The 72,089-nt window shown below is 42.2% G+C and overlaps 1 protein-coding gene across 1 annotated transcript; it reads left to right on the forward strand.

Annotated features, from left to right (window-relative positions):
• The first annotated feature begins 4,009 nt into the window (after positions 1-4,009).
• On the forward strand, positions 4,010-32,905 carry LOC110490234 (myoD family inhibitor domain-containing protein). Its single transcript, XM_021563501.3, has 5 exons — positions 4,010-4,712; positions 4,980-5,116; positions 6,814-6,942; positions 23,621-23,914; positions 28,522-32,905. Exons 2-5 carry the CDS (start codon positions 5,023-5,025, stop codon positions 28,770-28,772), a joined length of 768 nt encoding a protein of 255 aa, XP_021419176.3. The 5' UTR covers positions 4,010-4,712; positions 4,980-5,022; the 3' UTR covers positions 28,773-32,905.
• Positions 32,906-72,089: the final 39,184 nt, after the last annotated feature.

Genomic DNA, 72,089 nt, shown 5'->3' on the forward strand with positions numbered 1-72,089 from the left:
ATCAGCTGTTGTTTACAAATATACACAGACCGCCACCCTTTGTCTTACCGGAGTCAGCTGTTCTATCTTGCCAATGTAGCGTAAACCCCACCAGCTGTATTTTATCCATGTCATCGTTTAGCCACGACTCGGTGAAACATAAGATATTAAATTTTTTAATGTCCCATTGGTAGGATATTTGTGATCGTAACTTGTCTATTTTCTTATCCAATGATTGTATGTTGGCTATTAGGACTGATGGTAGAGGCAGATTACCCACTCGCCGTCGGATCCTTACAAGGAACACAACCTACGTCCCCAATATCTTCATCTCTTTCAAATGCGAATGACGGGGATGTGGGCCGTGTCGGGTGTCTGAAGTAAATCCTTCGCATCCAACTAGTTAAAACCTTTTAAGGATAAGCCCCTTTTTTTCAATTTTCACCTGAAATTACATACCCAAATCTAACAGCCTGTAGCTCAGGACCTGAAGCAAGGATATGCATATTCTTGATACCGTTTGAAAGGAAACACTGTGGAGTTTGTGGAAATGTGAAATGAATGTAGGAGAATATAACACATTAGATCTGGTAAAAGACAATACAAAGAAAAACAATGCGTTTTCCATTTTTTGTACCATCATCTTTGAAATGCAAGAGAAAGGCCATAACGTATTATTCCAGCCCAGGTGCAATTTACACTATGGCCACTAGATGGCATCAGCACTGTGCAAAGTTTTAGACTGATCCAATGAACCTTTGAATTTCGGTTCAAAATGTTGATTCAAGACTGCCCGAAATGTGCATAATTGGTTTATTAATAACTTCACAAGTTCATAATTGTGCACTCTACTCAAAAAGTAGCATGGTAGTATTTCACTGTAATAGCTACTGTAAATTGGACAGTGCAGTTAGATGAACAAGAATTTAAGCTTTCTGCCCATATCCGGTATGTCTATGTCCTGGGAAATTTTCAGGACAAGTCTCTGAATGTCCGTGAGTGGTCCAGTCAGAGCCTGGACTTGAACCCGATCGAACATCTCTAGAGAGACCTGAAAATATCTGTGAAGCAACGCTCCCCATCCAACCTGACAGAGTTTGAGAGGATCTGCAGAGAGGAATGGGAGAAACTCCCCAAATATAGGTGTGCCAAGATTGTAGCATCATACCCAAGCAGACTCAAGGCTGTAATATCACTGCCAAAGGTGCTTCAACAAAGTGCTGATTAAAGGGTCTGAATACTTATGTAAACGTGATATTTCAGTTAGAAAAAAAAGTGTAAATGTGCAAAAATGTCTAAAAATCTATTTTTGCTATGTCGTTATGGGGTTTTCAATCCATTTTAGAATAAGGCTGTAACGTAATAAAATGTGGAAAAAGTCAAGGGGTCTGAATACTTTCAAATGCACTGTAGGTAGGGGTAAAGTGTATAGGCAACAGGATAGATAATTGACCGTTGCAGCAGAGCGTGTGAGTCTGTGAGTGTGCACATGTTATGTGTGTGTGGGTGTTTGTAGTGTGTGTGTGTTTGTAGTGTGTGTGTTTAAATGTTTGTGTTGGGTTGTCAGTGTAAGTATGTTTGAGTTTGTGGGTAGAGTCCAGTGTGTGTGTGCATAGAGTCAGTGTAAGAGAGTTAATGCAGGTACTCCGGGTAGTCCGGGTAGCCATTTGATTAGCTATTTAGCAGTCTTATGGCTTGGCTGTAGAAGTTGTTCAGGTTCCTGTTGGTTCCCGACTTGGTGCACTGGTACAGCTTGCCGTGCGCTAGTAGAGAGAACAGTCTATGGCTTGGGTGACTGGAGTCTTTGACGCCGCCTGGCAGAGAGGTTCTGGATGGCAGAGAGATAGGCCCCAGTGATAAAACTGTACTGTCCTGTACCGTACCATACCATACTGTACTCTACTGTGCTATACTGAACTGTGTCATACTTTACTGTGCTGCTCAAACTTGTGAAACATAGCCTAGAGGTCTATGATTCGTTCAGATTTGGTCAGGTCAGGAACATCAAAATGTGTCATTGTTTGGGGGTGGAGCTTATTAGAATAATACCCAACATGCTTTGCAATCGTTTGTTTTTAAATTTACATTTGGTCATTCAACAAACAACCTTATCCAGGCAACTTATAGTGCATTCAAGGTATATAACGAACAACACGTCTGTTGGAAAGCAGACTGAACCAGGCATCCCTCTAGGATTTTGCCTGTGCTTAGCTCTATTATGTTCTTTTTTATCCTAAAAAAACTACCTAGTCCTTGCCGATGACAATCATACCCATAGCATGATGCAGCCACCACCATGCTTGAAAATATCAATAGTTTTACTCAGTGATGTGTTGCGTTGGATTTGTCCTAAACATAACGCTTTGTATTCAGGACAAAAAGTGTATTTATTTGCCACATTTTTTTTGCAGTATTAGTGTAGTGCTTCGTTGCAAAAAAGATGCATGTTTTGTAATATTTTTATTCAGTACAAGCTTCCTTCTTTTCATTCAGTCATTTAGGTTAGTATTGTGGAGTAAGTACAATGCTGTTGATCAACCTTCAGATTCCTCCTATCACAGCCATTAAACTCAGTAACTGTTTTAACGTCACCATTGGCCTCATGGTGAAATGGTTAAAATTCAAATCCTTATTTTAACAGGTAAGTTGACTGAGAATACATTCTCATTTACAGGAACGACATGGTGAATAGTTACAGGGAAGAGCAGGGGGATGAATGAGAAAATTGGAAGCTGTTGATGATTAGGTGGCCATCATGGTACGAGGGCCAGATTGGGAAGTTTGGTGCCACCTTCATTGGGTTGAACAGGCTTGTGGTAATGACTGGAGCGGAATTGGTGGAATGGGATCAAATACATCAAACACATGGTTTCCAGGTGTTTGACACAATTCCATTGGCTCCGTTCCGGCCATTATTATGAGCCGTTCTCTCCTCAGCAGCCCCCTATGTCCTACTTTTACAACAAGTACCATGGGATCTTTTGTGACCACAGAGAGTCAGGACAATAGTTTAACATATATGTTTCTTGTATTTTATACATCACTGAGAGTGTCACCAGCAAAGCACCCCCACACCATCACACCTCCTCTTCCATGCTTCACGGTGGGAAACACACATGCGGCGATCATCCATTCACCTACTCTGCATCTCACAAAGACAGCGGTTGGAACCAAAAATGTCTCATTTGGACTCAAGGACAGATTTCCACTGGTCGAATGTCCATTGCACGTGTTTCTTGGACCAAGCAAGTCTCTTCTTCTTATTAGTGTCCTTTAGTAGTGGGTTCTTTGCAGCAATTCAATCATGAAGGCCTGATTCATGCAGTCTCCTCTGAACAGTTGAGATGTGTCTGTTACTTGAACTCTGTGAAACATTTATTTGGGCTACAATTGCTGAGGCTGGTAACTCTAATGATGCTATCCTCTGCAGCAGAGGTAACTCTGGGTCTTCCTTTCCTGTGGCGGTCCTCATGAGAACCAGTTTGATTTGCACTTGACCATTTTTGAGACTGCACTTGAAGAAACTTTAAAAGTTCTTGACATTTTCCACATTGACTGACCTTCATGTCTTAAAGTAATGATGGAGTGTCGTTTCTCTTTGGTTATTTGATCTGTTCTTGCCATAATATGGACTTGGTCTTTTACCAAATAGGGCTATCTTCTGTATAACATTCCACTATTTAACTTTTACACCTGTCAATTGAAATGCATTCCAGGTGACTACATCATGAAGCTGGTTGAGAGAATGGCAAGTGTGCAAAGCTGTCATCAAGGCAAAGGATGGCTACTTTGAAGAATCTCAAATATAAAATATATATTTGGTTACTACATGATTCCATATCTGTTATTTCATAGTTGTGATATATTCACTGTTATTGTACAATGTAGAAAATAGTAAAAATAAAGAAACACCCTGGAATGAGTAGGTATGTCCAAACTTTTGACTGGTACTGTATATATATCTACCAATAGGTGCCATTCTTTACAGGGCATTGGACAATTGTCCTGGTTGAATCTGTATTGGAATTGCACTGCTTGACTGAGGGACTTTACAGATTATTGTATGTGGGGGTTACAGAGATGAGGTAGTAATTAAACAATCATCTTAAACACTATTATTGAACACAGTGTGAGTCCATGCAACGTATTATGTTGTGAACGTACTCTTCAATACGTTTTAAACTTCAGTAGTGATCAGTTTAATAGTTAGATTTTAAAAAACGATTTGAGTCGTGTGATGACTTGGGAGGACGATCTGCATCATTCTTGGACAAGATGCATCGATGTATATCAATATAATGATAGGTGACAAGCAGACAATAATCTTAGGGGCAAATAAGCAGCAGCTAGCTATACCTTGAGGACACTTTGTTTAGGATACGGTCAAGTGGCAATAGTTTGTTTACACGTCAAAGTTGACTTTTCCGACATGTTCCCATGGTCCTTTAGACACTGCACACAACTGTACTGTAATCAGAATCCGGATATGATGAAAATGTTTTAGACCAAACTTTTATCAAGCGAACCAGCAGAACGTCGAGGACATTAGGAGTAATATTACAACTCGTCCCGCGCGATAATCGGAATAAAGCGAATCATTGGAAACGTATGGATAACTTTGGAGATATTTGAATTTACAACTAGTGCTGCATTTTCAAACGAGAAGGCGTTTCACTATGGAGGAGGGATGGGAATGAGTCAAACTTGAGGCAGGGAGTTGTCATGTTTCTAAGGTACTTATCAACAAACTTATTATGCATGTGTTTACAGTGCAGGCCTATAATAAATAACCATATATGTAGAAATGTAAACTACATAGTTGCAGGTTTCCTTGCCGTTTGTATAGTTTCTGTAAGGCAGTAAAGGGGGAAAACTCCACTAACTTTTAACGACATATTGTGGGTTGACGTCACTCATACTCTGCTTTCTATGAGAGAGAACCAGCATTGTCGTTCACTTGAGTGGTAGTTTGTTACTCACGTCTACATTCAAATCCCCAGGGTTAAGGGCTAAGGAGGAAAAGGAGAATCTTCGTTATCTGTCATGTCCACGGATACCGTCTTACCTCCGGAAGGGCCTGCTGGGCCAGGGGAGAACCTTCAACAGGAGACAAGTCCTCTTCTCCCAAACTCTCACGGTATGACAATATACTGCTTATAAGGGCTGACAACATGACTCTTATGCAATTGTTGTTTACTTACTGGTTTGGTGACGGTGTTGTACTTGTGCTCTACATCGCTTTCACTTTCAATGAACACTGGTGTCAATTTACCATTGAGGGAATATTCCATCAATAATAACTTGGTCGAGATTAGTCATCCTTGAAGTCATGATCTTGCATGTCAAAATCCACCAGTTCACTCAGAACAATAATAACAACCAACATGAACCCATTCCTGCTAAATTATATTCCTGTCGTTTTACCAGACATCAGTATCTATTCACCAGCATTAGGCATGTTAATGTTTTCATTATTTCGCAATAAAGATTGAAGGAACGCCTTGGCGACTATTAGCAGGAACCACAGCCAATTATAGTTTTTAATTAACTTTCTAGTTGCCGTAAGATTATCACATGCAAAATAAGCTTGGCCCTGTTTTTTTAAAATCTTTTTTTCTTCTTTCAAACAGCCAGTGAACCGTTACCCCATCCCTATTTATACCAAGCATCATTACAGCATTGTCAAAAATAGCAAAGTAGGACAGAGTAAGCAATCAGGGACGGTTGGCAAATGGATTTTCGCTGGACCTTCTAAGCCTTTCTCAGTTAAGACTGGATTTCCCCTCTCTCAGGAGGCTGTAGATGTTCTGAGAATAGGCTAATTTATTTCTAACTGTAGTCACTAAATACAGCGATGCATCACACACTGCTACTGTAAGTGTGCATCGATCTGAGAGGGAGAGAGTCACACCAAGACTAAAGACTTGCCATCTATCAGCCCCTGCCTCTGGCTAAGATTGGGCCATATCTATCTAGAGCCACTGTGGCTCGTTCATCTATCTGCCATTGCTTACTAAACAGAGCGGCAGCATTACAGGCCTGCAACAAATACATCATCCGTCTAAGCAAAATAACATTTGCCATGTTGCGCTGAGCCATTCGTCACCTTCTTTTCCAGAACCAAACAACATGAAAGGACTATGGTTACAACCAAAACATAACCCCCCCCCCCCCCCCCCCCCAAAAAAAAAAAAAACATACAGGAATTGTCTGAAGCAAACAGAATTTGACATTGTAGAAGTTTTTGATGTTGTAGCCAATTAGCTAAACATAACAGGAATGGAGATGGCATTTTTGCATTGATCATTTAATGTACAGTATTTGATGAGGGATCACATAGTACTAATAACCTCACTCAGAGAGATGGATCTGACCATTTTGCATAGTTATCGGAGCAGGTTTTTGCCTACATACTTTTTTCAATGTAGATGAAGGCTGTCTTTATGGTTGTAACAACCTTGGCAGGTAGTGCACACCCGAGAGTAGAGAAAATGAGATCCAGAAATCTGGCTTTGGCTTTTACCTGAAACCGCCTTGCTCCCGACTCTGTTGTGTAACCTTTCGACAAAGGACAATCTTTCCTCTGGCAAAAAATAAGGCAGCCCTGATTTGGCTTGTCCTTCTGTCCCTGATATTAGTATTGCGTCCACCGAAGTTGACCTTCTCGTCACCGTTTACATCTGTTTCTGAGTAGAAGTACATAGTGCAACTTTATTTTGACCAGTTGAGTTGTTCAGTGGGAGTGCATGCAAACAATCTCTCTGTCTCTCTCTCCCACCTTCTTCTTCTCCTAAACAGTTGTTCATTTTCTTATGTTCTGTGCTTTGATCCTAGATGCTTGTGACCGAAACGAATCATCTGAAACTACAAATCCATCCGGAACATCGTGTCCCAGAGGCACGTCCACCGAAGTACAGAGTCACGTGACGGGGGGAAACGCGGCCTATTGTGACCCCGTTCGAAGTAAGTGTTACAATGAGGGGCACTTCGGGGAAATCCTGCTCTTACGTGTTTGCCCAGATCCTCATCTGTTACTTTACTGGGATCCACACAAAACACAATACCTAACAATTGTATTGTACGCATTGACAGAAACAATGACATTGCGACAGAAACACTCTGAACATGTATAGCCTTGTGCAGTAGCCAAGCCCAGCTATCATACCTGAGTAATGTTTTTGTCATGAACATGTTCTGTCAGGACCTTCGGACTTGTCATAAGCTGGCATCATCAATCAACACTGTGCCCTAGGACCATGCCCCAGGACTACCTGACATGATGACTCCTTGCTGTCCCCAGTCCACCTGACCGTGCTGCTGCTCCAGTTTCAACTGTTCTGCCTTATTATTATTTGACCATGCTGGTCATTTATGAACATTTGAACATCTTGGCCATGTTCTGTTATAATCTCCACCCGGCACAGCCAGAAGAGGACTGGCCACCCCACATAGCCTGGTTCCTCTACGTTTCTTCCTAGGTTTTGGCCTTTCTAGGGAGTTTTTCCTAGCCACCGTGCTTCTACACCTGCATTGCTTGCTGTTTGGGGTTTTAGGCTGGGTTTCTGTACAGCACTTTGAGATATCAGCTGATGTACGAAGGGCTATATAAATACATTTGATTTGATTTGATTTGAACACTTGTTGTCACTAGTCCTTGTGGCAGAGTGACATATGCCCGTTGACAGATGGTCCCTCTGAAAAGTTACCCTCACAGTTTCAGAGAGAAATGGCAAGATGGTTTTGGAAGTCCAATACAATGGTCTTGTGGGATTAAATAACAATCACATGGGATGAAGTAGCATGCGTGTTCTCTCATTCTGCTATAATGACCAATAGTTGGCATGGTTGCTCTTCTAACCCTTCGGCTTTCTGTAGTGTGAGTGAGGAAATCCTGTTGTGGTTTGACTTTGACTGTCTAGGCCCTCTTGTTTCAGCTTTCAGTGCACTTGAATCTTTTTAGAAGGCAAGCATAGTGTTTTACATGGCGTGTTTGCACTGAAGCCATGTTTAGAGTGAAGTGGATAACATCAAACTCAAATCAAATCAAATGTCAAATGTATTTATATAGCCCTTCGTACATCAGCTGATATCTCAAAGTGCTGTACAGAAACCCAGCCTAAAACCCCAAACAGCATGCAATGTAGGTGTAGAAGCACGGTGGCTAGGAAAAACTCCCTAGAAAGGCCAAAACCTAGGAAGAAACCTAGAGAGGAACCAGGCTATGTGGGGTGGCCAGTCCTCTTCTGGCTGTGCTGGGTTGAGATTATAACAGAACATGGCCAAGATGTTCAAATGTTCATAAATGACCAGCATGGTCAAATAATAATAATCACAGGCAGAACAGTTGAAACTGGAGCAGCAGCACAGCCAGGTGGACTGGGGACAGCAAGGAGTCATCATGCCAGGTAGTCCTGAGGCATGGTCCTAGGGCTCAGGTCTTCCGAGAGAGAGAAAGAAAGAGAGAATTAGAGAGAGAAAATACTTAAATTCACACAGGACACCGGATAGGACAAGAGAAGTACTCCAGATATAACAAACTGACCCTAGCCCCCCGACACAACCTACTGCAGCATAAATACTGGAGGCTGAGACAGGAGGGGTCAGGAGACACTGTGGCCCCATCCGATGATACCCCCGGACAGGGCCAAACAGGAAGGATATAACCCCACCCACTTTGCCAAAGCACAGCCCCCACACCACTAGAGGGATATCTTCAACCACCAACCTACCATCCTGAGACAAGGCCGAGTATAGCCCACAAAGATCTCCGCCACGGCACAACCCAAGGGGGTTCTTTATTTGTGAGATAAAAAAAATCTCCCTTACTAGCGCTGACTTTGTTGATAGCTACTTTGAGGAGAAATGTACTGTGATACGTGGTTGTCCTGCCGAGCTATCTTAAGATGAAGGCACGAACTGTAAGTCGCTCTGGAGAGGAGCGTCTGCTAGATCAGGGTTTCCCAAACTCTCTGGTGGGGGCCACCTAGGTGCACCTGTGGGGGGGGGGGGGACTGAGTTTGGGAAACCGTGTGCCAAGTGACTCAAATGTAAATATGCTACACTCCTGAAATATCCAATTACTAACGAAAGAAGGGGCCATAGCAACAAAGGAATCTGTGGTTATTTTGCAGTCAAGGTGAGACACACTTGGTTGTTTCTTAACCCTTTACACTCATACCGGTATACAAGTTGAAAATAAAAAGCGTCTACATTGGAACGTTGTGGCTGTACAGTAACATGCTATACATGACGTCAGAGCTCTGGCTCTGTGCTTCACAGCGCTGTATGGGTTTTGACTGGCAGGCGTTCTGAGGTTGAGCACCGCACGCGAGAAGAGTTAAAGACTGTTGTTTGCGTTTATAAAAGCGCATTGAAATTGCTTAGGAGCTGTGCACACTTTGGTGAGGTGTGTGGCCACTTGGAGACACTCAACCAAACTCCTGTCATTTTTTTTTGGGGGGGGGGGGTCTTATGATGCACCTACCCCACATTTCCCAGGAATAGTCTTATCATGTTACTGAATGTCTCCGGAGTATTTTCAGATTTTGTTATCAACAAATGCGGCAAAATGTACAGTAAATGTGAAATGCAGATAAAATCAACAGTGTAAGGGTTTGGATTCAGTCTTGTCAGGTGAACTGTTGTGTCCTCACCTTTTTATAGTGTAATAATTGTCTCATTATCGCCAAACTGTTCCCTTTCAGCTGCTACCATGGTTATGCATATGCTTTTCATATTTCTTCTGTAAAACATTTCAATTCCCAACGAGTGTAAAGGGTTAATAAGCAATGTAAACACTTCCTCGAGCGTCGTTGTGCCCTTTTGTTCAGCAGAAATAATAGGGGAAACAAATAAGTTGATTGGAAAGTTCTCACCATTTTTGAATGGAAAGTGAATGTCAACCTATTTCCAACTCTGAGTTCCACGGAGTTAGAAACGGAACAGGTTGTTTCTATTATCACAGTTCTTTCCAGAATGTTCTGCCAGTTCATTACCAACCCAATCTCTTGTCTTGAGGTGTCACTATTAACCCACTCACAATGCCTCTTACTGCTTGTCATTTAGCCTGCCAAGTTTGCCAAAGCAATATTTTACACTTAAATCGCACTGTCTTTTGCCACGAGGCTAAAGCAATCTCATTACCTCAAGATTGACTGTTTTGAAACAAACTCGATAATCCACATTCCAGGTCAGTACAAGCAGTAGAATCAGAAAAAACTCGAACTCCTCTAAAACCCTGTTGTGTTTGCCACTCCATAAGGAGAGTGTGTTGTCAGGCAACACTAATAGCAACAACAACCTGATTGCTTCCATCCATGTAGCTGTAAGAGGATTGTTTACATTCTGATGCAGCAGCTCTCTGTTTCTAGGCTGTTTAAACTTTTCCAGGGCGCCTTTTCGCTCTTACGCTAATTGACTTGCCGTTGGTTTGTTTACCGGCGCAGCTTTGAACAGGGATTTTGAAGCAAGAACTTGTCAAACTAAGATCTCTACCGTAACTAGCAGGTTTAAGTAGGTGTTCTGATGGTCATGGAATTTTTGGATGATGGGAATTGGCCACCCAAATGACCACGGTCACCGTAATAACGGAATGGCGAAAAAAAGTATTTAAAAAAAAAAACGTTGAGGTAAATTTTCTCCTCTTCCTTCCTGACAAAAATACATTCCAATGCATCATTTTAATGGACTTTCTACATTGCCATTACAATTATTGCGTCACAATACCAGGCAGCCATTGCGAGTGTACGTGAGTAAAATTGCCACACTAATGTAGGCCGTCCTGTCTTCAGTCAGCTGTTTGTTCCACACCCAAATTAAAAAAAAATATATATATATATATATATATATATATATATTTTTAAAGGGCTATGACTGTTATTTTATTTTCATGTAGTTCTTCATTCGTAACTTTCGGTTACAAGGTTATTGTGCCAGCCCTAAGTGTAGGCTATGTAGTGTACTCCATGGTGTTCTGCATTACTTGCATGTGAAATGCATCACTTTCATCTACAAAATAAAGAAGTCTGTGCCAACAGTTTTAATGTAGCAATTGTAGTCACCCCCCCCACAGACTGTGTTTTGGGAATATGAAAGTGAGGGAGACGACATATCTCCTTTTGAGCGATAGGTACAGGAACATGTGTTAGTCACTTCAAATAATGATTTAAAAAACCCAACCTGTGTATAGAGGGCCTGCTTGACTCTAATGAAGCCCTCGCTTACTGAAACAGGAAATCATCTTACCGACCACATAGTGCCACTTTACTGCTTTTTCTTCCCTCCCGCTGTCCGACTTCCAACTTGTTGGGTGCCCTAGGCTGCATGGGATCTGTCTGGGTCTGTTGTTTTTTTATTAGCCTGAATCAAACCAGAGAAGCTGGCGCTTGTTATTTGAACATGTAGACTATTTCTAAAGGGTAACTTCAGCCCCAATTTCAGCCTTTGCCTTTCACTAAAGCATACTTACCAGAAGTCCACTGGCACTCTGATAATACAATTCTGTGCATTGCGAGTATATTAGGCTCTGGACAGTTGACGCACAGTGGTAAGGCGCTGAGTTCTTTATCTATTGCCACCTGTGGTGTAAGTTCGAGTCCCCAATGGGGCACAAAAATAACTGAAATGTGGACTCACATTTATTCCGTTCTTGCTTTGGGAAGAAAAGTGCAATCAGCACCTTCAAAATGAAAATTGGGGAATCAATTCAATCCAACCCGCATTGCAGTATTTATGCAGTAGCTCTTTTTAGGGGGGCTCACGAGTGGCACAGTGGTCCAAGGCACTGCATCTCAGTGCTAGTGTCACTACAGACACCCTGGTTCAAATCCAGACTGTATCATAACCGGCCGTGATTGGGAGTCCCATAGGGCGGCACTCAATTGGCCCAGCTTCGTCCGGTGTAGGCCATTTTTGTAATTAAGAGTGTGTTCTTAACTGACTTGCCTAGTTAAATAAAATGGTCAAATTAGCTCTAATTGGTTTTGGGCACTGTAAAAAAAATACTACTACTATCAGGGGGTAGTAGTTAGAGGTATGGTTTCACTTTTCAGAATAAAAAGTATTTGGGCACAGGAAAAATATCTGCCCCTTGTGGGATTAGAACTCACAACCAGTGAACTATGAGCCAACTGTTGTAGACTGCCAGTCATAGAGATTGGGAAAATAGTTGTCATGACCACCATTGTCATCTGTCTTTTGACGATGGATGTAGCAATGAATATAAACGTATAATCCTCATAGCCTAAACTACCGTTCAAAAGTTTGGAGTCATTTAGAAATGTCCTTGTTTTTGAATGAAAGGCAAAAAAAAAATTGTTGTCCATTTTAAAATAACATCAAATTGATCAGAAATAGTGTAGACATTGCTAATGTTGTCAGTGTAGACATTGCTAATGTTGTAAATTACTATTGTATCTGGCAATGGCTAAATTATATGTATTATTTATATAATAATAATACATTTATGGAATATCTACATAGGTGTACGGAGGCCCATTATCAACAACCATCACTCCTGTGTTCCATTGGCACGTTGTGTTAGCTAATCCAAGTTTATCATTTTAAAAGGCTAATTGATCATTAGAAAACCCTTTTGCAATTATGTTAGCACAGCTGAAAACTGTTGTCCTGATTTAAAGAAGCAATAAAACTATCAGCATTTTTGGGTTCGATTCAATTAAAAATCAGTCGTTTCCAGCTACAATAGTCATTTACCACATGAACATTGTTTACACTGTATTTCTGATCAATTTGATGTTTTTTTAACGGACAAAAAGTTTAGTTTCTTTCAAAAACAAGGACATTTCTAAGTGAATCCTAACCTTTGAACTGTAGTGCACATGTTTGTTTTTTCTTCATAAAAGCACATAGGTGTGTGAAACGGTAAGCAAAAATGTTGAATTTGATCATGTGTGGAAACGTGCCCTACTGCCTTTTGAATTTCGTGTAACGTCAGTGGTCAAGGAAGCATTTAGCTAAATGTATCGGCACACTCCACATACCAAGACCATTGCCAAATAAGGCGCGCTGTCACCTGCTTTTATAGTAAGCATTGAGGTGGTACCACCCGGCACATCTAGAAGGGAGTGGATTTCATACGGAATCTCTCCCTTTTTATAGTAAGCTTTGAGGTGGTACCACCCAGCACATCTAGAAGGGAGTGGATTTCATACTGAATCTCTCCCTTTTTATAGTAAGCATTGAGGTGGTACCACCCGGCACATCTAGAAGGGAGTGGATTTCATACTGAATCTCTCCCTTTTTATAGTAAGCATTGAGGTGGTACCACCCAGCACATCTAGAAGGGAGTGGATTTCATACTGAATCTCTCCCTTTTTATAGTAAGCATTGAGGTGGTACCACCCGGCACATCTAGAAGGGAGTGGATTTCATACTGAATCTCTCCCTTTTTATAGTAAGCTTTGAGGTGGTACCACCCGGCACATCTAGAAGGGAGTGGATTTCATACTGAATCTCTCCCTTTTTATAGTAAGCATTGAGGTGGTACCACCCGGCACATCTAGAAGGGAGTGGATTTCATACTGAACCCCACCTTTGAGATAACATAGAGGAACCTTCTCAAGCTAGAGTAGAGTTGATCGGCTAGGGGTAAAAAGAGCTAGATTTACTACTAAAAGACCAATATATCATTTGCAACAAACTGTTAAAATGAAGACCAGAATTTAAGTGTTTCACTACAACTTAGCCTAAAACAACTGGTTTCAGATTTAAATTAAGTTACTCTTCAACAGTTAACTTGAGCTAAATATCGCAAGTTTATTTCAGACCTTAATTATGCAAAGCGTGAAGGGCATGTATGTTCAGGTCACTCTTTTTTTGTTAGAGCCCTTCACCTATAAGGCCCCAGTATGTGGCAGCTAGCAGGGTCTTGTGAGGCTCGGCCCCTAGGGGAATACACTCAGGTGATATCTCCTCCAGACTGGGCTTTGGCTCTGCAGGCCCGGGCCTTAAATAAATTGCCATGACCTAACGCCAGTTTTAGGTGTTTAATCGCCACATTATTCACTGTGATTGTCAAAGAGTTGAAGTGCTCTCGCCGTGGATAAAGAAGAACCCTGGCTGCTCAAATTATTCTTCTTCTTTCTTTTTTTTTTTTTATCTTGAGGGAAATTCTGAAGTGAAGTCGTGAGGTCAAATAACATGGCTGTCGCCTTGAAAAGAAAGACATTAGTGTGGCCTTTGTGTGAATCCATGATTGTGCTTTTACTCTGGAAGCTTCAAGGTTATTACCAGGGTGTAGAAATGACCTTTTAGGTAGTTCATATTTGACACTTCCAATGGTAGATGTGTTGATGAATTGTTGCAGAAGAGCTTGCTTATTGATGCCTCAGTATAGCATCTATGAAATTAATGCAGAATAGTGAGATATCCAGGAATCGTCATTGTTTTGAATAGTGTTGTGTAAAGACGAGTTAGACCCACATACAAAATGTAGCACCCTAGTAAACAGGGTAAGATCCTGTGAACTTCGGAAACGTTCCTATATCATCAATATTCAAAAAATGTCTCATCAATTTTGTTGTGCTATTCTTTCTGCCAAAAAGAACAGCATGGTTGTTGTTATCCATGAGCTAAATCTTTCTTGTAATCCAGTAGACCCCTGTCTCTACTGAACAAAATGTGTCTAAAACAAGAGTGCATTAAAAACAGAGGCATCATTTTCAAGTGATTACTTAGCCGTGGGTCATGGAATCAAAAACAGTATAAATAGGGTGAAAAGGTAGCACAGGGGTTGATTAAAATGGCCATTGTAATTATTTCCTCATTGTCTTGCTGTAGATGGATTTCATATGGGACATTTTAAGCATTCAAATGAGCATTTCCAGAAGTTTTGAAGCATTTTCATTGTGGATGTTTTAAACAAAAAAAAAAGAGATTGAAAATACTAAAGTGAAATGATTAGATACAATGCCTTCGGAAGGTATTCAGACCCCTTGACTTCCACATTTTGTTAGGTTACAGCCTTGTTCTAAAATTGATTAAATAGTTTCCCCCCCCTTATCAATCTACATAAAATACCCCATAATGACAGCAAAAACAAGTTTTTAGAAATAGTTGCTAATTTATTAAAACATCACATTTACATACGTATTCAGACCCTTTACTCAGTACTTTGACACACTTTGCCAGCGATTACAGCCTTGAGTCTTCTTGGGTATGACGCTACAAGCTTGGCACACCTGTATTTGGGGAGTTTCTCCCATTATTCTCTGCAGATCCTCTCCAGCTCTGTCAGGTCGCATGGGGAGCGTTGCTGCACAGCTATTTTCTGTTCTCTCCAGAGATCTTCGATCGGGTTCAAGTCCGGGCTCTTGACTGGGCCACTCAAGGACATTCAGAAACTCCGGTGTTGTCTTGGCTGTGTGGTTAGGGTTGTTGTCCTGTTGGAAGGTGAACATCTTGAGGTCCTGAGTGCTCAGGGGCAGGTTTTCATCAAGGATCTCTCTGTACTTTGCTCCGTTCATCTTTGCCTCGATCCTGACTAGTCTCCCAGTCTTTACCGCTGACAAAACATCAACCCAGCATGATGCTGCCACCACCATGCTTCCCCATAGGGATTGTGCCAGGTTTTCTCCAGATGTGACGTTTGGCATTCAGGCCAAAGTGTTCAATCTTGGTTTCATCAGTCCAGAGAATCTTATTTCTCATGGTCTGGGAGTATTTAGGTGCCTTTTGGCAAACTCCAAGCCGTTGTCATGTGTCTATTACTGCTTCCATTTGGCCACTCTACCATAAAGGTCTGATTGGTGGAGTGCTGCAGATATGGTTGTTCTACGGGAAGGTTCTCCAATCGCCACAGAGGAACTGTGGAGGTCTGTCAGTGACCATCGGGTTCTTAGTTACCTCCCTGACCAAGGCACTTCTCCCCTGATTTCTCAGTTTGGCCAGGCTGTCAGCTCTAGGAAGAGTCTTGGTGATTCCAAACTTCTTCCATTTAAGAATGGTGGAGGCCACTGTGTTCTTGGGGACCTTCAATGCTGCAGAAATTTTTTGGTACCCTTCCCCAGATCTGTGCCTTGACACAATCCTGTCTCTGAGTTTTACGGACAATTCCTTCGACCTCGTGGCTTTGTTTTTGCTCTGGCGTGCATTGTCAACTGTGTTATATAGACAGGTGTGTGCCTTTCCAAATCATGTCCAATCAATTGAATTCACCACAGGTGGACTCCAAACAAGTTGTAGACACTTAAATGTAAACAGGATGCACCGAAGCTCAATTTCGAGTCTCGTAGCAAAGGGTCTGAATACTTATGTAAATAAGGTATTTCAGTTTTTAATTGGTAAAACATTTATAAAAATTCCTACTAACTTGTTTTCCCTATGGCATTATGGGCTATTGTGTGTAGAAGGCTGAGGATTTTTATTTAATCCATTTTAGAATAAGGCTGTAATGTAACCATGTGAAAAAAGTCAAGGGGTTTGAATACTTTCTGAAGGCACTGTATTCACACCCATCTGTGTACTGAAATCTTATACACAAATATTTCTAATGTGTCGATATCTTATCACCGCCATAATGCAAATAAACAAGGTTATTGGCTATCGAGAACAAAATATTGTTTTGCTGTGTTGGAGGGAAGATTTGAATACTCAAACACATTCAAATTGTCAGTTTTGTAATCGGAGTAAAACACACAGGCCTAGATCTCATTCCCTAGTTTACCTGTCTTCTTGGAGCAGTCAGAGCAGGTGTGCACAGAGCTCCGCTATATCAACTCTACTGCAAAGGCTCTGCTGCATTCCCTGAACAGCAATGCCCTGGTGCAGCTCCACTCTGTTGGTTCCCGAACCAACTCCACAATACAGCACAGAGAGAGTGCCTTGGAGAAGAGAGAAGGAAACCTCTCTCTCTCTCTCTCACACACACACACACACACACACACACACACACACACACACACACACACACACATACACACACAGGGTCCCACTTCAAATGAGAGCAGTGCAGGGGGGATTACTTGGCTTCTAACAGGGTTTTGGCTCCAACATTAAGGTTAAAACCCTTTTCTATTACAGAGATCTCTAGTGATGTTGCCCTCACGATGTTTGCAGGTTCACCACCTCTCTGGTAGGTCATTCTACCAGGGCTCTGATCACTGGACTGTGACTGGGGACCCGGCTGAGCTGGCTCCATTCAGACACCGTGCAGACGGCGCTCCCTGGCTAGAGCTGAAATCAATACGGCCGTCTCCGTTAAAAACCCACTCAGAGGCAGACTAGCACCTCTGTCCCCTAGTCTGATCACACAGCTTAAGGCCCTGATTGGCACCTCTGAAGACAAAGACCATTGACCCACAGCTGTCCCATTAGCTCTGGTTAATGCTCAGATTGATACTGAGCAAATAAAGGAACCATGTCTATAGATATTTTTTATAGACTGACTGCCCCATACAGACCCTATACTAGCTGGCCGTTATGGACAGCTCAGTTTTGCCTAGTTCCTTTTGTAGTTTTTTGTTGCTGTGTGTTGATTTGGAATGCATCTGTCCTCCTCTCAGGTGCTGTTAGTACAGTAATGCCCTCCCTCCAGATGCACTGTGCCCCTTTTTGAATTTCAAACAAGTCTGTTTCCTGTGGAATTTGTAGCTAACTTCAGCATAGAGATTTAGAAATTTGTGGAATCTGTGAGTCATCAATGTAACTGAAGCTGAAAATAATCTCCTCACTCTACTTCGCTGCTGCTTAATTTTGGTTTTGAGTCGTCAGAGAGGGTGGAGCACTCTGCGAGTATGGAGTCTGGCAGCTCCCCTAGGCCTGCTCTGAGTCACGTCATAATTGATCTTTCTAGAAAATGTGGTAGATGCCTGTGTAAAGCATAAATCTGTGCTATATGTGAATTTTCTTAAACTTGTGAAAACATGTTTACATTTGATTTTACTACGTTCCTCTCTTGCTCTCAGATGGAAACAGATTGGGGAACATGTTTGATTTTATAAAGCTTGAGACAGTCACAGCACAGGTCTTTTAAAAAAAAATTATCTTGGAGGAAAAGGAGGGAGAAAAGTATAATTTTTAAGGCTGTGGTGGATGTCTTTGATCTGTTCTGTTATGCTACATTAGCACCACTCAAATTAGCAGCACACCAAATTCCACACAACACAAGAGGGGGAACGAGAAGAACTTCAACGCCTGTGAGCTTTTGGCGTTTTCACAATGTGAATTTTTTCCCTCTCAATGTGATTCATTTAAGAGAAAACGGCATCTCATTGGGTGATTTTAATGATTTGGATAGCAGTCAGACATATTAATCTCGCCAAATGTTCCGTTTTGAAATCGAAGGGTAATTGATGATAGCCTCCACCTCCCCCAAGAGCGCCTGAAAGGTTCAGGTCGTCGAATCAAGCTCTTGTCTTTCAAGTTGCCTTCTCCACTGTAAAATGTAATTAAGCAGAACAAGGTCCGAAGGGGTTATTTTTTTCCCCCCCTCAATCAGCGGCGAAATTACCAAATTTGAAATGAGTAAATCCCAGACGCCCTGCTTTCCTTGTCATTGTTATCAAGAGGGTGAGAGAGAGAGGCAGTCTAAAATAGGGAAGAGACTGCAAACAAGGGAAAGGGAGGATGGCTCAGAATATTAAAACACCCAAGTGTCAGATCACTACAGCAGGTTACATTTGAAGGCCCAAATTTGAATGATAATTTGTCACAGAGAATTAAGTGTGCCACGGTGAAAACCAGCTGAGTAGTAGTAACTTTCCTCATTCAAAACGGCAGGAAAATAAGACACTACTGTAGATATGGATGTTTCTCCAGGAATTAGATGCTATATTATAAAATACCATCAGAAGGGAGGGTAGGAGGGCTAATGGAGTTAAAACACTTCTGTCGCATAACCAGAAGGTCATTTAGTTCCCTCAACAGGCACAGGTGGCCGATGGTCACTAGGCTAAGATGAATAGAGCAGTGTGTGATCAGTTGGGCGGTTACTTTCTTAGTATGGGAGTGATCTGACATTACCACGACAACCACCACAGAGTCATCCTGAGATTGTCACATGTTTGATTCTGTTGAAGCATGATACATTTTCCTGTTACGCTGCATGTGTTGAATGCCTTCCTGCTATACAATTATTTTTTTTAGGTGAATGCTAGTGTCCATTCATTAGTTAGACTAGGCTTGTTGGACTAGTTTATCCAGGCTATTCTAAGCTACAGCACCCTAACACTCATCAACATTTTCACGCTAGATTTGAATCAATTTGAATGCAATTAAAATGCAATTTTTTTTTACGCCTGATGCTCACATGTGCGATGATCACAGCCTGGGTTGTGTTGAGTTGGAGGAGTCGAAAGGACAACTCATGATGACTCTGACATTGCATGTCGCTTCCAACAACCTGTCCTCTGACACAATAAAGAAAGTCCTTGTCACAGAGTTGGAAGGTCAAACTGTAAATGAGCTTTGATATGCCGAAGGATTTTTTTTAAATCAGAGCCTTTGTAATAACATTTATGGTGCTATTTTTCCCCCCTCCTTCTCCACATATAATTCCCCTGGTTTTGCGTCTATAACTATGGGAATGGGAGACGTATAATTTCTAATGAGAAAATCTATCCCTTTTGGATTGAGCAACCCAGCCAGCCAGACATTACAGGGGTGTTTGTTAAGAGGGGAAACGCCACCCCAGGCTGTTTAGGGGACGATGAGACCGCTGCTAGGTCATGGGCACATTCACAAATTAGCATTTCGATCAACCAGGTATAAGGTCGGAACATGTGTAGGAAACATGTTTATAATATGTACATATGTAATGAGTACAAAGATAAACAAACAAGTTACTTGAAGAATTACAATTTTAAGTGTCTTTCAGTGTTTTTGAAAGAGATGCCCCTGTTGGATTAGTTTACATCTTGTTTGTCATATTTGTCCGCGCCCCCCCCCCTGTGAGTATTCCACAGTGCATTTGACAAGTGTGCTGTATCTGGCTAGCTGTTAGGAGATGGGGCTGGATGGATCTGTTTAGCCTGCTGACGTGTGACATTTGAATAACTAACTGTATGTTCCTTATGATAGGCATCCTAATAGGTCTCTGCAAACAGAACTCTCTCTCCCGTTTAATATTACAAAGGATTGAGCCATAGAAGCACAGCGTTCTACGTTTTTCAATCCAGCTCCTGCCTTACCTATGACTTACAGTGTAGTAATGTGCAAATGAGAATTTCCAAGCTGCCCTGTTTTGACCTCTTAGTCGTACAATTGTTTATACAGCACATTTGAGTTGATGTTCATATTCCTGTGTCTTCCTGGTGGGTCAGTGCTATACTCGTGTCTTTTGGGTGCAATTTTGAATTCTTCCTTTAGGACCTATTTTCTGGCACACAAAACAAAACGTAGGTGTTTATACCCAGTTTTACATACAGAGCGATCCCGCACACAGACCGTAGCGCGCTCTAGGCGCACCGGTGCTGCTGTCCCCATGGCGTGGGGGTACTACTTGTTGAAAACTTGGTGACAAATCGCAATTTATATTTGTGTGTTCTTCATGAATCCATCAAACAATGGCCTTTACATTTTTTTTTTTTTTTTTTAAATGCTCCCAAGATATTTGAGCCTGTCAGATATAAGGGACCAAATTGGGATGCTGCTTAGACAGTCAAGAACCACTCACCCCCAGTTCCCTCTGATATGTTTGACAGCCTGTGTAGAGGACTACTCCATGTATTATTCAACTACAGATGTACACTCCCAACAGTTGTTGTGTTAGAAATAGGGTGGTTAGAAGTCCAATTTGAAGTGTGCTTTTTTTTCTTCATCGCCTAAACATGTTTTTTTAATGCGATCTGTCAGGTTGTGTACGTCCACCAGCGTGGTAAACCACTCAACTGTTCAATTTTAATCGCTTATGATTATTTAAACTTCTGGGGGGATTTTTTAATATATATTTTTTTGTTCCCTTGTCTGGGTAGGAATATTGACTTTGTAGTGCATTTATATTACATAGGCATTTATATTGTATACCTGATCTATAGAGTATACAGTTGTTATCCAAGTTGATGTTTGACTGTTATTGTCTATTGCTGCTAGTTCTATTTCTCTCTTATTACCAGAAGGAGTTCTACAGTATATTCTATGTTCTACAAGCTGGCTTGGTTCAGTGTGGTTACATGGTTCATCATGCCGTCATCTTTGGCAGGATCATCATTAACGTGATCAATGATTCTGAATGTTACCCTGTTCATTCATCTTCGTCTCCCATTGCCTTCTCTGGGTAAAAAATAAAAATGTCTGCCAGAGACACTGGGAACCTGTCCCTGGAAATGTGTCTTCCTAGGCTCGCACTTGAACCACTTTCTAGGCTTTCTAGTCTGTCGGAAACCCAAACCGCTGCTTTTTTTATCTGCTGGTTTCCTAATAACTATTTATACTTCGTAAATTGAAAGCTTGACTTTCTCTAAAAGGAAAGGTAATTATGCTGGCTGAGGCAGGGAATAGACAGACTGTGTGTTGGTCGTTTGTGGATGCCTCCATGACCTCTGTATGAGAAAAGAGACTGCTTTATTACACAAGCTGCTATGGGTAATTTATTTCATAGGCAAATGTCGTCTTTTAGGCCAGAGTGTGGCGTCACATAGTCCTTCCTACATACTGTGTTTGTACCCACCCAGTAGGCTATTTCAGTAAAGGGTATTGAGCTTATTATATTATCACTTTTTACATTTACCCCCTTTTCTCCCCAATTGTGTGTTATCCAATTGGTAGTTAGTCTTGTTTCATTGCTGCAACTCCCCTACGGACTCCGGAGAGGCGAAGGTCGAGAGCCATGCGCCGCACTGCTTCTTGACACACTGCTCGCTGAACCCGGAAGCCAGCCGCACCAATGTGTCGGCGGAAATGCCGTCCAACTGACAACCGAAGTCAGCTTGCAGGCACCCGGCCCGCCACAAGGAGTTGCCAGAGCATGGTGAGACAAGGAAATCCCGGCCAGCCGAACCCTCCCCTAAGCCGGACAACGACGGGCCAATTGTGCGCCGCCTCATGGGTCTCCCGGTCACGGCCTGCTGTGACACAGCCTGGGGTCGAACCCGAGGCTGTAGTGACGCAGTGCCTTAGACCGCTGCGCCACTTGGGTGGCAAGCTTAAGATAACTTTTGTACCAGTTTATATTATGGTGTGTTTGTTGCCGATTCTGAATTCCACTGTTACAAAATGTGCCTTATCACAGAATAGATTGTTGATGTTCACTATAGAAGAACAAAATTGATATCACACAAGTTACATGTGGATATGGTGAAAGAAAACAACAAGTAATTGTTGAATCTCCTTGTTAGCCACCATAGTTTACTAACAATGTCACGTAAAAAGCTGTCAAATCCATCAACCTGGGTTTAAACCAGAGCATAATGAATTCTCCTTTGTGCTAATTCAATTTGCATTGAAACCTGATCCCAAAAGTCTTATTTGTTTATGGAGGCAGCATGCGGACCACTGTACGAGGAGACAAAGCAGTCTCTCTTTAATTGCATAGTTTTGCATCTACATTCTCGTCAGAGAAGTCTCCCCCCGGGTGCTGAGTGTTGTAAAAAAAAAAAATTTGGCTAGAGCTCAATTTTCCTTTCTCTTGTTAACAATTTGTACTAGTTGGTGAGCAGACAGGAACGAAAGAATGGGCATTTTCAGATCACTGTTTGGTGCATCCACTTTGACTTGTAAAAGTTCAGGTACAGTCGTAGCACTCTGCAAATCAACACTACATCGTGTGGCTGTCGCCAACAAAGTTCCCCTGTGAGTGTTGAATTGCTGAATGGGCCGCCGCTTGTACAGCACTCGCACCCTAAAAATGCAGAGGTTGTGAAAAAGAAAGGGGGAGAAACCCCAAAGAGCTGAATAATTCAACGGAGATCAATAAGTCACCGTGTTGCTACTCGTCTCTCCTTTGTGATGCAGATGGGACGTAAAATGCAGGAGCTAGCTAGCTCCCTGTAGAGCTGGAGGTGCAGGAGTCTCTTCCCCTGGAAATGTCACCGCTCCCTTTATTTTATCAGATGCCCGACGTTCATTTGTTCGGGGGTTGACTCTTCATGGCTGGCTGCTACCTGTCACACGTGGAGCGACTGTAAGAGTGTGAAGAGCCAGAGCTTTGCGAAAGGGGAAGGGAAATCACTACTCTACTGTAGCAGAGGCAGGAATACATGATCAGTCTCTCTCTCTCTCTCTCTCTCCGTCTTAACTCACCTGGGTGCTTCTCCAAGAAAACGCTTGTTCAATCACTGTTCACCTACAGGGATACTGTACTGTGTGATCATTTGGCTGTGGTGAAGGTTGCATCCTCTTCTGTGCTCTTTTATTTGTTAAGGCTCCACGATGACAGTACAAGAAAAGGACAGTTGTTGAAGGTTTAGCCTCGGGATTCCCATATCTGTTCTGATGGTATGAAAAGATCAAAACGAGAAATCTTGAGGGTTACAAAAAAAGTAACCTTAAGTGCCTTATTTGGTACTTGTCATGAGCACATAACAAAGACACGCAGTACCTTGAACCTTCTAAACATCCTTCTCTATATAACCTGAGTAGAGAATAAATGCCATGTTCTCTGTCAAACATGCTGAAAGCACAGTAAGTCCTCACTAACTGAAAAGAGAGGAGTGTGACATTAAAAAAAAAAACTTTTCCCATCCAGCTCAACCTCAGCCGCTGCCCCAGCCAACCACCTCTGCGCAGGGAGAGCCCGACAAGGGAGGAGAAGATACTGCTTCTGCCAGCAGTCAAAATGACCACCAATCCTCCACCGGCCTGAGTAACGGCAATGGAATTCGCCGGCAATGTACCTGTGGGGTGGAGCAGCACCCATCGCCCGGCGTCTCCCAGAAGATGCAGAGCCAGCTTCGTTCCAGCCTGTCGGTCAACAGCGACAGCAGCAGACAGAGTAAGGGAAGCTCCACCGGATCCCACAAGCCTGGGACATTACCGGAGGGTGAGTTATAAGTACTGGGCGCCGACTGTACACACACATACTCTTGTCTTATATAGAACACACTCTCTCACCAGGAGGTAAGTACTGTGCTCCAACTTAAGGTCATTAGAGTCACTCACACACTAATAATCACACAATGAACACACACATCCTTCATCTGCTTGGCTTGACTTTCCCCTATAGCACTTCATCAACACCTTTAGGGCACGTCTTCCACCATTTAAAATGCTATTTGTGGAGGGGACAGAATAGACAGTCAAAAATGGACAGATTCTGTCGGTTGTCTTATTTTAATGATGAAAGTACACTTTCATTTGGTCAAGGCCTGCTTCCTACGGCTTTATTTTACTCAACAACAACCGAAAGGATGGATTTTAGAATTCAGGAGGAACCATAATTTTCTCTGGTGTTGTGCGGAGGTGAGTGTAATGAAGGTGATTGGTGTTCTGAATGACTAATGGTCAGTAAGGTGTGACCCGCTAATGAGGCTGAGCCGCCCAGGTTGCCTGCGAAGTGTCATCCCTCCTTTCATACCTTCCTCCCTCTGCATGGGCTCATGTCTGTCCTCCAGTCTCCAGCCCCACTGTGGCTCCTCATTAACAGTGGCTCTGTCTGTCTGGGAGTCAAAGACACACACACATCCTCTTTTTTTATCTTGTAACAGCTGTCTGCTATCTGTTATCTGCTATCCATTATCTAACCTGCCTGCTGCTCCCTGCTTATCATCGCCTCGTCTCGGACTCCTCTCACTTTGTCTTTTACTTTGTCTTATAGAGGAAGAGGGAGTAAAAATCAGATTGGATGATAGGAAGTGTGATACAGTGAGTTCCAAAAGTATTGGGACAGTGACACATTTTTTTTAATGTTAGCTCTGTACTCCAGTACTTTGAATTTCAAATGATACAATGACTGAGGTTAAAGTGCACACTACCAGCTTTAATTTTTGTATATTTTCGTCCATATCGGGTGAACCGTTTATAAATTACAGCACTTCTTGTACATAGTCCCCCCATTTTAGTAGACCGAAGGTATTGGGACAAAATGCACTTATGTGTGTGCAAGTAGTCAAAAGTGTGTTATTTGGTGCTATATTCATAGCTCAGAATGATTACATCAAGCTTGTGACTCTTACAGACTTGTTGGATGCATTTGCTGTTTGTTTTGGTTGTGTTTTCAGATGATTTTGTGCCCAATAGAAATGAATGGTACATGATGTGTTGTCCTTCTGGAGTCACTTTGATTGCAAATAAGAGTAGAATATGTTTCTAAACACACCTTCATTCATGTGGATGCTACCATGATTATGGGCAGTCCTGAATGACACCCTCAAATTAAAGCTTAACGGTCTGCACTTTAACCTCATAGTCATTGTATAATTTCAAATCCAAAGTCCTGGGAGTACAGAGCCAAAACACAGTACTTTTGGAGCTCACTGTGTGTTTTTTATATGGATTGGGGAATTTGAGATTGTCTTCACCAAGGTTACGCTATTTGAAATATACAGCAGATTGGCGGTAGGGCTAAGACTAACAAGTGATAGAGTTCCCTATAAATATAAGGTATGATACAAGTTAAATATTCTCCAATGATGTATTCCACCGGTGTCATGTTTTCTTCCACGTCTTAATTGGCAAACTCAAATAGCAGCAACAGTTCAATAAGTCTGTCTCATTACAGCTTTTGTGTTGCTTATTTTCCCGACTTGTGTTTTCTAAGTCAATATGTTCACACTCAAGTATTTATTTCCCGGCGGAAAACAGCAAGCTGTTGTGCTTTAATGTTTACATGGATTACCATAATCTGTTTGCCTGTGAAATGAGCTACCAAACAGCTCCTCTGGAAGAGGACCTAGCTCAGGGGATTCTACAACAGAGCATTCTTGGCACATGATCTCTAGCACTGAAATAAAGCTGTGATAAGTTCTGTATTTCCTACTGACTGAAGAGTTGTTTAGCGCTCGTCCTTTAGTCAGGCTGGGGGTCGGTTGGGGCCTTTTTTGTGTTTTAAATTTAAAAAAAATTGTCAATTATGATTTGAGCTCCTTAAGTCCCATTCAATACTTTTTAAGGGCTTTGTGGTGACTGATTTGGAATGCTTTCTTTGCTCTGTAGTCTGCTTGCTCTGTCGTCACACCTTGGTCTGTGTGTATATTCCCCATAGCCACAAGTTTGACCCTCATTCATGCGTTATGGACTTGCACTGTAAGGGCTACTGCATGGGGTGGGCCTCTCCTCTCAATCGCTCTCCCTCACCCTCCCTCTCTCCCTCCCTGTGCTTTTGGCAGGCAGCTAGGCAGTATCCTGGCCCTCCATCCAACAGTCTCTCTTCATTTGAATGTTTTCGTTTTGGCTCGATGGTGTGCACCCATTCCAGCTTGTTTTATGTCATGCTGCTCCTCTTTTTGATGTGAGCCTTTGGAGTTTTTTTCTTTCTCCAGATGTCTCAAACAATTTCCTCTGATGCGCTCGCCGCTGTTTTTGGCCCTCCAGAATCTGGGCATCTTCGCCGCGGCCTGACATTAAACATGAACGATCTCTCGCTGAGGCGGTGTCAATTTCCGCCGTATTTTTCTTTGTGGTAGGAGAGATGTCTGGCGTTCTTGTGTACATGACCCGGCCCCCTTCCTCGCCCCCCTTCTGTAAGGTTTTTCACTAATCGCTGCTGTTGAATCATACATCCAAGTGAATAGCTAACTAAGATGCCCTAACTGCTTGACGCTATGGCCAGTATTTAGATCATTTTGTATCAGAACCGTGTACTGTTCTGGTACTAGCTTAATTATTGTCTTTCAAGGTTTGAGAGGCTTTGAGGTTTCATCATTTGACATTGGCAAAGTTCTGCTCGTTCCACTGTCTCCAGTAGTACACAAGCGCTTTCAGTTCTAGAATACGGTGCACAATATGTATAGGCACAGTATCATGAATTCAGGATGTTTCAGTAACTTAATGCCATCGTTTCAAATGCTGACAAATTAAGCGTTTTTTCGAAAGTGTCTCCGTTGTAGTTTGCCTGTGATTTAGCTGCGTTCAAACATTTTGGGGAACACAATTGTATCGTTCCATGTTGGCATTCTATCTGGTTCGTATCTGATACAGCGCCACTGGTCAAGCTTTGCGGCCTGCCTGTGTGAGGGAACAGGGGGGAAAAAAAAAACTTTGATTGCTCAAACATGAGCATTCAGCATTCCTCAGCCCGTCCCGTCCCATCCTCTCCTCTTTTCCTTCTCCTTCGTTCTCTTCGTCAAACCCAGTCAGAAAGGAGCCCTGTCTTTCTGACATGCTGAGGATTGTCTGATGAAAGTTCTGAAAATGCACTCTGTTTGTACTGGCATTTTTCTGCATCCATATTCATATCTTGCAGCTCCAAAGCTCTGCTGGGCTGGCTCTGCTGGGCTGGCTCTGCTGGGAGAGCCTTCTCAGCTCCTTGCTTGGTACAGAAAACAGCCCGGCAGAGGAGATCTGTGACGTAGTACACAGGACTTAGTACAAAGCTGTTTATTCATTTCAACTAACATTGTTTAAAATGCTTGCATGTGCTTTGATTTAAAAAAATAAATCTACATGTTCTTTACTTATCGTTTTGTCTAAATCTACATTTTTGTTTTTACTGTGTACCACCTGATTTTCATGTAACGGCCGTTAGTGCATGACATCACTTACATTCTGAACAAAAAAACGGAGTAATAAATTCCATAAAATGACAGCTGTCTCATTGGTGAAGCAGAGAGGGTTCTCCATCCGTTCATTGGAAGACAACAGTGATTTGGCGTCGTGCTCCCCAGCCACGTAAAAGGTCGAAGAAGAGGTTGAATGTTAATCAGTGATGAGGAAAACGGCAGCATTGGCACAACAATTTGCCAGGGAGAAGAATTCGGACTTTGTTAATCAGCTTTACGTAATCATGTCTGCATTTGCATGATAATGCCCCAATTATTTAGAAAGCTGCTAATCAAAACTCAAAAGTGGAATTCAGTCCCTTTTGGAATTTTCCCTGATTCCATTTGGCCCTCCTTCCTCCTCCCTGCTTAGTCTGCACCTTCTACTCAGTTTACACTCTCATGCACCTGAATGCACACGCGCACGCGCGCACACACACACACGTTCATGCCCACATACACACACACAGGTTCACGCCCACACAATACACACACCCAGTCATGGACACAGTTTCATCCATAGAGACAATATACTATTGACTATTGACTATTCTACCGTTGTTCCATTTCATTCTGTGGTTTTGTCTGTTTTGCAAATTATTTTGTCAGTTAATAGTGATAGTCTGTTATCTTGCCCTATTTACTGTTAGGACATTATCATACTGTATGTGTCTGAGTAATTGGCCAGTCTGATTTGTGACTGTATAACTGCCTGAGCCCTGCTCAAGGCTTCTGATTACAAAGGACCCAGGGATTAACTCGCTCTGTTCCAGGCAGGGGTTTTAATCAGATTTTTCCCACTGGCTTTTAATATGCTTTAGTTCTTGGTTTCTGTTTGTTTTCTTTGTATTTGATCATGTTTTCTGTGTTTTGTTTTTTTTCATGCATCCTTCATCCTTTTTCATCATCATCCTCCACCCGTCTCTATGGACATGGTGTGTGTTGGACCCAGACTGCTGTGTCCACTGCATCCTGGCCTGTCTGTTCTGTGAGTTCCTGACCCTGTGCAACATGGTGGTGGCCCAGGCTAGCTGTGGCACCTGCACGTCGGAGGTCTGCTGCTGCTGCTGCGCTGAGGACATGGGAGACGACTGCAACTGCCCCTGCGACGACATGGACTGTGGCATCATGGACGCCTGCTGCGAGTCCTCCGACTGCCTGGAGATCTGCATGGAGTGCTGCGGCATCTGCTTCCCCACATAGGAAGGGCCATGATGGGATTGGGAATGATGGCCGTATTGCTACTGTAACCTGTACTTTACACTCCAGCAGAGGGAGGGAGAGGGGGGAAAGTGTGTGTGGGTTAATGGGGGGGGTGCCTTCGATATAAGCCTACACAGAGAGATCTGTTAATCTACACTGGGCCTCTCTGCCAACATGGCCAAGCAGGGGGCCAGAAATAGTTTAGAAATGCTTTTGTTACATACCACAAGTATAAACATGTTGTTTTAATGAACCAACGTGTGTTCACTGTTCAGAAATATGTTAATCAGCTCTTTAAACAGTATTACTTTAGATGCCTTATTGGATAGGAAGATCTCTATCGTTTCAGGAATCCTATCCGACTGACATGTTTGCCTTTTAAAAGTGTCCTTCTTTTTCTCGACCAAACTGTCAATTCCTGACGCAAAATCAAAAGGAATACATATTTTACTTTGATATTTAGCAGCCTTTTAGTGTGTTTAGTAGAGGTTGACCGATTTATGATTTTTCAATACTGATACCGATTTATTGGAGGACCAAAAAAAGCCGATACCGATAAATAAAAATTGGCCGATTTAATTTGTAATAATGACAATTACAACAATACTGAATGAACACTTATTTTAACTTAATATAATACATCAATAAAATTAATTTAGCCTCAAATAAATAATGAAACATGTTCAATTTGGTTTAAATAATGCAAAAACAAAGTGTAAGAAAGCTAACGTTTAAGTTCCTTGATCAGAACATGAGAACAAATGAAAGCTGGTGGTTCCTTTTAACATGAGTCTTCAATATTCCCAGTTAAGAAGTTTTAGGTTGTAGTTATTATAGGAATTATAGGACTATTTCTCTCTATACCATTTGTATTTCATATACCTTTGACTAATGGATATTCTTATAGGCACTTTAGTATTGCCAGTGTAACAGTATAGCTTCCCTCCCTCTCCTCGCTCCTACCTGGGCTCGAACCAGGAACACATCGACAACAGCCATCCTCGAAGCAGCGTTACCCATGCAGGGCAAGGGGAACAACTACTCCAAGTCTCAGAGCGAGTGACGTTTGAAACGCTATTAGCGCGCACCCCGCTAACTAGCTAGCCATTTCACATCGGTTACACCAGCCTAATCTCGGGAGTTGATAGGCTTGAAGTCATAAACAGCGCAATGCTTGAAGCACAGTAAAGAGCTGCTGGCAAAACGCACGAAAGTGCTGTTTGAATGAATGCTTACGAGCCTGCTGGTGCCTACCGTCGCTCAGTCAGACTACTCTATCAAATCATAGACTTAATTATAACATAATAACACACAGAAATACGAGCCTTAGGTCATTAATATGGTCGAATCCGGAAACTATCATTTCGAAAACAAAACGTTTATTCTTTGAGTGAAATACGGAACCGTTCTGTATTTTATCGAACGGGTGGCATCCCTAAGTCTAAATATTGCTGTTACATTGCACAACCTTCAATGTTATGTCATAATTACGTAAAATTCTGGCAAATTAGTTTGCAATGAACCAGGCGGCCCAAACTGTTGCATATACCCTGACTCTGCGTGCAATGAACGCAAGAGAAGTGACACAATTTCACCTGGTTAATATTGCCTGCTAACCTGGATTTCTTTTAGCTAAATATGCAGGTTTAAAAATATATACTTCTGTGTATTGATTTTAAGAAAGGCATTGATGTTTATGGTTAGGTACACGTTGGAGCAACGACAGTCCTTTTTCGCGAATGCGCACCGTATCGATTATATGCAACGCAGGACACGCTAGATAAACTAGTAATATCATCAACCATGTGTAGTTAACTAGTGATTATGATTGATTGATTGTTTCTTATAAGATAAGTTTAATGCTAGCTAGCAACTTACCTTGGCTTCTTACTGCATTCGCATCACAGGCAGGCTCCTCATGAGGCAGGCGTTGGACTAGTTAACTGTAAGGTTGCAAGATTGAATCCCTGAGCTAGCAAGGTAAAAATCTGTCGTTCTGCCCCTGAACAAGGCAGTTAACCCACCGTTCCTCGGCCGTCATTGAAAATAAGAATGTGTTCTTAACTGACTTGCCTAGTTAAATAAAGGTGTAAAAAATAATAATAAATCGGCAAAATTGTTCGTCCAAAAATACAGATTTCCGATTGTTATGAAAACTTGAAATCGGCCCTAAATAATCGGCCATTCCGATTTAATCGGTCGACCTCTAGTGTTTAGTCAGTACTGTATGACACTGTAATAATGTTGATGTTTCTGGGATGTGTTTTTCCTACTCATATTAATACACCTTCATGACACACATTCATGAACAATATGCGTCAACCGATCAGAACAGCCGTAGTTCTAGTCCATATCTACTGTAGTTTGCAAAACCTATACGTATTGAAAAGCTTCATGTAAAGAAAGTTTGAAGATCAGCACTAAATCCGGTAGATTAATGTATACCTTTTCTGTCAACAATGTATTTAATCACTTTTTGTTCTGTGCCATTTAAATGATGTAAATGTACATGCTTTGTAGGACACATTTTAGTTGTCTTTCGGGTTCAAGTGTGCTTGAGTTACTTACAAGACTGCGCAAATGAAGCACCATTACGTATAACCAATGCTAATCTCGGAAACCTAGAACTAAAATCTCCATCGCTTGTTAGTTGTCCCATCCCAGTGTCTTTTGACAGATGTTACGATACCATTTATGCTATGTAGGCTAATAGCAAAATATTTACCTCCTGTGTCAACAAATCTCTTCGAGAAGGAGTGATGGATCACAGGCAGGGTTAACTACAGGGTTAACATGGAGTTAAAGGACATCTGGGTTGTCAGGCTTTGGAGTATGCTGCCATTGCTGTTATTAGATCAGAGGAGATTTTGATTTAGGCCTACCGTCAGCGGTTCACTCCAGATATGAGTAGTATTAATCTTGTCAGATTGTTCCTGATTGTTGGCCTGATATAACTAATGATTTAATTAACGTTTGAGTTATGCTGTAGCGCGTGCCCTTACGCAATGTTAAAGCCATATTGTTGGAAATAATGGTTTTAGTCTATCCTGAAGACTCTCACCATGGTTTTCACCTGTCGATCTTTCAAGACGGGAATATACTGGATATACATTGGAAATGGAAATACTGGCTACCTGGAATATACAAGGGCTAAGAAATTTGTCCGACTGATGAATTGCACAACGTTTTCATATTGTAGGAAACAATGTTTTTACATTGACGACGACCAATTATTTGCTCAGTCTTACACTCTCACTTTGATTACATACTGTACGGTACGACGGTTACTTCTGTGATGTTATTTTGGCATGTATTTGGGATACTGCCTCCAGTATTACCACTTCAACTGCACTCTTTAGAAACAGAAAGTGATAAGGAATTATGACATGGCTGACCCTGTTTGCCATAAGCGGCTTTTGGATTACAAGTGAATGACTCGCAACACAATAAGGAAATATTCTGGACTGTCATTCGGAGGAGAAGAGAATCCTAAACTAATGCGCAACATTTTTTTTTTTTTTTCCAGCAGATTTTTTTTTCTCTTCTAAATTCTGTGTATCAAGTTGAGTTTGTGGTGAATCATTTCCCTCGGCCTCGAAGAAAAGATTTGCTTTGATCTTGTTTTAGTGATACTTAACACGGGGACTCATTAGTGTGTAGCTATTCTAAATGGTAATGTTCCTCCTCTTCACACCATCAAAAGATAATGTGCTGTCAAATCTTAGGCTTGCTTCTCTAATGGTGGATTGTCATTACGTTTAAAGGAGTTGGAAGGACACCTCCGCAGCCGATAGCGCTCCGTCGCACTCTGTATGAAACGAAGCCGCAGACCTCTTAACGTTCGTATGACAAACTAACCACAGTCTTTCTCTGGATATGCAGGCCTATTAACAGGAACAACACTATAGATAATGTGAAGATATAGTATTTACATGTATTTAACTTTTTTTTTCAAACTAGTATGTTTTTATATTCTGTCCATGAGTTGATGTGTATGTGGTATACTGTACCGTCTTCACCGTTTCTATCTTCTAGAAGACCTCTTTTCACTGCATTTAGCATACAACACACTCTGTAGGTTGTTATACATGAATTCAGAATCATGTCTGAAATAATAAAACATTTCAAAATAAGTATGAATGTTGTAAATGTACTTGTATTACTCGTCTTCAGAGTTGCTATGAGCCATTGTGTAACACTTTCCTGGCATGGAAGCAGATCTGTTGGCACTTGTAGCCAACTGTTTTGTCACTCCTTGTCATGCCGTACCTAGCATTGGCATGAGATGAACAGGATGAACACATGGCTAAAGCACATGAAGTGCATTTGGAAGGTATTCAGACACTTTTTTTTCACTTTTTGTTACATTACAGCTTTATTCTAAAATTGATAATATGTTTTTCCTCATCAATCTACACACAATACCACAAAGACAAAGCAAAAACCGATTTGTTTTGATTTTTTTTATTTTACAAATGTATAACTTTTTTTTTTAAATGATACGTTATTTACTATAAGACTCAATTGAGCTCAAGTGCATCCTGTTTTCATGTATCATCCTTGATTTTTCTACAAAACCAATGGTCAATTCAATTGGTTGGACATGATTTGGAAGGGTACACACCGGTCTATATAAGGTCCCACAGTTGACAGGGCATATCAGAGCAAAAACCAAGCCACGAGGTCGAAGGAATTGTCCGTAGAGCTCCGAGACAGAATTGTGTCGAGGCACAGATCTGGGGAAGCGTACCAAAAAAAGTCTGCAGCATTGAAGGTCCCCAAGACTATGTTGGTCCCCATTATTAAATAGAAGAAGTTTGGAACCACCAAGACTCTTCCTAGAGCTGACCGCCTGGCCAAACTGAGCAATCGGGGGAGAAGGCCCTTGGTCAGGGAGGCGACCAAGATCCCGATGGTCACTGACAGAGCTCCAGAGTTCCTCTGTGGAGATAGGTGAACCTTCCAGAAGAACAACCATATCTGCAACACTCCACCAATTAGGTAATCATGGTATAGTAGCCAGAAGGAAGCCTCAATAAAAGACACATGACAGCCTATATGGAGTTTGCCAAAAGGCACCTAAAGGACTCTCGGACCATGAGAAACAAGGTTCTCTTGTTTGATGAAACTAAGATTATTTGGCCTGAATGCCAAGCATCACATCTGGAGGGAACCTGGCACCATCCCTACCGTGAAGCATGGTGGTGGCATTCATCATGTTATGGGGATGGTTAGACGCTACCCATCCAACCTGACAGAGCTTGAGAGGATCTGCAGAGAAGAATGGGAAAATCCCAAAATACAGGTGTACCAAGCTTGTAGCGTCATACCCAAGAAGACTCGAGGCTGTAATCGCTGCCAAATGTGCTTCAACAAAGTACTGAGTAAAGGGTCTGAATACTTATGTAAATATGATGTTAAATTTAGTCCTTAAAGCAAAAGTTTTTTTTTTTTTTTTTGTCATTGTGTGTAGATTGAGGAAAAAATACAGCGTTATTCTAAAAATGGATTAAATTGTAACAATGTGGAAAAGTCAAGGGGTCTGAATACTTTCGAATGCGCTGTATGTCATATGTACTGTACATCCTTAATTGGTTGGCAGCAGTCAATGTGTGGTGATCTCCAAGTCAGGTCTGTGTGCTTTCTACTTTGACCAACTCTATTAGTTGGTGCTCTGTAATTATACTGTCTGCTTTCCAAAATACTTATGAATCGGCAGTTAGTTACAATATTATGCAATTTATAGTATTATAGTATATATTTTTTTTATCTATATAGTTTTATTTTAACTATATTGTAACATCAAATGACACCGGTGTGTCATGTGGGAGGTCAGTAGTATGACTACGGCACTGACCAGAGACCCTATGATACTCTGTTGCGCTACTGTCCTTTTTCATCTTTCCCACTATTCATCACTGAGACAATAGGTAGTCTGTAGTACGGCTCAGTGTGGCTCCCCTCTGCTCTAGTCTCTATTAGAAAGCCTCTCACATAGACGCAGCGGAGGAACACGGAAACACGGCCACCAACACACGGCGAGGTTAGCAGGGACCATGGAGACCACGGGGCCCCCTGCCGGGTAGAGCACAGCACTGACCTTTGACTGACACAACCTCCTGTTAACCTCTCAATTAACCCCCGCGCCTAGCCCACCTGGGTGATGGCAGGCGAACTCGCTGAAAGCTAACAGAGACAGGGAGGATCATTCCCTTTTGTAATTTTCTGCCCGGATACACACTGCCCACGAAATTACCATCTTATTTCACTAATGCATTGTAAAATATCGTCCCCGGCACCCGAAACGCCTTTCCTTACTCTTTTTATCACATAGGAGTTCGTTCTTTTTTTTTTTCTCCTTTTTTTTTTGAGAGGAAAATACGTGAAAACCCCAGGTGTATAAGTGTGCGATGACCTTTTCACAAAGTCACCCACATTTCCCGTCCTTTTAATCAGTCCCCCTCTGTTCCTGGCTGTGCGAGTGCCTGTAATGTCACAATTAAGACGAATCCATTGTTTCTGTTTTCAGTCTTAAAAGTTGGCGCTTCTTGGACCTGAGGTCATCTTTCTTACAATATTAAATAAGTCAGAGTGCATTGCCACCCCTCTTTCTCTTCCTCGCTTTCTCGCGCGCACGCTCTTTCTCTCTCACTTCCTTCCTCTCCTTTCTGGGTGGGATGGAATTGTCACTTAGAAAATGAATGTCTGCTGCCCTTAGCCATGAGAACAAATTTATTCTGTCACTTTTTATTGCATAAAGGGACGGGGGTTTAAAGGGACGGGGATTTAATGGTGTTTTTAGTTGCCTCAGTTTCACATTAGAGGTGGACTTCATTCACATGTTGATAAGATTAACCACACCGGTAATTATATCTAGTACAAGTCATTTGATAGGAAACGAGGATGGGTGCATTACATGGCAATTTGCCACAGAGGACTGTCTTCCAAATGGCTCCAGCTATAGTACTCTTATGTTTAGCATTACAGTGGGATTTGTCTGTTTTTGTGTGCTTTTGTACTGCTGTCCTTTTCAGCCTGTGCAAATTTAAACCTTGTTACCTGGTAATTAGAACAGAGACGCAGCATGTTTGGTAATAAGGCACATCTCATGTTCCATTTCACTTATCTGGGGTATTTATTTTATTCTCTGCCAAGGCTAGGAACACCATGCAAGCCCGGTGTTGCACCTGCTCCAAACATCACATGTAATGATGCATAATGCAAGCAACGTCCTTTCTTCTCAGAGCCCCGTGTCAAAGTTTGAAGGACTCCTGCTATTTAGGCTTGTAGCGCGGTAGAAAATAAAATGAGACAGATCTTTTCGGAGGGGGTAAGCAAGAAAGAGGGGTGGAAAAAAGAATGGAGTTCAATTCATGTCACTCTCAATTAATCTCCTCAGGTAGTGGCCCCATTAGGGTTCACACACGGGCCCGGGTTTACTATGCAAATAGGGTAATTACCTGGAGAAGTTAATTGAGTCTGACACAGGGCCAGAACGGTGAAATCACGTGATGTTTATTTGCTTGTTTTGAAAATGCTAGAGTCTGCACACATGAAAATTATATTGATGGATTAAGTTGAAAAAATAGTGGAAGTCACGTAAAAGGGATTTTTGAGAGAAAGTTTGATGATTTTTTAAAATATTTTTTAATCATTTTGATGGATGATCATTTATAGAAATGTCTAGATATCTGAGCCTTTATAGATGTATTTTTAACATGCTGATTTGATGTATGTGCATTTAATGATGTATGAACGCTAATATATTAACATTAAATATTCCTCCATCACCTCACATAGGATATCACTGTCATACAAACAAATGTATTATCTTGTACAAAAATATATTTTTTGCAGTTTTTCTAAACTATAGTTACCTACAAAACAGACATCCAGGAATTAAATGTAAATGGTTAGATTTGTATTATTTTTTTTATTTTGCGCAGCAACGTGTCATTCTACTCATACCCTAAATATTTAAAGACCCCCTTCACTAAAGCTTTGCTGATGTACGAGGGCATCTCACTGTGCTTAATCTCTCTGTTACCTGGAGGCGCTGCTGACAACATGTAAAGACAGCAAGAGCCAGGCGCTTATAAAGATCACGAGCTGAGCCCAAAACCTGCCAGATGAATGGGGCGCAGAGGTTCAAAGTTTCTGCCACTTGACTCTGTGAAGTGGGGACTGACAACACCTGCCTGAGAGAATGAAAGGAAGAAATGAAGTAAAGAAAGAAGGCAAGGAGGGATGGAAGGAAATAGGGTAGACACATTGAGATGTTTTCAAATCATTTCCGCTCGATTGCACAAAGTGCACCCCCACCCGTTTCAGCCTTCTAGCCCCCCACCCCACCCTCTGGGTTGTATCTGTAAGTAAGCGTGCATGTAAATGGACCATTTGTGTCAAGGCCTGTCAGCTTGTTTCCTTTGTTTGGGTGGGGGGGGGGGGGTAGTTTAAGACTGGTGGGCTGCGGGCTCAGGCCTCTGCACTGCAAGTGAGACATCAGACTAAAGTTGTGCACTTTCAACTTTTTTTTTCCTTCCAAAGGCAATGGACCGTGGGAGAGGCAAATTGAGAAGGACGTGTGGAACAGAAATGCCTGTTTGTTTGCTTGTGCACGGTCCTTGAACTATAAATTAGATGTCACCATTGTTACCCGTCATTTACTGATGTGGATGTGTTGTATTTTCTCCCCGGGTCGCTGGTTTGATTGTTTGATCTTAACATCACTTAAATGAACGGCTCCAAGTGGCCTCCAGTCATCTCGTTAGGTTTGACAGTTTGTTTGGAACGCTGAGTGCTTGCTTCATTATATTCAGGGTATTTACAACCAGGTAATGCTGCCATGCTTGTCAAAGGTATGTAACTAACTAATGCAAACAATAATATCAGATATGTACAGTGCGGTATCCCTCAGGGCAGTTGCCTTGGGCCGTTACTCTTCTCTATTTTTACAAATTACTCATGTAAAACATAAATTAAATGCAGTCTCAAATAGCCACCTGTCCCTTTCTAATAGTCCGGTATTGGCCCACATTTAAGCTAATAAATGCCTGTTTCAAATAAACGCTGGGTTTAAATGAATTGTTTATGATGTTACCATGAATTGGTTGAGGTTTGTTAGATTTGTTACATTAAATAATTCAGTAATGACAGCAAAAATCTGGCTGCTAACAGCTGAGAACTGCCAGCTAATTGGCAAGCATAAAAAGTCAACTACTTACAGACCCCTAGAAATCGTCTGATCACCCTCTAGTGGCGAAAGTAAGAACTGTTAAATGCACAGTCAGTCGTCAGGTCAGCAGCATACCACCCTGCATCCCACTGCTGGCTTACCTCTGAAGCTAAGCAGGGTTGGTCCTGGTCGGTACCTGGATGGAAGACCAGATGCTGCCGGAAGTGGAGTTGGCAGGCCAGTAGGAGGCACTCTTTCCTCTGGTCAATAATAATAATAATAATATCCCAATACCCCAGGACAATGTGATTAGGGACATTGTCCTGTGTAAGGTGCTATCTTTCGGATGGAATGTTAAGCGGGTGTCTCATGGCGCTTAAGCGGGTGTCTCCCGCTGTAACTATTCACCAGGTCGTTGCTGTGAATGTGTTCTCAGTCCAATTTACCTGGTAAAATAAATGTAAATGTTGGAATTAAACAATGAACTATGCAAATGAGCCAAAGCTTTGTGCATTAAGGAAATAGAAGCCTGTCTCTAAGTGCCTGTTGTGTTCAGTGATTTAAGGAAATAAACACCTGGGCTATTAATTAATGTGCTGATTTCACACTCTACACATCAGCACCTACAGCCAGTGAAGTCATTGAGACTCTTAGCAAGGAGTTACAGTCAGTGTCAGAATGGGTAATTAAGAATAAACTGTTCTGAAACATTTTGTATTTGGTTCAAAACATTCTCTTAGACCTCAACTGGGGTTGTACGTAAAGAGTGTTACCATTGAACATGTTGAAGAAGCTGAACTTCTAAACTTTTTTGCAAACTTGTAAATAAATAACCTTTGGTAAACTCCAAGCGGGTGGTCATGTGCCTTTTTACTGAGGAGTGGCTTCCGTCTGGCCACTACCATAAAGGCCTGATTTGTGGAGTGCTACAGAGATGGTTGTCCTTCTGGATGGTTCTCCCATCTCTACAGAGGAACTTGTGAGCTCTGTCAGAGTGACCATCGGGTTCTTGGTCACCTCCCTGACCAAGGCCCTTCTCCCCCGATTGCTCAGTTTGGCCATGCAGCCAGCTCTAGGAATAGTCTTGGTGGTTCCAATCTTATTCTGTTTAAGAATGATGGAGGCCACTGTGTTCTTGGGGAGCTTCAATGCAGAAGAAATGTTGGGGTACCCTTCCCCAGATCTGTGCCTCCTCATGGCTTGGTTTTTGCTCTCACATGCACTGTCAACTGTGGGATATTTTATATAGAAACGTGTGCCTTTCCAAATCATGTCCAATCAATTGAATTTACCACAGTTGGATTCCAATCAAGTTGTAGAAACATCTCAAGGATGATAAATGTAAACAGGATGCATCTGAGCTCAATTTCAAGTCTCATAGCAAAGGGTCTGAATACTTATGTCAATAAGGTATTTCTGGTTTCGCTTTGTCATTATGGGGTATTGTGTGTAGATTGCAGTGGATTTTTATTTAATCTAAGAATAAGGCTGTAACATAAAACAATGTGGAGAAAGTCAACGGGTCTGAATACTTTCCAAAGGCACTGTATACCACCTTTCCAACAAGTCAGTTCGTCAAATTTCTGCCTTGCTGGAGCTGCCCCGGTCAACTTGAAGTGTTATTGTGGAGGAATAATGGTCTGGGGCTGTTTTTCTTGGTTTGGGCTAGGCTCCTTAGTTCCTGTGAAGTGAAATTTTTATGCTACAGCATACAATGACATTCTAGACAATTCTGTGCTCCCAACTTTGTTTTAACAGTTTGGGGAAGGCCCTTTTCTTGTTTCAACATGACAATGCCCCTGTGCACAAAGTGAGGTCCATCCAAAAATGGTTTGTCGAGAGGTGTGGAAGAGCTTGACTGGCCTACACAGAGCCCTGACTTCGAACACCTTTTGGATTAATTGGAACGCCGACAGCAAGCCAGGCCTAATCACCCAACATCAGTGCCCGTCCTCACTAATGCTCTTGTGGCTGTACGGAAGCAAGTCCCCGCAGCAATGTTCCTTATCTAGTGGAAAGCCTTCCCAGAAGAGTGGAGGCTGGTATAGCAGCAAAGGGGCACCAGCTCCATATTAATGCCCATGATTTTGAAATGAGATGTTCGAAGAGCAGGTGTCCACATACCTTTGGTCATGTAGTATATGCATATTGTGTAGAGTATTTTTTACAAAATATAGCTCGTATTTAATTTTTCATTTTGAATTTAAAATATCTAATGGTGTGTAATAACAAAAACTTTTGTGTGTGTGAATGTGTATATACACACCAGGCTGGCGTTAACCCCCCCCCCCCCCCCCCCCCCCCCCACCCCCGAATAAGCCCAGCAGAGTGACTATACACAGGCTGGTAGTTTACCTCCTCCCATGCAGAAAAAAACATGGGCGGATGGATAGAAGGTCTTAATACTACCAGTCCTGTGCTGCTGTAGGACTCAAATTTCTGCTTGGAGCAGCCCTCTTCACATTGAGTTAACATGACTGACAAGTGATATATACACTCATATACACACACACACACACGCACACACAGCAATGTGGCTGCACATTGAGAAAGGCAGTACAGAGATGAATAAATGCCTAATATGGTTTTAGATGAAATGTAATAATTGATCAATCGCCGTATACCTATTGAGGCGTTTCATATAGCACTTTTAACAATGCATTTTTACTCTTTCAATCTCACTGTAACAGAGATACCACCCACCGTAGGCACACATCTACACCCGAGACTCTCAACTCAGACGCATCGCCTTGATGTGTTTGTTTCCCTGTCAACCCCTTAATCGTCTCATCCAAAGTCAACAAATACATCTCTGTTTACATCCGTGTTTACCAACCGTTCGTTAACAACCTGTCACTGTTACACACAAGGGCTTTGTTTGTGATTGTGAAGTCAGCACCACAACATAAAGAAGGAATCTGCAGGTTTCGCGCATGTGTAACCTAGGGGAATAATAATATGTGAGAAACTTTGCAGGTGTATGTGCATTGAAACACCTGTCTTCACACTTGGGACAGACCTCTTTGTCTCAACGTACTTGATGAATATATCAAGTATTTTATGGCCCCGTTAGTAGTACTGTGTTACAATTATGTTCATGTGAACTCTGTGACCCAGCCTCTTACTTGATTGTTTGTCAGTGCTCTGCAGGTGTTAACTAGTTTCTACGGTAAGATACTTAATTTATTAGTTGTCTTTCACACTGTTATCTCTTCTTTTTCAATTGTATATTTTATCATCAGTTAATCATCTTTAGGGTGTGTTCTTTAATTCTTTACTTCATGGATAAGTCTTCTATATGTTTGCTACAGTTGAAGTCGGAAGTTTACATACACTTAAGTCGGTGAGGACTTTGTGCAAGTAATTTTTCCAACAATTGTTTACAGAGAGATTATTTAACTTATAATTCACTTTATGACAATTTCAGTGTGTCAGAAGTTTACATACACTGTGCCTTAAAACAGCTTGGAAAATTCCAGAAAATGATGTCAAGGCTTTAGAAGCTTCTGATAGACTAATTGACATCATTTGAGTCAATTGGAAGTGTACCTGTGGATGTATTTCAAGGCCTACCTTCAAACCCAGTGCCTCTTTGCTTAACATCATGGGGGGAAAAAAAAATCAGCCAGACCTCAGAAATAACTTCCACAACTCTGGTTTATCCTTGCGAACAATTTCCAAATGCCTGAAGGTACCACGTTCATCTGTACAAACAATAGTACGCAAGTATAAACACCATCGGACCACGCAGTCGTCATACCGCTCAGGAAGGAGATGCGCTCTGTCTCCTAGAGATGAACATATTTTGGTGCGAAAAGTGCAAATCAATCCCAGAACAACAGCAAAGGACCTTGTGAAGATGCTGGAGGAAACAGGTACAAAAGTATCTATATCCACAGTAAAACGAGTTCTATATCAACATAACCTGAAAGGCCGCTCAGCAAGAAAGAAGCCACTGCCCAAAACCGTCATAAAAAAGGCAGACTATGGTTTGCAACTGCACATGGGGACAAAGATCAGACAAATATTCTCTGGAATAATGAAACAAAAATATAACTATTTGGCCATAATGACAATTGTTATGTTCGGAGGAGAAAGGGGGCGTCTTGCAAGCCAAAGAACACCATCCCAACCGTGAAGCACGGGGGTGGCAGCATCATATTGTGGGGGTGCTTTGCTGCAGGAGGGACTGGTGCACTTCACAAAATAGATGGTGTAATGAGGATGGAAAATTATGTGGATATATTGAAGCAACATCTCAAGACGTCAGTCAGGAAGTTAATACTTGGTGGCAAATGGGTCTTCTAAATGGACAATGACCGCAAATATACTATAATATATTCCAAAGTTGTGGCAAAATGGCTTAAGGACAACAAAGTCAAAGTATTGGAGTGGCCTTCACAAAGCCATGACCTCAATCCCATAGAAAACTTGTGGGCACAACTGAAAAAGCGTGTGCGAGCAAGGAGGCCTACAAACCTGACTCAGTTAAACCAGCTCTGTCAGGAGGAATGGGTCAAAAGTCACCCAACTTATTGTGGGAAGCTTGTAGACGGCTACCCAAAACATTTGACCCAAGTTAAACAATTTAAAGGGCAATGCTAGCAAATACTAATTGAGTGCATGTAAACTTCTGACCCACTGGGATTGTGATGAAAGAAATAAAAGCTGAAATAAATTATTATTACTATTATTCTGACATTTCACATTCTTAAAATAAAGAGGTGATCCGAACTGACCTAAAATAGGGAATATTTACTGGGATTAAATGTCAGGAATTGTGAAAAACTGAGTTTCGATGTATTTGGCTAAGGTATATGTAAACTTCTGACCTCAACTGTATAAAGACCTTGACACTTCAAACCAGTTAGTTTAAAACCTGTTTCTGTATGTGCCTGCTTCTTTTAGACAAACAGCTGCAGAGACAGGATTGTGGGGCGGAGGAGCTTTCAGATCGTATTGCCATAGCTCATATGTTCTAGGTGATGAAGTGTTGATATCTGCCCTTAAAGAAGTGGCCTGCAGACATTCACACACATTTGTCTTTCTCCTATTTTTTCCCTCACCCCATCCTTCAAAATTCAAACGCACGTAACAAAGAGAAATATTCCTCATGCCTGCCTGGCAAGAATATTCATGATTCGGCTTCCAGGTTAAAAATGTATATGCAAATGTGCCTACATTAGAGCATGCATAGGTTGTTAATAAATGAACACGTGGCAGAAATAATTCAGTTTTAGCTTGATGCTCCTTGACATGAGCTGTCAGCTGTCGCATTGTTCCGGATTGAACGTGACTGAGGCGGCAACACAGTGCAGTGAACTGTGATGTTTTAGTGTACCTAACTCGCGCACACACACACACCCACTGAATTGGGATGTTTTAGTGTACCTTACTGTTAACTCTTGGGGGTCTCTCTGCCTCAACTCCTGACTTTTGTCTAGGGAGTTTTTATTTTTCTTGTTTCATTCTGAAGGTGTAATATTCCCCTTTCGCTGAATGTTCTTCTGAATGATTGTGTCTGCTTACAAACACAGCATCCCACCGCCTTGTTTATGCACAAGTGAAACAAGATACTTCTGGGGTTAAGCATCTGTGGCTGAGATTTGTCGCCCGTCCAGAGATGTGTTATGTCTAACGTTAAAACCGTTAATTTCAGCAATTAGAAGAATTAACGCGTAGTGAACAGTAAGAACTGTGTGTTTTTCCTCCTTGGTTGCTGTGGCAGCCGAACTAAGCCCCTGATTGTAGGAAGCTTTAATGTCTTGACGTGCCAGCATGGTGTGAAGCATGGCACTTCTCTTCTCCATCTCCTCGCTTCCTCCCATCCCAAAGATTTACATAGTGGAATCCAGGGACTGGCACCGTGTGACAATCTGTTTGTGTAGCTCTATGTGCAAGATGTGTGTTTTAATAAGCACCAGTTGTTCAAACACTCCTCTTGCCTTAGCGACGTATCCTTAAAGACTATGGCCCTATCTTTTAATTAACTCCCTGGCTAATGTGCCACTTAATTTGCTAATCAGGAGATTTTGTTTTCTCTAATTTACTTGAAAACTATCTCCGGTTAAGCTTTTTAATATCTGTATGACTGAAAGGATACTTACCGGTGCCTCTCTGAAGGGGAAGGCCTACTGTAGCAGGGGGAAAACAAAGTACAGTTCATTCCTTATCACTATTGGTTCTTGCTAACAAGGCCTAGGTGTGATTCTTGGGCATCTTTTCTTAAATGCCTGTGCTGTTTTTTTTTTTATAACAAAAGCTTTGCGTTCTATGCAGTGCTTGAGGTTCTTGATATTGCACTGTTGTAGTGGTTTTATCAAAACCTGATATACATTAGCAAGCCATACAGTTCCTGGTTGGATTGCATTTTTCCGAGGTAGAAGTGTATTCTCTGCGGCCGGCAGTGACACAGAAGGCTAATTCAACAGTAACTTTTTCCAGGGGTGTTGCCAACATGCTCTGGGAACATTACCCTGCAGCCTGCGATTCCATTTAACGTTCCAGTGAGGTGTATGTTTGTATTTACTTGCATTCTGAAGTGGTAAAAATGTTTGGTCCAGAAAGACCTGTAACATTTAGCCCTAATATGTTTTGATTTCTGAAAGTTTTTTTTGTCGGTTTGAAATATTACGCTTCCACGTTGTTGATATTCTTCTTCACCTTCTAAAGTGCTTGACATGACAGATTCCAATGACAGATTCCCAGCGGACAAACAGGATGGTCAAGAGGCCGGTGAGAGAGAGAGTATCTCATTTTATAGAGGATACTTAGGCCCAGCTTTGTGTCATGTAGCGACATGCAAAGGTTGTGATTCAATGGAAAAGTGGCGTCACCGTCGTTTGATAGCATGGCAGAATGGAAAGGCCTGTAAACAATGACTCATCCTGCTGCTAGCTGGGGAAGGAAGGCAGATCGCCTGTCTGTGCTGCTGCAGCCTACATTCCTCACAAAGAGTACCGGAAAGGCAGGCAACACAAAGACAATCAGGACTCTGTTTGCAAGGCTCTGTCAGCCAGGGGATTGAGTTGTCTCTTTCACACACATACACAGACGCACATACACACACACACACATTCACATTAACACACTTTTTCATACACTGACAGTGGCGTCGTTAGACCTGGGCTTCCGGGGCTGAATCCCCGGATGTTTTTGGTCCAGCCCCGAATGTTTTGATGGTCCAATAATTATTATAGCTATATTTTGATACGAGTTTCCATACCCTCACATCACTTGTGCAATGCAGTATTTACACTGGACAAAAATGTTAACGCAACACGTAAAGTGTTGGTCCCATGTTTCATAAGCTAAAATAAAACATCCCAGAAATGTTCCATACGCACAAAAAGTACAATTGGCATTCGATTGGCCGGTTAGACCGTACTGACAAATTCTCTATTCCAACATCTAGTGGAACACCTTTCCAGAAGAGTGGAGGCTGTTATCGTAGCAAAAGGGGGGGACCAACTCCATATTTATGCCCGTGATTTAGAAATTAGATGTTCAACGAGCAGGTTTCCACATACTTTTGGTCATGTAGTTTATGTATAATACTTACACTACTGGTCACAATTTTTAGAACACCTACTCATTCAAGAGTTTTTTTCTTTATTTTTACTATTTTTTTGTTTTGTTTGTCTTTACTAATAATATACAATGAAATAACACATATGGAATCATGTAATAACCAAAAAAGTGTTAAACAAATCAAAACATATTTGAGATTCTTCAAATAGCCACCCTTTGCCTTTGACAGCATTGCACACTATTAGCATTCTCTCAACCTGCTTCATGAGGTAGTCACCTGGAATGCATTTTAATTAACAGGTGTGTCGTCTTAAAAATGTGTGAGTGGAATTTCTTTCCTTCTTAATTTTAATAGGGGTGGCAGGTAGCCTAGTGGTTAGAGCGTTGGACCAGTAACCGAGCTGACGAGGGGGAAAAAAAATCTGTTGTTCTCCCTCTGAACAAGGCACTGTCCCCAGTAGGCCGTCATTGTAAATAAGAATTTGTTTTCTTAAACCCTCTTAAGGATCCGCTCCTTTTTCCCCATTTTCGCCTGAAATGACATACTCAAATCTAACTACCAGGCCCTGAATCAAGGATATGCATATGAAATGAAAAACTTTGAAGTTTGTGGAAATGTGAAAGGAATGTATGAGAATATAACACAATAGATCTGGTAAAACATAATACAAAGAAAAAACCAACCGTTATTTAGTATTTTTTTGTACCATCTTTGAAATGCAAGAGAAATGCCAAAATGTATTATTCCAGCCCAGGTGCAATATACATTTTGGCCACTAGGTGGCAGCAGTGTATGTGCAACGTTTTAGACTGATCCAATGAACCGTTGGATTTCTGTTCAAAATTTTGTATCAAGACTGCCCAAATAAGCCTAATTTGTTTATAAATAACTTTTCATGTTCAAAATTGTGCACTCTCCTCAAACAATAGCATGGTATTATTTTACTGTAATATCTTCTGTAAATTGGACAGTGCAGTTAGATTAACACAAATGTAACCTTTCTGCCAATATTAGATATGTCTATGTCCTGGGAAATGTTCTTGTTACGTACAACCTCATGTTAATCGCATTAGCCTACATTAGCTCAACCTTCAAGTGAAAGGGACACTGATCCCGAAGAAGTTAAAGTAATGATGAACTGTCATTTCTCTTTGCTTATTTGAGCTGTTCTTGCTATAATATGGACTTGCTCTTTTACCAAGTAGGGCTATATTTTGTACACCACCCCTACCTTATCACAACACACCTGATTGGCTCAAACGCATTAATTATTGAATTATTATTTAGCAAGTTAGTTAAGACACGAAATTCAGTCAAAGTGGAATATTTCAATAACTTTGAAAGTTTCTTCAAGTGTAGTCGCAAAAACCATCAAGCGCTATGATGAAATTGGCTCTCATGAGGACCGCCACAGGAATGGAAGACCCAGAGTTACCTCTGCGGCAGAGGATAAGTTCATTACCAGGCTCGGAAATTGCAGCCCAAATAAATGCTTCACAGAGTTCAAGTAACAGACACATCTCAACTGTTCAGAGGAGACTGCGTGAATCAGGCCTTCATGGTCGAATTCGTGTAAAGAAACCACTACCTACCTTTTAACAGGTCAATATTCGCAAGGCTGCGGAGCCAGATGGATTACCAGGACGTGTGCTCCGGACATGTGCTGACCAACCGGCAGGTGTCTTCACTGACATTTTCAAGATGTCCCTGATTGAGTCTGTAATACCAACATGTTTCAAGCAGACCACCATAGTCCCTGTGTCCAAGAACACTAAGGTAACCTGCCTAAATGACTACAGACCCGTAGCACTCACGTCCATAGCCATGAAGTGCTTTGAAAGGCTGGTAATGGCTCATACCAACATCATTATCCCAGAAACCCTAGATCCACTCCAATTTGCATACCGCCCCAACAGATTCACAGATGATGCAATCTCTATTGCAATCGACACTGCCCTTTCCCACCTGGACAAAAGGAACACCTATGTGAGAATGCTATTTATTGACTACAGCTCAGCGTTCAACACCATATTACCCTCAAAGCTCATCACTAAGGATCCTGGGACTAAACACCTTCCTCTGCATCTGGATCCTGGACTTCCTGACGGGCTGCCCCCCAGGTGGTGAGGGTAGGTAGCAACAAAACATCTGCCACGCGGTCCTCAACACTGGAGCCCCCCAGGGTTGCGTGCCCCCAGGGGTGCGTGCTCAGTCCCCTCCTGTACTCCCTGTTCACCCACGACTGCATGGCCAGGCACGACTCCAACACCATCATTAAGTTTGCAGACGACACAACAATGATAGGCCTGATCACCGACAATGACGAGACAGCCTATAGGGAGGAGGTCAGAGACCTGACCGTGTGGTTCAAGGACAACAACCTCTCCCTCAATGTGATCAAGACAAAGGAGCTGATTGTGGACTACGGGAAAAGGAGGACCGAGCATGCCCCCATTCTCATCGACAAGGCTGTAGTGGAGCAGGTTGATAGCTTCACCAACAAACTAACATGGTCCAAGCACACCTAGACAGGCACAACAAAACCTATTCCCTTCCAGGAGACTAAAAAGATTTGGCAATGGTCCTCAGATACTCAAATGGCTTTGCAGCTCCACCATCGAGAGCATCCTGGTTGGGTTGCATCACTGCCTGGTATGGCAGAGGGCAGTGCATAGGGCCCAATGCATCACCTTGGCCAAGCTTCCTGCCATGCAGGACCTCTGTACCAGGCGGTGTCAGACAAAGGCCCTAAAAATTGTCAGACTCCAGCCACCCTAGTCAGACTGTTCTGTTACTGCACGGCAAGTGGTACCGGAGTGCCAGGTCTAGGTTCAAGAGGCTTCTAAACAGTTCCACCCCCAAGCCATAAGACTCCTGAACAGCTAATCAAATGGCTACCCAGACTATTTGCACTGGGTGCCCCCCCCTCCCCAACCCCTATTTTACGCTGCTGCTAACCTCTGTTTATCATATATGCATAGTCACTTTAACTATACATTTATGTACATATTACCTCAATTGGCTCGACCAACTAGTGCTCCCGCACATTGGCTAACCGGGTTATTTGAATTGTGTCCCGCCACCCACTACCCACCAACCCCTCTTTTGTGCTACTGCTCCTCTCTGTTCATCATACAGTGGGGCAAAAAAGTATTTAGTCAGCCACCAATTGTGCAAGTTCTCCCACTTAAAAAGATGAGAGAGGCCTGTAATTCATCATAGGTACACTTCAACTATGACAGACAAAATGAGAAATAAATCCAGAAATTCACATTGTAGGATTTTTAATGAATTTATTTGCAAATTATGGTGGAAAATAAGTATTTGGTCACCTACAAACAAGCAAGATTTCTGGCTCTCGCAGACCTGTAAGAGGCTCCTCTGTCCTCCACTCGTTACCTGTATTAATGGCACCTGTATGACCTTGTTATCAGTATAAAAGTCACCTGTCTACAACCTCAAACAGTCACACTCCAAACTCCACTATGGCCAAGACCAAAGAGCTGTCAAAGGACACCAGAAACAAAATTGTAGACCTGCACCAGGCTGGGAAGACTGAATCTGCAATAGGTAAGCAGCTTGGTTTGAAGAAATCAACTGTGGGAGCAATTATTAGGAAATGGAGGACATACAAGACCACTGATAATCTCCCTCAATCTGGGGCTCTACGCAAGATCTCACCCCGTGGGGTCAAAATGATCACAAGAACGGTGAGCAAAAATCCCAGAACCACATGGGGGGACCTAGTAAATGACCTGCAGAGAGCTGGAACCAAAGTAACAAAGCCTACCATCAGTAACACACTACACCGCCAGGGACTCAAATCCTGCAGTGCCAGACGTGTCCAGGCCCGTCTGAAGTTTGCTAGAGAGCATTTGGATGATCCAGAAGAAGATTGGGAGAATGTCATATGGTCAGATGAAACCAAAATATAACTTTTTGGTAAAAACTCCACTCTTCGTGTTTGGAGGACAAATAATGCTGAGTTGCATCCAAAGAACGCCATACCTACTGTGAAGCATGGGGTGGAAACATCATGCTTTGGGGCTGTTTTTCTGCAAAGGGACCAGGACGACTGATCCGTGTAAAGGAAAGAATGAATGGGGCCATGCATCGTGAGATTTTGAGTGAAAACCTCCTTCCATCAGCAAGGGCATTGAAGATGAAACGTGGCTGGGTCTTTCAGCATGACAATGATCCCAAGCACACCGCCCGGGCAACGAAGGAGTGGCTTCGTAAGAAGCATTTCAAGGTCCTGGAGTGGCCAGATCTCAACCCCATAGAAACATTTTGGAGGGAGTTGAAAGTCCATGTTGCCCAGCAACAGCCCCAAAACATCACTGCTCTAGAGGAGATCTGCATGGAGGAATGGGCCAAAATACCAGCAACAGTGTGTGAAAACCTTGTGAAGACTTACAGAAAACTTTTGACCTCTGTCATTGCCAACAAAGGGTATATGACAAAGTATTGAGATAAAACTGTCTTTTTACTGTTGTTTTTATTTCTTTACTTACCTATTGTTCACCTAATACCTTTTTTTCACTATTGGTTAGAGCCTGTAAGTAAGCATTTCACTGTAAGGTCTACTACACCTGTTGTATTCGGCACACGTGACAAATAAACTTTGATTTGATAAAGGACACAATAATAAGAAGAGACTTGCATGGGCCAAGAAACACGAGCAGTGGACATTAGCGTGTGGAAATTTGTCCTTTGGTCTGGAGTCCGAATTTGAGATTTTTGGTTCCAACCGCAGTGTCTTTGTGAGTCGCAGAGTAGGTGAACAGATGATCTCCGCATGTGTATTTCCCACCGTAAAGCATGAAGAAGGAGGAGGTGTGATGGTGTGGGTGTCCTCCACAATCCCCCGACCTCAACCAAATGGAGATGGTTTGGGATGAGTCGGACCACAGACTGATGGAAAAGCAGCCATCAAATGCTCAGCATATGTGGGAACTCCAAGTCTGTTGGGAAAGCATTCCAGGTGAAGCTGGTTGAGAGAATGCAAGGCAAAGGGTGGCTATTTTATTTTGTTTTATACTTTTTTGTTTACTGCATGATTCCGTATGTGTTATTTCATAGTTTTGATGTCTTCACTAATATACTACAATGTAGAAAATAGTAAAAATAAATAAAAACCCTTTAATGAGTAGGTGTTCTAAAACTTTTGACCGGTAGTGTAAATAGTCATGTTTATTACATATGTGTCCCTGATATGTCATATGTTACCTTATGTACTCATATGTGACTCATGGTATTGAAATGTTCATTGCATATACCAAACATTAGGAACCTCTGGGTTTTGGACCATTCATGAAACTGTTGAGCTTGAAAAACCCAGCTGCATTGCAGCTCCTGACACAAACTTATGAGCCTTGCAACTATGACCATAGCCGTTCAAAGGCACTTAAATATTTTGTCTTGCCCATTCACCCTCTGAATGGCACACATACACAATCGATGTCTCAACTGTTTCAAGGCTTAAAAAGCCTTAACATGTCTCCTCCCTTTCATCTACTCTGGTTTTAAGTGGATTTAACAAGTGACATAAATAAGGGATTATAGCTTTCGCCTGGATTCAGCTGGTCAGTCTGTCATGGAAAGTACAGGTGTTTCAAACACTCAGTGTACATCTTGTACCACAGCCATTTCCCATACAATTAGAAAGAATAAAACAGGCAGTCCCATACGAAACAGTGTTGGTTTGGGTGAACAGCAATTAGCCTTTTTTCACAGGCGATGTATCACCTGTTATCCTTATATGTGCAATCTGAGAAGGGGACCCCCCAAAAATGACCCAATGTGATTGAATCTTTTCAAACTTGAAGACAAAATGATATTGAGCCTGAGAATGCTTCTCCCTCACACCCAAGGCCCAGCTCATCCTAGCCATGATCTAAGGGCTATGCCCCTTCTATTAGTTCTAATTTTACGATCTATGCAATCTCTGTACATACCTCTCAGGTTGCTTTTCAGCAACATGTCAACATCAAAAGCACCCAACTGCACTCTTGCCATCGCAGTGAGACTGTTTGCCTGGTTGCATGGCCGCCCTTCAGATGTTCCTTAGGACCGTAACGTTGGAGCCTGGGGGAATGCAAAACATGAATAATTCAGTCAGATGTTGTAAAAGACTTGAAAGTATTGCAAGTACAGTAACATAATGCATCCTCTATTTTTAAAATGGTCACGCTAGCTAAAACATTGACTTGTATTAGAAAATGTGTCTTCTCAGTATTTGTCGTAACCTCAGATGATATAAAAGTTAACAATAATGTACTGTTTCAATAAAAATAAATGCACATAAGCAAGTCTGTTTAACCTTCATGGCTAAATTAACTATAAACCAGTGCAGCTATCTCAATACTGAGCCTGCTAATGGTAGCCGCTAAGTTAATAGCAACCATATAGGTTTGACAGGCTAGCATTAGCGCAGTTAGCCTAGCGTACAGTACAGTAAAAAAAAATAAAAAATAAAAAAAGTATAATACAACTCTGTAATATTTAACACTTGGATGGGAAGATGTCAGGTCATAGAAAAATACAATCCTTAGATAGGGAGATGTCATGGCTAGAAAATAAAACGGAGTAGGAAAGAAACCACAATATTACCTCAGAGGAGCGAAAGATCAATACGTTCAAACCAGAAAATTGGCTTGCACAATTTTTTCTTATGTTATTCTATGGGCTAGCCTAGCCTCAAACCCAGTCATCTTTGTGAAGATTACTAACCGTTTTCACTTGATCAATTTACACATTTAAACTTTACAGTTTCTAAATAAAAGGTATGTATCATTCGGACAACCATTTTGACTCTAACATTTTCTATAGGAAAAATGCTTTTGTACACCACATACCCATTTAACAGAACAAAGAAAAAGGAGACGGGAGAAACGTTAGTTGTCACAAATGTCATCTTCGAATGTTGAGGGGAGGGGAGACTGCCCAAAACCATAGTGGATTACAACCATATACAGCCATTGATTACAACAATATCCAAACCATGTTTTATAAATACAATGTGATGCCATAACCTTATGGGCAGCCACAACTATAGTGTATGAAAATAAACATTCATACTTAGCTTTCTGTGCGTTTTCAAAACTTGTAGAATACCATTCAAAGTTTGGACACACCTACTCATTCGGGTTTTTCTTTATTTTTTACTATTTTCTACATTGTAGAATAAAAGTGAAGACATCAAAACTATGAATAACACCTGTGGAATTATGTAGTAACCAAAAAAGCATTAAACAAATCAAAATATATTTTAGATTTGAGATTCTTCAAAGTAGCCACCCTTTGCCTTGATGACAGCTTTGCACACTCTTGGCATTCTCTCAACCAGCTTCATGAGCTAGTCACCTGGAATGCATTTCAATTAACAGGTGTGCCTTGTAAAAAGTTAATTTGTGAAATGTATTTCCTTCTTAATGTGTTGGAGCCAATCGGTTGTGTTGTGACAAGGTAGGGGTGTATACAGAAAAAATATATATTTGGTAAAAGAGCAAGTCCATATTATAGCAAGAACCACTCAAATAAGCAAAGAGAAATGACAGTCCATCATTACAATACTTTAAGACATCAAGGTCAGTCAATACGGAAAATTTCTTCAAGTGCAGTTGCAAAAACCATAAAGCGCTATGATGAAACTGTCTCTCATGAGGACTGCCACAGGAAAGGAAGACCCAGAGTTACCTCTGCTGCAGAGGATAAGTTCATTAGATTTACCAGCCTCAGAAATTGCAACCCAAATAAATGCTTCACAGAGTTCAAGTAACACATCTCAACATCAACCGTTCAGAGGAGACTGCATGAATCAGGCATTCATGGTCGAATTGCTGGAACAACAAAAAAAAACACTTCTAAAGGACACCGGTAATAAGAAGATACTTACTTGGACCAAGAAACACAAGTAATGGACATTAGACCGGTGAAAATCTGTCCTTTTTGGTCTGATTTATCTAAATTTGAGATTTTTGGTTCCAACTGCCATTTCATTTTTGAGAGAGAGAGTAGGTGAACGGAGGATCTCCGCATGTGTGGTTTCCACCATGAAATATGGAGGAAGTGGTGTGATGGTGTGTGGGTGCTTTGCTGGTGACACTGTCAGTGATTTATTTAGAGTTCAAGGCACACTTAACCTGCATCGCTACCAGGGCATTCTGCAGCGATACTCCATACTCTTTGGTTTGTGCTTAGTCCCACTATCATTTGTTTTTAAGAAGAAGAGTGATGGAGTGCTGCATCAGATGACCTGGCCTCTAAAAGTATCTGACCTCAACCCATTTGATATGGTTTGGGATGAGTTGGACCACAGACTGAAGGAAAAGCAGCCAACAAGTGCTCAGCATATGTGGGAATAATGTTGGAAAAGCATTCCAGGTGAAGCTGGTTGAGAGAATATTAAGAGTGTGCGAAGCTGTCATCAAGGCAAAATGTGGCTACTGTGAAGAATCTAAAATTTGTTTAACAATTTTTTGTTCACTACGTGATTCCATGTGTTATTTCATAGTACTGATGTCTTCACTATTATTCTACAATGTAGAAAATAGTAAAAATAAAGAAACACCTACAGTACTCATTTAAGGGTTTGTCTAAACGTTTGACTGGTACTGTATGTCTCGTTTTTCAATATATATAAAGCCATATATGGATGGGTAGCACAGAGCAAATATGGATATTCTGATTAAAGCAAGCAGGTTGAGTATGAGCAGGCAGCAGGGAGTGAAATGGTGAAGGCATAACAGCCAGAAAGTCACTGCAGCAGAGTTAGCGACAGGTTTGTGCAGGGTTCGTGGTAGCTAAGTAGCTAGCTAGCTAGTCTCCCTCAGCATAAGGGTTGTTGGTAGCTAGCTAGTCTCCCTCAGCATAAGGTTTCGCTAATGCTTACAAGCTAGCGTTAGCACTCAGCATCCATAAGCTATTGGGTCAGTCAGAGGTATTTAACAGTATTTTTTAGTGAAAGGGGATTCTAAGGATGTTCTTATAAGTCATGCTGTTTTCATTTCTACAGCCAGAAAGAGGGGCCAGCTTTGTGGTTAGATTGTAAGTGAACAATACATTGAAAATACATAGGCCATTAAGTTATAGTTCTCAAATATAATCTAAAAGTCTCACATTAGCTGGTGTAACTGACGAAAATTCATGAAATTAATCATATAATTTGCAGATGATGTGAAATGGCTTTTACAACAGCTGTTTGTTGTGTAAAATAATGACAGGGCCAGAGAGGAGGGTAAACAAAGACTGCAACCGAAGAAGGAAGACAGCAACAGATAACACAACAAGAGATGCAGAGAAGTGGTATGGAGGGTTTTGGCAATACACTGTAGATATGTGTTCCAGAAGTAAGGAGTGTTTAAGAGTAGAGACCCCCACAGTAGCTACTGTAAATACATACTGGCAGTGTCTGCTATGGAAGGTGTAAGTTACCTGAATGTATTGTATTATAATTTTATTTTCACTAAATATTTATGGAAATATGATAACTGAAGATATTAATTGATATTTGTCTGAATATCATAACAGTATAACCACCAATTGTAAAACTGACAAACTAAATAAATTGTTCACAAAAAAAACGTATTAGATCTAATCTTCAGTTCATCTAAAAGTGTACCAAATTCATGCATTTAGTTGTTGAAATACTGTTTTTCTTCAGTGGGAGAATGCCCCCCTACTGGCTTTAGACTAAATCCACAATGTCTTCTAATCCTAGAAACGCCCCTGTGCACGGACAAAACTAACTTCTACATATACATTCATAATAGCGCACAGACATTCATGAATAAACTCAGTGAAAGAAGCCGCCATACACACAGATATGCAAACAGGAAAACACACACATGAACATACAGAAATCGGATAAATAATTAAACCTCTTGTGGCGGCCCTCTCTCAGAACCACTGTGATATATTAATTGGGTGAAATTAGCATGAATTAAAGCAAAAAAAGTGTAACGTAATTTATTACTGCTCAAGTTTAGCAGTTGAAGGCTTCCGATTTCCCTCCAGATGACTTTAACAGCTATAATGCGTTCCTTAATTTACTCTGTGGAAGATTTGTATTTTTTTATTGAGTTCATTAAGCGCCAATATGTTACAATGCTGCTCCCCTGAGCATCCGGCTACAAAAAAACATTATGCAAATCTTCGCCAGTGCCTTCTCAGTATGTAAATAGCTACTAACACTGGTGTCAGGTCCCGGTGGAAAAATGTGTAAGTGGAAAACTCTTTGTTTCTATGCCCGTGCTTTGTTTATGTGACTCTGGTCTGGATGGAAGAAAACAAGGGTTGTTATGTGGACTCGAGGACATAGCCGTATTGGATGTATGACTGTCTAGTAGTCTACCCCACTGTACCTGATCCAATACTGATTGTAGTTTAATTTCATACAAACTATATTTGACAATAGCACCCTGTGGTCCGGCCCTGTCTCTGTGTTTACCCCGCTGTATTGTGTTTGTGGTGTAACCTTAGACGTTTTCCAGTTCACATGCACTCTTGTATAATTAAAATACTCTGAGAGGGTGAATGGGCTGCTTGTCAGTGTTCTGCCATGGCCAGCGAAGAGCCCGGATCGAAATCCCATTGAGCACGTCTGGGACCTGTTGGATCAGAGGGTGAGGGCTAGGGCCATTTCCCCCCAGAAATTGACAGAAATGTCCGCCCCTAACATATAATCTCAACTAACAATCCACCCTGAATGACTAAATAATACACACTGACACATCAATTGCATCAATTACAAGAATAATCCTGACCAATACATTGCTTATGCCATACATTTACACGTTATACAGTGACAGGGTGGAATCCTGTTAATTATTGCCTAAACATTAACTACAAAAAATGACACGTCTATCTTTATTAATATTGTCAATGTCAACCAAAATCAATCTCACAAAACCAATACAGTGCCTTGCGAAAGTATTCGGCCCCCTTGAACTTTGCGACCTTTTGCCACATTTCAGGCTTCAAACATAAAGATATAAAACTGTATTTTTTTGTGAAGAATCAACAACAAGTGGGACACAATCATGAAGTGGAACGACATTTATTGGATATTTCAAACTTTTTTAACAAATCAAAAACTGAAAAATTGGGTGTGCAAAATTATTCAGCCCCTTTACTTTCAGTGCAGCAAACTCTCTCCAGAAGTTCAGTGAGGATCTCTGAATGATCCAATGTTGACCTAAATGACTAATGATGATAAATACAATCCACCTGTGTGTAATCAAGTCTCCGTATAAATGCACCTGCACTGTGATAGTCTCAGAGGTCCGTTAAAAGCGCAGAGAGCATCATGAAGAACAAGGAACACATCAGGCAGGTCCGAGATACGGTTGTGAAGAAGTTTAAAGCCAGATTTGGATACAAAAAGATTTCCCAAGCTTTAAACATCCCAAGGAGCACTGTGCAAGCGATAATATTGAAATGGAAGGAGTATCAGACCACTGCAAATCTACCAAGACCTGGCCGTCCCTCTAAACTTTCAGCTCATACAAGGAGAAGACTGGTCAGAGATGCAGCCAAGAGGCCCATGATCACTCTGGATGAACTGCAGAGATCTACAGCTGAGGTGGGAGACTCTGTCCATAGGACAACAATCAGTTGTATATTGCGCAAATCTGGCCTTTATGGAAGAGTGGCAAGAAGAAAGCCATTTCTTAAAGATATCCATAAAAAGTGTTTTCTTCAGCAGGGACAGGGAAGATGGTTAAAATTGATGGGAAGATGGATGGAGCCAAATACAGGACCATTCTGGAAGAAAACCTGATGGAGTCTGCAAAAGACCTGAGACTGGGACGGAGATTTGTCTTCCAACAAGACAATGATCCAAAACATAAAGCAAAATCTACAATGGAATGGTTCAAAAATAAACATATCCAGGTGTTAGAATGGCCAAGTCAAAGTCCAGACCTGAATCCAATCGAGAATCTGTGGAAAGAACTGAAAACTGCTGTTCACAAATGCTCTCCATCCAACCTCACTGAGCTCGAGCTGTTTTGCAAGGAGGAATGGGAAAAAATGTCAGTCTCTCGATGTGCAAAACTGATAGAGACATACCCCAAGCGACTTACAGCTGTAATCGCAGCAAAAGGTGGCGCTACAAAGTATTAACTTAAGGGGGCTGAATAATTTTGCACGCCCAATTTTTCAGTTTTTGATTTGTTAAAAGTTTGAAATATCCAATAAATGTCGTTCCACTTCATGATTGTGTCCCACTTGTTGTTGATTCTTCACAAAAAAATACAGTTTTATATCTTTATGTTTGAAGCCTGAAATGTGGCAAAAGGTCGCAAAGTTCAAGGGGGCCGAATACTTTCGCAAGGCACTGTATGTGTATTTTCATTCCTTATCCATCAATGACATTTATAGGCCTACATTAGGTATCCTAACACTTCCTGTTTGTTTTTTATGAAGATTGTAATAAAAACACTGTCTTAACCCACACAAATTGTCTCATCCAACATTGGCTCCTCGTAGTTAAAAGAAACGGAGCCATCTTCTAGGCCTGTAGGCCCGTATTCGTCATCACACAGGCCGGAGCTCGAAATCGATCCGTACCTCACCATCTGTTGCGTCATTGACCCCTCCAGAGTCCTGATAAGCAAAACTTTCACACAGGGGACCAAACAACATCCAAACAGAACCAAAACACTCATACAGGTGAAGGTTGCCCACAACACAGTGATTATGACATTTTTCCATTTCCCAAACATACTATCAAACCAATTTGTTAGATCATCATCAGTTCTCTACCAATTTGTGAGCTAATGTGGTTAAACCAGCCAGGGCCTTGGTCACTGATCCGTCTGGAGCTGTGTTATCGGGGATGAAAGAACAACATTCTGCTCCAAATATGACACCCACCACCTTTTTCAGCCAGTAACATATCCAATGCTATCCTATGTAAACTCTATTGTCAAAAGATCCTGACGGAGCACTCCTACTCTCTCTTCTACCTGGCTCTAGGTCCTTGTGTTTGATAGGGTGAAGGGCATGCCTAACTGCACTAGTGCACAACTACCGGTCCAATTGGTAGGCAGGTTAGGCCACAGCCCTCCACTCTAGGCCTTTTCATCTGCCAGTCAGGTCCCTCATTGTCTTGTCGGTTGTAACATTCTCTGTCCTATGGCATGTTCTATGTTCTTACTTCCCCTACGTCCCATCCGTGTGTGATGTAGCGAGCCATGCAATAATAATGTCCTCCTGTGAAAGGGGGAAGTCTGGATGTAATGGGCACATGGTGGATAAAGATAATGCAGATCAATGCAACTGTCATTGTCTGGCTTTCCTGCCTTCATGAACAGCTTTACCATACAGGCCATTCCCCTGGGTGTATCAATTCCATCAAATGGAAAGGGAATGGTGGTCAGCTGAGGTTTTGCTGTAGCGCAGGCCTAACATTCTTCTTTCTCTACTGATCTGGCTGTATACTGAATCCATTCTAACTGTAGGTTAGAATCCCCATAACCAGTTTCCACCTCAATCACTTCCTTAAGATCTTTCGTCTGAACTATCCTCACCGGCCTTTGGCTCTTGACGACTCCACTGTCAGTATCTGTTTTGTCAGGGGCTCTGCTTGTATTCTGGCTGACTATAGAGCTATCACCAGCCCTAACCTCTTCTTCCCGGAATGGGACCAGGGTATCAACTGAAACCCTTACCTTCACTACACTCCATCTTCTTCCATACTGAGTATGTGGATTTACATAGCCTTCTCTCTCTGTGTGAGCTATGACCTGTTTCCATGAACTACACAGAGACCTGCACAGATATCTTCCATAATGGCTCATAGTCCTAGACTGCCAAGGAGTCAGAGACCCCATTTGGTCTCCATAGAACTCCACTGAGACATCCTTCCCAATCTCCACTCTCACTTCCTGTTTATCCAGATCAAGTGATCTATTATGCTTGGTTAATACAAAATCCTCATCGTCTAAACTATGGGTCAAGTTACCACCTTCTGCATTCTTGTGATGGGTCATGGTGTATTTAGGAATATTGCTCCCACAATAAGACAGCTCAGACCAATCAGCACCCCTGTAAAGCCCCACCCTTTCCCGGAGAACATATCCTCAGCTAGAGGCCAGCCCACATGTTCACTGCTATGAACGCACACACGGAGGACAGGGAGGGGTCAGGGAATCTTCGTTAGAGAGGTAACTCCCGACCCTTATTGGAATTCGGTTCTCCTCCTAACAGTGTGATTGTTCGACAGTGTCAGTGTGTCTTACCCTTTTGCAATGTGTGATATGAACCCAGGTAGCTCCTTCAGCTATTCTCACTGCGAAGGCTGTCACCAGGAGTACTTGGTATGGCCCCTCCCAACGGGGCTGCTTCCCGTCTATTCTCCTCAGGGACTGGATTGAGTGAATCACCTTCTCCTGTAATTCACCTGTAGAGCATAAAATCTTGGACATACGGGTTTGGTTCACAAACAGTCTTCTCATGTGTTCTGCTAGAACCTAACTCTGTCAGTCTATTTGTTCCATCTGATTAGCTAGAATGTCATCCATTATTTAAAGAACTAGATCCTAGTAAACCAACTCTAGGGACAATATCTTGACCTAATATTCCAGTTATCATAATCGTTGCCGCCAAGTAAGTTGGGAACGCTATAAATTGTTTTACATTTTTTATTATTATCCAATAGGCCACAAAGTGTCCTATCCTATCTGGAGGCACTGTTAGTTGAGAATTATCTGTTAATTGAATGATTAGAATATTCCGACCTGAAACATGTAATTGTATGGAATTGATTAGAATGTATAAAATCATAATCAATAAATATGTAGTCCTAGTCAGAATTAGGGGAAAACAATATGTCGGTGCCGACCTGACTAGAGATTTGGGAGAGAAGAGGGAGTACATCTCAAGGACAAGGTCACTAAACCTTGTCGGCTGGGTAGTGAGACAGACAGTGTGTGCGTAGCAGGACATTGTGTGCGTCTGTTTGTGTGTATGTGTGTGCGTATGGTTGTGTGAATGTGTGGGTGTGAGAAGTCAGTATAAAATGAATTGTTTTGTATTCTTGACTTTAGAACGTTCCCGTGAATAAACCTTTTTGATTATTTTAGCTGGGCCTCCGTCTGTTTCATTTGACCAGGATCTTACAAATTCTGGTTTGCAAATTGGGTTATGTACCTGGAGAACATATTTATCTTATCAACTTGGTAGGTGCCTTGGTGGAAGAGTGGGGCAACATCTCACAGCAAGAACAGGCAAATCTGGTGCAGTCCATGAGGAGGAGATGCATTGCAGTACTTAATGCAGCTGGTGGCCACACCAGATACTGACTGTTACTTTTGAGTTTGACCCCCCCTTTGTTCAGGGACACATTATTAAATTTCTGTTAGTCATATGTCTGTGGAACATGTTCAGTTTATGTCTCAGTTGTTGAATCTTATGTTCAAATGAATATTTACACATGTTAAGTTTGCTGAAAAGAAACACATTTGACAGTGAGAGGACGTTTATTTTTTTGCTGAGTGTATATACAGTGGGGCCAAAAAGTATAGTTTCCACCCCCATTCTTCACAGTAGGTATGGTGTTCTTTGGATGCAACTCAGCATTCTTTGTCCTCCAAACACGACGAGTTGAGTTTTTACCAAAAAGTTTTATTTTGGTTTCATCTGACCATATGACATTCTCCCAATCTTCTTCTAGATCATCCAAATGCTTTCTAGCAAACTTCAGACGGGCCTGGACATGTACTGGCTTAAGCAGGGGGACACGTCTGGCACTGCAGGATTTGAGTCCCTGGCGGCGTAGTGTGTTGCTGATGGTAGGCTTTGTTAATTTGGTCCCAGCTCTCTGCAGGTCATTCACTAGGTCCCCCCGTGTAGTTCTGGGATTTTTGCTCACTGTTCTTGTGATCATTTTGACCCCACGGGGTGAGATCTTGCGTGGAGCCCCAGATCGAGGGAGATTATCAGTGCTCTTGTATGTCTTCCATTTCCTAATAATTGCTCTCACAGTTGATTTCTTCAAACCAAGCTGCTTACCTATTGCAGATTCAGTCTTCCCAGCCTGGTGCAGGTCTACAATTTGGTTTCTGGTGTCCTTTGACAGCTCTTTGGTCTTGGCCATAGTGGAGTTTGGAGTGTGACTGTTTGAGGTGGTGGACAGGTGTCTTTTATACTGATAACAAGGTCAGGTCAAACAGGTGCCATTAATACAGGTAACGAGTGGAGGACAGAGGAGCCTCTTAAAGAAGAAGTTACAGGTCTGTGAGAGCCAGAAATCTTGCTTGTTTGTAGGTGACCAAATACTTATCTTCCACCATCATTTGCAAATAAATTCATAAAAAATCCTACAATGTGATTTTCTGGATTGTTTCTTCTCATTTTGTCTGTCATAGTTGAAGTGTACCTATGATGAAAATTACAGGCCTCTCTCATCTTTTTAAGTGGGAGAACTTGCACAATTGGTGGCTGACTAAATACGTTTTTGCCCCACTGTATGTGACAAATAAAATTAGATTTGATTTAGCACATGGCTGTTTGTAGATACTTACCTTGCCTTAATAAAGCTACTGTAGCACGCACACATATACATACACACATAAATACACACATACACAGACAAACACACAAATACACATAAATACACATATATACACACATACATATACACATATTACACCTAAACTAAGCAAAAAAAAAGAAACTGCCCTTTTTCAGGACCCTGTCTTTCAAAGATAATTTGTAAAAATCCAAATAACTTCACAGATCTTCATTGTTAAGGGTTTAAACACTGTTTCCCATGCTTGTTCAATGAACCATAAACAATTAATGAACATGCACCTGTGAAACGGTCGTTAAGACACTAACAGCTTACAGACGGAAGCCGTTCTACTCTGAAAAACACCAAAAGAAGATGCCCTGCGTGAATGTGCCTTAGGCATGCTGCAAGGAGGCATGATGACTGCAGATGTGACCAGGGCAATAAATTGCAATGTCCGTACTGTGAGCCGCCTAAGACGGCGCTACAGGGAGACCACGTGTAACAACACCTGCACAGGATTGGTACATCTGAACATCACACCTGTGGGACAGGTACAGGATGACAACAACAACTGTCCGAGTTCCACCAGGAATGCACAATCCCTCCGTCAGTGCTCAGACTGTCCGCAATAGGCTGAGAGAGAATGTACTGAGGGCTTGTAGGCCTGTTGTAAGGCAGGTCTTCACCAGACATCACCGGCAACCGCGTCGCCTATGAGCACAAACCCACCGTCGCTGGACCAGACAGGACTGGCAAAAAGTGCTCTTCACTGACGTGTCACGGTTTTGTCTCACCAGGGGTGATGGTCGAATTTGCGTTTATAATCGAAGGAATGAGCATTACACCAAGGCCTGTACTCTGGAGCGGGATCGATTTAGAGGTGGAGGGTCCGTCATGGTCTGGGACAGTGTGTCACAGCATCATCGGACTGAGCTTGTCATTGCAGGCAATCTCAACGATGTGCGTTACAGGGAAGACATCCTCCCACATGTGGTACCCTTCCGGCAGGTTCGTCCTGACATGACCCTCCAGCATGACAATGCCACCAGCTATACTGCTCGTTCTGTGCTTGATTTCCTGCTAGACAGGAATGTCAGTGTTCTACCATGGCCAGCGTAGATCCTGGATCTCAATCCCATTGAGCACGTCTGGGACCTTTTGGATCGGAGGGTGAGGGCTAGGACCATTCCCCCCAGAAATGTCTGGGAACTTGGTAGGTGCCTTGGTGGATGAGTGGTGTTCCATCTCACAGCAAGAACTGGCAGATCTGGTGCAGTCCATGAGGAGGAGATGCATTGCAGTACTTAATGCAGCTAGTGGCCACACCAGATACTGACTGTTATTTTTGATTTTGACCCCCCTCCTTGGTTCAGGGACACATTATTCCATTTCTGTTAGTCACATGTCAGTGGAACTTGTTCAGTTTGTCTCAGTTGTTGAATCTTATGTTCATACAAATATTTACACCCGTTGACCGTGAGAGGACGTTTCTTCATGCACATTTGGAAGACCCATTTGTGACCAAGCTTTAACTTCCTGACTGATGTCTTCAGATGTTGCCTCAATATATCCACATAATATTTTGTGAAGTGCACTAGTCCCTCCTGCAGCAAAGCACCCCCACAACATGAGGCTGCCACCCCCGTGCTTCATGGTTGGGATGGTTTTGTTCGGCTTGCAAGCCTCCCCCCTTTTCCTCCAAACATAATGATGGTCATTATGGCTAAGCAGTGGCTTCCTCCTTGCTGAGCGGCCTTTCAGTTTATGTCGATATAGGACTATTGTGGATATAGATACTTTTGTACCCGTTTCCTCCAGTGCCTTTTTGCTTGACATCATGGGAAAATCAAAAGATATCAGCCAAGACCTCAGAAAAAATGTGTAAACCTCCACAAGTCTGGTTCATCCGTGAGAGCAATTTCCAAATGCCCGAAGATACCATGTTCATCTGTACAAACAATAGTACGCAAGTATAAACACCATGGTACCATGCAGCTGTCATACTGCTCAGGAAGGAGATGTGTTCAATCTCCTGAATGAATGTACTTTGGTGTGAAAAATGCAAATCAATCCCAGAACAGCAGCAAAGGACCTTGTGAAGATGCTGGAGGAAACGGGTACAAAAGTATCTATATCCACAATAGTCCTATATCGACATAAGCTGAAAGGCCGCTCAGCAAGGAGGAAGCCACTGCTCCAAAACTGCCATAAAAAGCCAGACTACAGTTTGCAATTGCACATGGGGACAAAGATTGTACTTTTTGCAGAAATGTCCTCTGGTCAGATGAAAAATAATAGAACTGTTTGGCCATAATGACCATTGTTATGTTTGGAGGAAAAGGGGGGAGTCTTGCAAGCCGAAGAACATCATCCCAACCGTGAAGTATGGTGGTGGCAGCATCATGTTGTGGCGGTGCTTTGCTGCAGGAGGGACTGGTGCACTTCACAAAATAGATGGCATCATGAGAAGGGAAAATTATGTGGATATATCAAAGCAACATCTCAAGACATCAGTCAGGAAGTTAAAGCTTGGTCACAAATGGGTCTTCCAAATGAACAATGACCCCAAGCATACTTCCAAAGTTGTGGCAAAATGGCTTAAGGACAACAAAGTCAAGGTATTGGAGTGGCCATCACAATGCCCTGAACCTCAATCCCATAGAAAATGTGTGGGCAGAACTGAAAAAGCGTGTGCGAGCAAGGAGGCTTACATACCTGACTCAGTTACAGCAGCTCTGTCAGGAGGAATGGGCCAAAATTCACCCAACTTATTGTGGGAAGCTTGTGGAAGGCTACCCAAAATGTTTGACCCAAGTTCAAACAATTTAAAGGGCAATGCTACCAAATAGTAAATTAGTGTATGTAAACTTCTGACCCACTGGGAATGCGATGAAAGAAATACAAGCTGAAACAAATCATTCTCTCTATTATTATTCTGACATTTCACATTCATAAAATAAAGTGGTGATCCTAACTGACCTAAGGCAGGGACATTTTACTAGGATTAAATGGTAGGAATTGTGAAAACTGAGTTTAAATGTACTTGGCTAAGGTGTATGCAAACTTCTGACTTAAACTGTACATCTATACACACACACACAAACACACACACACACACACACACACACACACACACACACACACACACACACACACACACACACACACACATATACACATTGTGATAAAGACGGCGCCGGAGGGGATGGCTGCCGTCTTATCGGCTCTTACCCAACCATGCTATTTTTTTGGCTTTGTTTGTGTCTTGTATTGTACAGTCGTGGCCAAAAGTTTTGAGAATGACACAAATATTAACAAAGTTTTCTGCTTCAGTGTCTTTAGATATTTTTGTCAGATGTTACTATGGAATACTGAAGTATAATTACAAGCATTTCATAAGTGTCAAACGGCTTTTATTGACAATTTCATGAAGTTGTCAATGTTTGCATTGTTGACCCTTCTTTTTCAAGACCTCTGCAATCTGCCCTGGCATGCTCTCAATTATCTTCTGGGCCACATCCTGACTGATGGCAGCCCATTATTGCATAATCAAGGCTTGGAGTGAATGGTTTCAGGATGTTTTGCTGTTGGCATGACACAGGACTGATGGTAGCGCTCACCTTGTCTTCTCCGGACAAGCTTTTTTTCCGGATGCCCCAAACAATCGGAAAGGGGATTCATCAGAGAAAATGACTTTACCCCAGTCCTCAGAAGTCCAATCCCTGTACCTTTTGCAGAATATCAGCCTGTCTCTGATGTTATTCCTGGAGAGAAGTGGCTTCTTTGCTACCCTTCTTGACACCAGGCCATCCTCCAAAAGTCGTCGCCTCACTGTGCGTGCAGATGCACTCACACCTGCCTGCTGCTATTCCTGAGAAAGCTCTGTACTGGTGGTGCCCCGATCCCGCAGCTGAATCAACTTTAGGAGACGGTCCTGGCGCTTGCTGGACTTTCTTGGGCACCCTGAAGCATTCTTCACAACATTTGAACTGCTCTCCTTGAAGTTCTTGAAGATCCGATAAATGGTTGATTTAGGTGCAATCTTACTGGCAGCAATATCCTTGCCTGTGAAGACCTTTTTGTGCAAAGCAATGATGACGGCACGTGTTTCCTTGCAGGTAACCATGGTTGACAGAGGAAGAACAATGATTCCAAGCACCACCCTCCTTTTGAAGCTTCCAGTATGTTATTCGAATTCAATCAGCATGACAGAGTGATCTCCAGCCTTGTCCTCGACAACACTCACACCTGTGTTAATGAGAGAATCACTGACATGATGTCAGCTTGTCCTTTTGTGGCAGGGCTGAAATGCAGTACAACATGTTTTTTGGGGGCATTCAGTTCATTTGCATGGCAAAGAGGGACTTTGCAATTAATTGAAATTCATCTGATCACTCTTCATAACATTCTGGAGTATATGCAAATTGCCATCATACAAACTGAGGCAGCAGACTTTGTGAAAATTAATATTTATGTCATTCTCAAAACATTTGGCCACGACTGTACATAATGTTGCTGCTACCATCTCTTATGGCCGAAAAGAGCTTCTGGACATCAGAACTGCAATTACCCACCTCAGATTAGACTAATAGTTTTTCTTCAATGAGTAGGACTGGAGGGATATACTACAGACACCCGACCAGGCCCAGATCCCCGCCATTTAAAAAAAATGTATTAATTATTTAACTAGGCAAGTCAGATAAGAACAAATTCTTATTTTCAATGACGGCCTAGGAACAGTGGGTTAACTTCCCTGTTCAGGGGCAGAACAACAGATTTTTACCTTGTCAGCCCGGGATTTGATCTTGCAACCTTCCGGTTACTAGTCCAACGCTCTTACCACTAGGCTACCTGCCGCTGGAGAAGGAAACAGATTTAGCGGGAAAATATCAGGGTGCCTTGTGAGGATCAGGCTACTAGTGGCTAATCTGCCTTTTGCCTTTCATCCTGCTAGCTAACGTTTAATCCCTGGATAATAAATGGGACGAATGGAAAGCATGTATATCCTACCAACGGGACATTAAAAACTGTAATATCTTATGTTTCAACATAAGAACATAGAGCTGGCAGGTTATACACTCTATCGGCAGAATAGAACAGCAGCCTCTGGTAAGACAAGGGGTGGTGGTCTATGTATATTTGTAAACAACAGCTGGTGCACGATATCTAAGGAAGTCTTGAGGTTTTGCTCACCTGAGGTAGAGTATCTCATGATAGCTGTAGACCACACTTTCTACCTAGAGAGTTTTCATCTGTATTTTCCGTAGTTGTCTACATACCACCACAGACCGATGCTGGCACTAACACCGCACTCAATGAGCTGTGTACCGCCATAAGCAAATAGGAAAATGTTCATCCAGAGGCAGTGCTCCTAGTGGCCGGGGACTTTAATGCAGGGAAACTTAAATCCGTTTTACCTCATTTCTACAAGCATGTTCAATGTGCAACCAGAGGGAAAAAACTAAGACCACCTTTATTCCACACACAGAGACGTGTACAAAGCTCTTCCTCACCCTCCATTTGGAAAATCTGACCATAATTCTATCTTCCTGATTCCTGCTTACAAGCAAAAATGAAAGAAATCAGCACCACTGACTCGGTCAATAAACAGGTGGTCAGATGAAGCAGCTGCTAAGGTACAGGACTGTTTTGCTAGCACAGACTGGAATATGTTCCGGGATTCTTCTGATGTCATAGAGGAGTACACCACATCAGTCACTGGCTTCATCAATATGTGCATCGATGACTTCGTCCCCACAGTGACTGTACGTACAGTACATACCCCAACCAGAAGCCATGGATAACAGGCAACATTCACACTGAGCTAAAGGGTAGAGCTGCCGTTTTTAAGGAGCGTGACTCTAACCCGGAAGCTATTACAGACTACAAAGGGAAGCACAGCCGAGAGCTGCCCAGTGACCGGAGCACTCTAGATGAGCTAAATAACTCGGGTCACTGGGCAGCTCTCGGCTGTGCTTCCCTTTGTAGTCTGAAATAGTTTTTAAGCCCTGCCACATCCGACAAGCGTCGGACCTGGGGTAGTACAATTCGATCTTAGTCCTGTATTGACGCTTGGCAGGTTTGATTGTTAGTCGGAGGGCATAGCGGGATTTCTTATAACCTCTCCCTGTTTGAGTCTGTAATACCAACATGTTTCAAGCAGACCACCATAGTCCCTGTGCCCGAGAAAACTTAGGTAATTTGCCTAAATGATTACCGACTCACATCTGTAGCCATGAAATGCTTTGAAAGGCTGGTCATGGCTCACATCAGCACCATTATCTCAGAAACCCTAGACCCACTCCAATTTGCATACCACACCAAAGGATTCACAGATGATGCAATCTCTATTGCACTCCGCACTGCCCTTTCCCACCTGGACAAAAGGAACACCCATGTGAGAATGCTATTCATTGACTAAAGCTCAGCGTTCAACACCATAGTGCCCTCAAAGCTCATCACTAAGCTAAGGACCCTGGGACTAAACACCTCTCTCTGCAACTGGATCTTGGACTGGTGGTAAAGGTAGAACAAAACATCCGCCACGCTGATCCTCAACACGGGGGCCCCTCACAGGGGTGCGTGCTCAGTCCCCTCCTGTACTTCCTGTTCACTCATGACTGCATGGCCAGGCACAACTCCAACACCATCATTAAGTTGGCTGATGACACAACAGTGGTAGGCCTGATCGCCAACAACAATGAGACCGCCTATATGAGACCGCCTATAGGGAGGAGGTCAGAGACCTGGCCGTGTGGTTCAAGGACAACAACCTCTCCCTCAACGCGATCAAGACAAAGGAGATGATTGTGGACTACAGGAAAAGGAGGTCCGAGCATGCCCCCATTCTCATCGACGGGGCTGTAGTGGAGCAGGTTGAGAGCTTCAAGTTCCTTGGCGTCCACATCACCAACAAACTAACATGGTCCAAGCACACAAAGACAAGACAGTCGTGAAGAGGGCACGACAAAACCTATTCCCCCTCAGGAGACTAAAAAGATTTGGCAATGGTCCTCAGATACTCAAAAGGCTTTTCAGCTCCACCATTGAGAACATCCTGGTTGGGTTGCATCACTGCCTGGTATGGCAGAGTGTAGTGCGTAATCTGACAATAAATTGCTTTCAAAACAGTCATGTATTGCGGTCCAGATAGTTTTTATTTGTGCACTGTACATGAGTGTACATTTATGATGCGTTTGCATCTTTTTTTTACACTTCTATGAAATCTTCTCTTCCACAAGACACCATTGCTCATCCACCCTAACAGCGAAGCACATGTCGGGGTTTGTTCTCCACACAGAGAGCCTGCTGTTTTGTTGTGAACGGAGACAACAGGAGAGGTTAAGGCGAGGTGACGCACCTTAAGCTGACCCGGTGTGTGTGTGTGTTTGCGTGTGTGCTTGTCTGCAATGCTCACGTGTATGTGTGTGGCTGATGGGAGATTTTCAAAGAGCCACTGACTCAGTCACATCTCTCTCTATTTGATCCTGTGACAGAATACCAAGGTGTCACTCTTGCTTTAACCACTATCTTCTCTGTGGCCCTGCCAGGGTATCTATGAGCACTGTTCATAACAATGATCTTGTCATGTTTGTGTGTGTCTGATGGGAGCTTTTCGAAGCAGACAGAGCCACTGACTCAGTCCCCTCCTCCTCTATTTTATCCTGTGATGGAATGCCAAGGTGTCACTGCTGCTTTTCCCTCTCGCTGTTGCTCTGCCGTCGATGAGTACGTTTTAATAACGAGAGCTGGTAAATGAGTGGCTTCCTACAGTAGGCGTGTTCGAGGTTAGATGTGTAGGGCCTTTTCTCTGCAACAATGTATCGCCCAGGCCTAGTCAGCACTGTACAAGTGGATGAGGCTTCATATAGAGCTACTGTAGTGTAATGTCAAAATACCTGTTTTGTATGAGAGAAGGACCTGCCGCTTCTTTGAGTGGTGTGGCATGCAGCCAGTTGACAGTCAAGGCTGTTTCCTCGGCTGTATCCCAGTAGGCTTCTTCTTGTCGTGGTGTGTACTGCCGTTGTGTTTGTGTTGTGTTGGTATTGCCTCCGTCCCTGTTTTGAATTAGAGGCGTTCACATTTAACCCCGCTGGGAAACATCAAGAGACTAAATGCAAGTCCCTGGCATGCTTGTTTGGGTAATTTACTCTCAAATGAGTGTCATTTCCCGTCTCCAGGTGGTCTTTCTGCCATGTTTAACATACACACAGTCATGGAGGCTTTGATGGCTCGGCTACACCTGAGAGATTTGCCCAAATGTCTTTTATTTTTCCCAGAAGTGTTTCCGCTCTGGGGTTGTTTACCCGTAAACGTTTTGTGATTCCCCTAAGCAGCTTGAGTGTTTTTATGAGGAACATTGCGTTTTTCTATTTATTTTCTTCTGAATGGATTGGCTGGCTCACCAGCCTTTGCACCACGGCTCAATCGCAAAAGACAAAGTTGAGTTTCCATTAACCTTGAAATGACAACCTTGTAGGCCGTCATTGTAAATAATAATGTGTTCTTAACTGACTTGCCTAGTTAAATAAAGGTTACATTTAAAAATATATATAATTTTTAAAAAATCCCCATGAAGCCCACATGCAAATGAATGCAAAAAACACACCTAGACACCTCCATGACCGCCACCTAGTACACACACACACACACACACACACACACACACACACACACACACACACACACACACACACACACACACACACACACACACACACACACACACACACACACACACACACACACACACACACACGGGTGTCCCCTGGAATAATATGGAAATAGTGGTCCTTTCCCTCCTGTCCCTGGCCCTTGTGATCCAACCGTCTGTTTTCCATAATTGCACTAACACTAGCCTGCATGCTAATTACTGTGGGCCCCCTGTCGCCACATCATTTACTTGGCCTGCTTGATTGTAGAATTTAATCTGCTTGAAGGGTTTGCATTTCATGCTTGCTTTAAATTCTAATGCTCTGTGTGATTGCGTGGAGTTTACAGTATGGCTGTGAAATAAATCTGGCAGTGTTATATTTCCATGGTTTATGATATGGAAGCTAGCAGGTATATTTATTGTTCTCTTATCGGCATCACAAGCTAAATCTGTTTTATTGTTTTGTTTTACTATCAGAGGGCGGGGTTTGTGATGTTGACAACGCCTGACAGAACTTCAGTCGATTGTAAGGCATTTTGTTTTGTCTGTTGTCTACTCAGTGCTGTAGCCACCTGGGTTTTACCCCGTGATGAAATATCAAAGAGTCAAATTGATGATGGTGTTGAAGGTCTGGTCTGGGTTAGGTTTTAGGGACTTTTTGGAGTTAGAAGGCGTCACCTGGTGTGTTGCCCGCCTGGCTTGATCTTTCTAGATGGCCTTTTTGTTGTGAAGGTTACGGGACAGTATTGATACAGAATGAGGTGGCTCATGTGTTGCAATACAATCAAAGGCCAAATCAAGATATTTCACATTCTGAGAGGTCCAGTAGACTCTACACACTGTCTCTTAAACTGACAGCCTCAGTATGGCAGTCACAGTATGGCAGTCTCAGTATGACATCCTCAGTATGACAGTCTCATTATGACAGCCTCAGTGTGTCAGTATGGCAGTCTCAGTATGGTAGCTCAGTATTACAGTCTCCGTATGACAGTCTCAGTATGACAGTCTCAGTATGTCAGTATGTCAGTCTCAGTATGGCACCCTCAGTATGGCAGTCTCAATATGACAGTCTCAGTATGTCAGTATGGCAGTCTCAGTATGGAAGTCTCAGTATGACAGCCTCAGTATGACATGCTCAGTATGTCAGTATGGCAGTCTCAGCATGGCAGTCTCAGCATGACAGGCTGAGTATGACAGGCTCAGTACAGCAGTCTCGGTATGACAGCCTCGGTATGGCAGCCTCCGCATGGCAGCCTCAGTATGGCAGCCTCAGTATGGCAGTCTCAGTATGGCAGTCTCAGTATGACAGTCTCAGTATGACAGTCTCAGTATGGCAGTCTCAGTATGGCAGTCTCAGTATGACAGTCTCAGTATGGCAGTCTCAGTATGGCAGTCTCAGTATGACAGTCTCAGTATGGCAGTATGGCAGTCTCAGTATG

Source organism: Oncorhynchus mykiss, chromosome 15 (assembly GCF_057628025.1).
Source record: "Oncorhynchus mykiss isolate SJ-2025 chromosome 15, ASM5762802v1, whole genome shotgun sequence".
Lineage (NCBI taxonomy): Eukaryota > Metazoa > Chordata > Actinopteri > Salmoniformes > Salmonidae > Oncorhynchus > Oncorhynchus mykiss.

Excerpts from the sequence above, each read along its gene's own strand:
- LOC110490234 (XM_021563501.3), top strand. The coding sequence starts at position 5,023 with ATGTCCACGGATACCGTCTTACCTCCGGAAGGGCCTGCTGGGCCAGGG. Across the intron at positions 5,117-6,813 it reads TCTTCTCCCAAACTCTCACG|ATGCTTGTGACCGAAACGAA; the intron begins GTATGACAATAT and ends CTTTGATCCTAG. Across the intron at positions 23,915-28,521 it reads GCCTGGGACATTACCGGAGG|ACTGCTGTGTCCACTGCATC; the intron begins GTGAGTTATAAG and ends TGTTGGACCCAG.